The sequence below is a fragment of the Barbus barbus genome (assembly GCF_936440315.1).
Source record: "Barbus barbus genome assembly, chromosome: 39".
In the NCBI taxonomy this organism is placed as follows: Eukaryota; Metazoa; Chordata; class Actinopteri; order Cypriniformes; family Cyprinidae; genus Barbus; species Barbus barbus.
This window is the reverse complement of record NC_136717.1, coordinates 7415857-7487454: the sequence shown is the minus strand read 5'-3', so window position 1 is coordinate 7487454 and position 71598 is coordinate 7415857. Positions and strand designations below refer to the sequence as shown.

The 71598-nt window shown below is 36.2% G+C and overlaps 1 protein-coding gene across 2 annotated transcripts; it reads right to left on the bottom strand.

Annotated features, from left to right (window-relative positions):
- Positions 1-10989: 10989 nt before the first annotated feature.
- Positions 10990-15688, bottom strand: LOC306859105 (uncharacterized protein). 2 transcript variants are annotated; one of them, XR_013783267.1, is made up of 15 exons: positions 15484-15688; positions 15259-15386; positions 15086-15121; positions 14883-14960; positions 14720-14794; positions 13856-13921; positions 13661-13714; positions 13528-13578; positions 13385-13433; positions 12967-13247; positions 12754-12795; positions 12246-12406; positions 12082-12126; positions 11681-11781; positions 10990-11457 (listed from the first exon to the last, which is right to left on the bottom strand). XR_013783267.1 is itself a non-coding variant. In XM_079399942.1 (14 exons), exons 3-14 carry the CDS (start codon positions 14896-14898, stop codon positions 11333-11335), a joined length of 1086 nt encoding a protein of 361 aa, XP_079256068.1. In that variant the 5' UTR covers positions 14899-14960; positions 15086-15121; positions 15259-15350; the 3' UTR covers positions 10991-11332. The 2 variants fall into 2 exon arrangements, 1 of the variants encoding a protein (XP_079256068.1); XM_079399942.1 differs by lacking the exon at positions 15484-15688 and having other exon boundaries at positions 10991-11457; positions 12062-12126; positions 15259-15350.
- Positions 15689-71598: the final 55910 nt, after the last annotated feature.

Below are 71598 nucleotides of genomic sequence, written 5' to 3'. Positions count from 1 at the left end.
AATTCCATGTAATTGAAGAGTCAAGTCAAGTCAATATTATTTGTAAAGCGCTTTTAACAATGCAAATTGTGTCAAAGCAGCTTTACATCAGCTTGATATAAAGCAGGATGACTTTATATCAACTTTACAGTATTTAGACAGGGAAATAGTGTGTCGAAATAGTGTCATTCTCCTCTGGCCAGACAAAATCAGCAGTGACCGTGTGATCTGGATTCAATCTGTATCTGGGTGGCTATGGTGACATCGGAATAAGAAAGAAACAGACTAATATTAGCGTAGATGCCATTCGTCTAACGATGTAACAAGTACATCGGGTGTTTTGGGAAGTCGTCCCGGTTCCGGTTGACCTAATTAATGCAGCCTAACAATCCTTTAATGGATTTGAATTATAGAAATGCGATAGTGTATTATGTGTAAGCCAGGTTAAAGTAATGGGTCTTTAATCTAGGTTTAAACTGGCAGAGTGTGTCTGCTTCCCAAACAGCGTTAGGTAGATTGTAACAGAGTTTGGGCGCTAAATAGGAAAACAATCTCCCACCCACAGTTGATTTTGATATTCTAGGTATTATCAAACGGCCAGAGTTTTGAGATCGCAGCGGACGTGAAGGACTATAATGTGATAAGAGCTCACACAAACACTGAGGTGCCAAACCATTCAGGGCCTTATAGGTAAATAGCAAGATCTTAAAATGTATACGATGTTTAATAGGGAGCCAGTGCAGTGTTGACAGAACCGGGCTAATATGGTAATGCTTCCTGGTTCTAGTAAGAACTCTAGCTGCTGGAGTTTGTTTATTAAACGTGCAGAGCAACCACCCAATAAAGCATTACAATAATCTAGCCTCGAGGTCATAAATGCATAAATTAATATTTCTGCATTTGACATTGAAAGCATGGGTCGTAATTTAGAAATAATATATTTTTAAGATGGAAAAATGCAGTTTTACAAATGCTAGAAACATGTTTTTTGAAGGAAAGATTGCTTTCAAAAAGTCCGCCTAGGTTCCTAACTGATGATGAAGAATTTACAGAGCAGTCATCAAGTATTAGACAGTGGTGTAGGTTATTACATGCAAAAGTTTTTGGTCCAATAATTAACACCTCTGTCTTTTCAGAATTTAGCAGTAAGAAATTGCTAGTCATCCAGTTTTGATATCAACTATACATTCCGTTAGTTTTGCAAATTGGTAAGTTTCATCGGGTCGCGAAGAAATATAGAGCTGAGTATCATCAGCATAACAGTGAAAGCTAACACCATAACAAATACAAGTAATAACAAATACAAAGGTTTTAGTGAATAGAAAAGCTTGCAGTATTGATTTGGAGAGGAGGGGGGTCTTGGAGTAAAAAAAGGTTGAGAACCACTGCTTTAGGGAAGCTTTAGGGAAGTCGTGGCCTAATGGTTAGAGAGTCGGACTCGTAATCCAAAGGTTGCGGGTTCGAGTCTCGGGCCGGCAGGGATTGTAGGTGGGGGGAGTGAATGTCCAGCGCTCTCTCCACCCTCAATACCACGACTGAGGTGCCTTTGAGCAAGGCACCGAACCCCCAACTGCTCCCCGGGCGCCGCAGCATAATTGGCTGCCCACTGCTCCGGGTGTATGTTCACAGTGTGTGTGTATTCACTGCTGTGTGTGTGCACGTTGGATGGGTTAAATGCAGAGCACGAATTCCGAGTATGGGTCAGCATACTTGGCAGTATGTCACTTCACTTCACTTCACTTCTTTAGGTAAATGCAGGGACAGTTCTATGGGGGTACTAAGAATTGAACATTGTTATTATAATTTTTTTTTTATTATTATTAAAAATAAGTAACGCAATATAAAGATACATCCCGACATGCCTTCTTATTTATTTATTTTATATGTATTTTATTATTTATTTATTTTTCACTTGGTAGATCTGTGAGTTTCTCATTTGAAAAGTAGATCCCCACACAAAAAAAGTGTGTGCACCCCTGATCTAAGGCATCATCAGTATAATTAATGAATCTTTGCTGATTGCAATAAATATAGTTTATCTACTCTATATTCTTGGTAGGAGTTGTCTATATTATGAATTTTGATTTAAATCCATAATTTCTCATTCTTGCCTTAAATTGCTCTAGTATTCCCTTGATTGGCCATTCAAATGTATGTATACACTTAGGTCTGCCTTATTTGCTCTTTTCACTCTGTCTTTTTTTGCAAGGACTGTACAGATTCATTTAGGTCCCCTCCTATATTGTCACCCCTTGTTGTAATTTTACTCAGTGTTCTATTGCTTCTGATTGATTTTTATCAGGTCTACATAATATATTACTAGTTGTTTGAACTTTGCATTCAGATAAATACTCCTCCAAGGTGACCAATATACTTGTCGCTTTATTTTATTTATTTATTTTTTTTATTCACTTCCCCCCTCGCGCAATGGTCAAAACCATGCGCATCAGAGATAAGGATTGCAAGCAGTGGAGTAGGAGCAATCATATGGCTCTCATTAAATTGTCAAAATCCATTTGCTTCATGTGTTGCTCCCATTTTTTTGTCATACACTAATTTCATATGGTGTAGTTTGATGTTGCATTCATGTAACATCAATTGTGGTTGAGGTTGAATCAGAGCAGAAGTAGCCATTATTGTGGTTTCACATTTCTAGAATATTTATCTACTGCATTATTGCCTTGTATCATTGCCCTCTGAGATAACTGGATTGACTTGTATATGTTTGCAACATACAAATAGAATAGTTTGTCCCACGTGGGCATGGTCAAGACTGGAGCATTCTGTACCTCTTTTTTTCAATGATTCAAATGCTATTAATGCATCAGTAGTCCACATCAAGAGTGCTCTAAGATTTTGATGGCCCAGATGTTTCATTAGTGGAGGAGCTGTTTTGATTGCATAATCGTCAATTCAACCTGCACTAAAACCTGTCATCCCCAAAAAAGTAATCATTTGTCCCACTTTTTGTGGTCGGGGTGCTTTACTGATGACCTCTAATTAACTGAGTGATATAGCTTTCATCCCACGTGAAATTATGCATCCCAAGTATTCAACTTGTGGTGAGCAATATTGCACTTTTTCATGAAATGAAATGTCATTTGCAATGCAGAAGACAGATTTTCATGTTTTAGAGCTTTTTTGCAGAGCAATTCATGTGAGAGTTCCAGTAAAGAGAATCACTGGTTTAGAGCTTCTAAGAACACTAATGCTGTGTTTAGTGCAAATGAAGGGAAAGCAAGGCCACAGATGCCGAAAAGCTTCTTTCTGAGTGAGAAAGCTGTTTTGTGCAATTTTAATAGTAAAGATCAAGTAAATAAAATATTTGCCTTTCATTGAAATGTTATTTGCAACGCAGAAGACAGATTTTCATGTTTTAGAGCTTTTTTGCAGAGCAAGTCATGTGAGGGTTCCAGTGCAGAGAATAACTGGTTTACGACATCTAAGAACACTAATGCTGTGTTTAGTGCAAATGAAGGGAAAGCAAGGCCACAGATGCTGAAAAGCTTCTTTCTGAGTGAGAGAAAGCTGTTTTATGCAATTTTAAGAGGATAGCTCAAGTACATAAAAGATGTTTCTTTTTCATGAAATGAAATGTTTTTTGCTATGCAGAAGACATATTTTCAGGTTTTAGACCTTTTTTGCATGGCAAGTCATGTTAGAGCTTCAATTCACAGAATCACTAGTTTAGAGCTTCTAAGAAGACTAAGCTGTGTTTAGTGCAAATGAAGCGAAAGCAGGGCCACAGATGCTGAAAAGCTACTTTCTGAGTGAGAGAAAGCTGTTTTATGCAATTTTAAGAGGATAGCTCAAGTACATAAAAGATGTTTCTTTTTCATGAAATGAAATGTTATTTGCTATGCAGAAGACATATTTTCAGGTTTTAGACCTTTTTTGCATGGCAAGTCATGTGAGAGGTCCAGTGCAGAGAATCACTGGTTTAGAGCTTCTAAGAACACTAATGCTGTGTTTAGTGCAAACAAGCAAATGAACGGAAAGCAAAGCCACAGATGCTGAAAAGCGTCTTTCTCAGTGAGAGAAAGCTGTTTTATGCAATTTTAAGAGGATAGCTCAAGTACATAAAAGATGTTTCTTTTTCATGAAATGAAATGTCATTTGCAAAGCAGAAGACAGATTTTCATGTTTTAGAGCTTTTTTGCAGAGCAAGTCATGTTAGAGTTTCAGTGCTCAGGACCACTAGTTTAGAGCTTGTAAGAACACTAATGCTATGTTTAGTGCAAATGAAGGTAAAGCAAGGCCACAGATGCTATAAAGCTTCTTTCTGAGTGAGAGAAAGCGTTTTTATCCAATTTTAAGAGGATAGCTCAAGTACATAAAAGATGTTTCTTTCTCATGAAATGAAATGTTATTTGCTATGCAGAAGACAGATTTTCAGGTTTTAGACCTTTTTTTGCATGGCAAGTCATGTTAGAGCTTCAATTCACAGAATCACTAGTTTAGAGCTTGTAAGAACACTAATGCTATATTTAGTGCAAATGAAGGGAAAGCAAGGCCACAGATGCTATAAAGCTTCTTTCTGAGTGAGAGAAAGCTGTTTTATGCTATTTTAAGAGTAAAGCTCAAGTAAATAAAATATTTGGCTTTCATTGAAATGATATTTGCTATGCAGAAGATATATTTTCAGGTTTTAGACCTTTTTTGCAGGGCAAGTCATGTTAGAGCTTCAATTCACAGAATCACTAGTTTAGAGCTTCTAACAACACTAAGCTGTGTTTAGTGCAAATGAAGTGAAAGCAGGGCCACAGATGCTGAAAAGCTTCTTTCTGAGTGAGAGAAAGCTGTTTTATGCAATTTTAAGAGGATAGCTCAAGTACATAAAAGATGTCTCTTTTTCATGAAATGAAATGTTATTTGCTATGCAGAAGACCTATTTTCAGGTTTTAGACCTTTTTTGCATGGCAAGTCATGTGAGAGGTCCAGTGCAGAGAATGACTGGTTTAGAGCTTCTAAGAAGACTAAGCTGTGTTTAGTGCAAATGAAGCGAAAGCAGGGCCACAGATGCTGAAAAGCTACTTTCTGAGTGAGAGAAAGCTGTTTTATGCAATTTTAAGAGGATCGCTCAAGTACATAAAAGATGTTTCTTTTTCATGAAATGAAATGTCATTTGCAATGCAGAAGACAGATTTTCATGTTTTAGAGCTTTTTTGCAGAGCAAGTCATGTTAGAGTTTCAGTGCTCAGGACCACTAGTTTAGAGCTTGTAAGAACACTAATGCTGTGTTTAGTGCAAATGAAGGGAAAGCAAGGCCACAGATGCCGAAAAGCTTCTTTCTGAGTGAGAAAGCTGTTTTGTGCAATTTTAATAGTAAAGCTCAAGTAAATAAAATATTTGCCTTTCATTGAAATGTTATTTGCAACGCAGAAGACAGATTTTCATGTTTTAGAGCTTTTTTGCAGAGCAATTCATGTGAGAGTTCCAGTAAAGAGAATCACTGGTTTAGAGCTTCTAAGAACACTAATGCTGTGTTTAGTGCAAATGAAGGGAAAGCAAGGCCACAGATGCCGAAAAGCTTCTTTCTGAGTGAGAAAGCTGTTTTGTGCAATTTTAATAGTAAAGATCAAGTAAATAAAATATTTGCCTTTCATTGAAATGTTATTTGCAACGCAGAAGACAGATTTTCATGTTTTAGAGCTTTTTTGCAGAGCAAGTCATGTGAGGGTTCCAGTGCAGAGAATAACTGGTTTACGACATCTAAGAACACTAATGCTGTGTTTAGTGCAAATGAAGGGAAAGCAAGGCCACAGATGCTATAAAGCTTCTTTCTGAGTGAGAGAAAGCGTTTTTATCCAATTTTAAGAGGATAGCTCAAGTACATAAAAGATGTTTCTTTCTCATGAAATGAAATGTTATTTGCTATGCAGAAGACAGATTTTCAGGTTTTAGACCTTTTTTTGCATGGCAAGTCATGTTGGAGTTTCAATTCACAGAATCACTAGTTTAGAGCTTGTAAGAACACTAATGCTATGTTTAGTGCAAATGAAGGAAAAGCAAGGCCACAGATGCTATAAAGCTTCTTTCTGAGTGAGAGAAAGCGTTTTTATGCACTTTTAAGAGGATAGCTCAAGTACATAAAAGATGTTTCTTTCTCATGAAATGAAATGTTATTTGCTATGCAGAAGACAGATTTTCAGGTTTTAGACCTTTTTTTGCATGGCAAGTCATGTTAGAGCTTCAATTCACAGAATCACTAGTTTAGAGCTTGTAAGAACACTAATGCTATATTTAGTGCAAATGAAGGGAAAGCAAGGCCACAGATGCTATAAAGCTTCTTTCTGAGTGAGAGAAAGCTGTTTTATGCTATTTTAAGAGTAAAGCTCAAGTAAATAAAATATTTGGCTTTCATTGAAATGATATTTGCTATGCAGAAGATATATTTTCAGGTTTTAGACCTTTTTTGCAGGGCAAGTCATGTTAGAGCTTCAATTCACAGAATCACTAGTTTAGAGCTTCTAACAACACTAAGCTGTGTTTAGTGCAAATGAAGCGAAAGCAGGGCCACAGATGCTGAAAAGCTTCTTTCTGAGTGAGAGAAAGCTGTTTTATGCAATTTTAAGAGGATAGCTCAAGTACATAAAAGATGTTTCTTTTTCATGAAATGAAATGTTATTTGCTATGCAGAAGACATATTTTCATGTTTTAGAGCTTTTTTGCAGAGCAAGTCATGTTAGAGTTTCAGTGCTCAGGACCACTAGTTTAGAGCTTGTAAGAACACTAATGCTATGTTTAGTGCAAATGAAGGGAAAGCAAGGCCACAGATGCTGAAAAGCTTCTTTCTGAGTGAGAGAAAGCTGTTTTATGCAATTTTAAGAGGATAGCTCAAGTACATAAAAGATGTTTCTTTTTCATGAAATGAAATGTTTTTTGCTATGCAGAAGACATATTTTCAGGTTTTAGACCTTTTTTGCATGGCAAGTCATGTTAGAGCTTCAATTCACAGAATCACTAGTTTAGAGCTTCTAAGAAGACTAAGCTGTGTTTAGTGCAAATGAAGCGAAAGCAGGGCCACAGATGCTGAAAAGCTACTTTCTGAGTGAGAGAAAGCTGTTTTATGCAATTTTAAGAGGATAGCTCAAGTACATAAAAGATGTTTCTTTTTCATGAAATGAAATGTTATTTGCTATACAGAAGACATATTTTCAGGTTTTAGACCTTTTTTGCATGGCAAGTCATGTGAGAGGTCCAGTGCAGAGAATCACTGGTTTAGAGCTTCTAAGAACATTAATGCTGTGTTTAGTGCAAACAAGCAAATGAACGGAAAGCAAAGCCACAGATGCTGAAAAGCGTCTTTCTCAGTGAGAGAAAGCTGTTTTATGCAATTTTAAGAGGATAGCTCAAGTACATAAAAGATGTTTCTTTTTCATGAAATGAAATGTTATTTGCTATGCAGAAGACAGATTTTCAGGTTTTAGACCTTTTTTTGCATGGCAAGTCATGTTAGAGCTTCAATTCACAGAATCACTAGTTTAGAGCTTGTAAGAACACTAATGCTATATTTAGTGCAAATGAAGGGAAAGCAAGGCCACAGATGCTATAAAGCTTCTTTCTGAGTGAGAGAAAGCTGTTTTATGCTATTTTAAGAGTAAAGCTCAAGTAAATAAAATATTTGGCTTTCATTGAAATGATATTTGCTATGCAGAAGATATATTTTCAGGTTTTAGACCTTTTTTGCAGGGCAAGTCATGTTAGAGCTTCAATTCACAGAATCACTAGTTTAGAGCTTCTAACAACACTAAGCTGTGTTTAGTGCAAATGAAGCGAAAGCAGGGCCACAGATGCTGAAAAGCTTCTTTCTGAGTGAGAGAAAGCTGTTTTATGCAATTTTAAGAGGATAGCTCAAGTACATAAAAGATGTTTCTTTTTCATGAAATGAAATGTTATTTGCTATGCAGAAGACATATTTTCAGGTTTTAGACCTTTTTTGCATGGCAAGTCATGTGAGAGGTCCAGTGCAGAGAATCACTGGTTTAGAGCTTCTAAGAAGACTAAGCTGTGTTTAGTGCAAATGAAGCGAAAGCAGGGCCACAGATGCTATAAAGCTTCTTTCTGAGTGAGAGAAAGCTGTTTTATGCTATTTTAAGAGTAAAGCTCAAGTAAATAAAATATTTGGCTTTCATTGAAATGATATTTGCTATGCAGAAGATATATTTTCAGGTTTTAGACCTTTTTTTGCATGGCAAGTCATGTTAGAGCTTCAATTCACAGAATCACTAGTTTAGAGCTTGTAAGAACACTAATGCTATATTTAGTGCAAATGAAGGGAAAGCAAGGCCACAGATGCTATAAAGCTTCTTTCTGAGTGAGAGAAAGCTGTGTTATGCTATTTTAAGAGTAAAGCTCAAGTAAATAAAATATTTGGCTTTCATTGAAATGATATTTGCTATGCAGAAGATATATTTTCAGGTTTTAGACCTTTTTTGTAGGGCAAGTCATGTTAGAGCTTCAATTCACAGAATCACTAGTTTAGAGCTTCTAACAACACTAAGCTGTGTTTAGTGCAAATGAAGCGAAAGCAGGGCCACAGATGCTGAAAAGCTTCTTTCTGAGTGAGAGAAAGCTGTTTTATGCAATTTTAAGAGGATAGCTCAAGTACATAAAAGATGTTTCTTTTTCATGAAATGAAATGTTATTTGCTATGCAGAAGACATATTTTCATGTTTTAGAGCTTTTTTGCAGAGCAAGTCATGTGAGGGTTCCAGTGCAGAGAATAACTGGTTTACGACATCTAAGAACACTCATGCTGTGTTTAGTGCAAATAGCCAAATGAGGAGAAAGCAACACCACAGATGCTGAAAAGCTTCTTTCTCAGTGAGAGAAAGCTGTTTTATGCACTTTTAAGAGGATAGCTCAAGTACATAAAAGATGTTTCTTTCTCATGAAATGAAATGTTATTTGCTATGCAGAAGACAGATTTTCAGGTTTTAGACCTTTTTTGCATGGCAAGTCATGTTAGAGCTTCAATTCACAGAATCACTAGTTTAGAGCTTCTAAGAAGACTAAGCTGTGTTTAGTGCAAATGAGCAAATGAAGAGAAAGCAGGGCCACAGATGCTGAAAAGCTTCTTTCTGAGTGAGAGAAAGCTGTTTCATGCAATTTTAAGAGTAAACCTCAAGTAAATAAAATATTTGCCTTTCATTGAAATGTTATTTGCAACGCAGAAGACAGATTTTCATGTTTTAGAGCTTTTTTGCAGAGCAATTCATGTGAGGGTTCCAGTGCAGAGAATAACTGGTGTACGACATCTAAGAACACTAATGGTGTGTTTAGTGCAAATGAAGGGAAAGCAAGGCCACAGATGCTGAAAAGCTTCTTTCTGAGTGAGAGAAAGCTGTTTTATGCACTTTTAAGAGGATAGCTCAAGTACATAAAAGATGTTTCTTTTTCATGAAATGAAATGTTATTTGTTATGCAGAAGACATATTTTCAGGTTTTAGACCTTTTTTGCATGGCAAGTCATGTTAGAGCTTCAATTCACAGAATCACTAGTTTAGAGCTTCTAAGAAGACTAAGCTGTGTTTAGTGCAAATGAAGCGAAAGCAGGGCCACAGATGCTGAAAAGCTACTTTCTGAGTGAGAGAAAGCTGTTTTATGCAATTTTAAGAGGATAGCTCAAGTACATAAAAGATGTTTCTTTTTCATGAAATGAAATGTCATTTGCAATGCAGAAGACAGATTTTCATGTTTTAGAGCTTTTTTGCAGAGCAAGTCATGTTAGAGTTTCAGTGCTCAGGACCACTAGTTTAGAGCTTGTAAGAACACTAATGCTGTGTTTAGTGCAAATGAAGGGAAAGCAAGGCCACAGATGCCGAAAAGCTTCTTTCTGAGTGAGAAAGCTGTTTTGTGCAATTTTAATAGTAAAGCTCAAGTAAATAAAATATTTGCCTTTCATTGAAATGTTATTTGCAACGCAGAAGACAGATTTTCATGTTTTAGAGCTTTTTTGCAGAGCAATTCATGTGAGAGTTCCAGTAAAGAGAATCACTGGTTTAGAGCTTCTAAGAACACTAATGCTGTGTTTAGTGCAAATGAAGGGAAAGCAAGGCCACAGATGCCGAAAAGCTTCTTTCTGAGTGAGAAAGCTGTTTTGTGCAATTTTAATAGTAAAGATCAAGTAAATAAAATATTTGCCTTTCATTGAAATGTTATTTGCAACGCAGAAGACAGATTTTCATGTTTTAGAGCTTTTTTGCAGAGCAAGTCATGTGAGGGTTCCAGTGCAGAGAATAACTGGTTTACGACATCTAAGAACACTAATGCTGTGTTTAGTGCAAATGAAGGGAAAGCAAGGCCACAGATGCTGAAAAGCTTCTTTCTGAGTGAGAGAAAGCTGTTTTATACAATTTTAAGAGGATAGCTCAAGTACATAAAAGATGTTTCTTTTTCATGAAATGAAATGTTTTTTGCTATGCAGAAGACATATTTTCAGGTTTTAGACCTTTTTTGCATGGCAAGTCATGTTAGAGCTTCAATTCACAGAATCACTAGTTTAGAGCTTCTAAGAACCCACTGCGCAAAGACACGTCCAAACGACGTCTTTTGTACGTCATTTTTGAACGTCCAATTTTGGTCCCCTGAAGGTGCAGACTGTGACGCCAGATGACGTCTTTTTTCCAACGTCTACCGAACGTCCAATATTGACGTCCACAGGACCTCCGTATAAGGGCTAAATGTAGGCCAAATGTGGTCGTTGTGGACGTCTTTTCTACATAATACTACAACTCATTTTAGACATCAATTTATATTGCTTATATGCTCTGTACATAACTGTAGTCCCATTTCAGAAGGTGGCATACTGTTCAAGTTCATTTTCCTATAGCTTCATTTGATGGTCTCAGCAGCACATGATAAATGGAAAAGCATACAAAGGTGTAGTGCACTTCCAATTCAATCCTGCAGCTGAGCCAAACAAAGCTACAGGAAAAAGGTCCTTCACCTTCTGGAAACATGGGACTACAGTTATAAACAGGTTTACAAATAAATCACAACTCAATTACCACTCACTTATTTCCATCTTTATTGTTTTTAACTGGCACAAACGTCACTAACATGTTTTGACTAGTTAAATTTCCTGCCAACTACCATTAAAATCAAGGAAAATAATTGAATGGCTTGCATACAATGTTGTGCATCGTAACCTAAACAATTTGTAAAATCAACAGGTGGTACAAAAAATAAAAGTTTCACAGCCCACCTTGCGTGGGTCTGTACCACAACAAATGTACAATAATAAAAAATAAAGTGTTAAACCAAATGTGTTGTGTGGTAAAATTGAACCATAACCAACTATATTAAAACAGGAAAGGACAATGTACAAAAGATTCTCCACAATGGATAATCAGTCCTGAGTGACTGCTGCGTGTCCTCCACCTCCACTTCTTTGCGGTGCATGCTTCAGATGCTCTGAAGCGGTTATCCTTATGAAGTCCTCTGTTGCGGTGACATCAAATTTCATGACTGCATCTGCTCAAGTAGAAAAAGACAAATGATTAGAAGTATGCAAAGGCAATCTGCAGTCATACACCAAGTCCCCATATTTGTAAGCAAAAACATGTTTACTATGCATCCATTACAAATACTGGATTAATACAAAACCACATCATCAACTGTTTTGTCCAATCAAGTCATTATTCAGACTGGCAGGAGCCAATTATATTTCCTTGGTCAACATGAAACACAGGCTTACCTTTTATTGCTCTATAAACCTGTGACTTCTCCAAAGATTTCTTTCCCTTTTTCCCCTTCCCCTTCATATTGAATTGCGCCATCAGGGCATTAGTGAAGAGCCTAAAGAAAAATAAATTACATTTATAAATCAACAAATTATACGTATGAATAACATTACGCATCACATAAAACCTTTATACTACATCCCTCCTTTTAACCCTCTACAACAAATCTTGTCAAGAACAGCTGGTCTATAAGCTGACGATGCATTGTGTTGTGAAGGTACACAAGGGTTAAGCAAGGAAAAGGCAAATGAACACTTGCAGTCTGGTCCACACCCAAAAAAACATTGAACACCACCCTATCACACACACACTTCATACTGTATGTAGAAACATGCCTGTCCAGGACTTTGTGGACACAGTCCTTGGTGTTCTTCCCTCCAATTCTTGAAATCTGTAGCACCTGTTGGAATAAATTATGATAAAATTGACTGGTACTCACCAGAGGAACCTAACAGTGTACGAGTGCACTGTATTGTGTTATGCTAAGCTATCAATTACTTCCAGAATTGTAAAACCTACCAGGGTATCAAAGGCTTGTGCATCACTGAGGCGTTGCTCCTCTCTCTCAAAATCCTCTAAGGTCTCCATCCTTTCAATGTGCATGGCTGAAGTGGCAGGTTGTGCTTGTTTATAGCAGTTGCGGAGGTCAACCAGCATGTTTAAGACCTTTTTCTGGTACACTGAAATAAACATTTGATTACGATGGTTGTCTCCAATTAGAATAGCAAGGCTAGCTAGCTGGTTCACAATTGTTTTTGTAATCAGCTTCAGTGTTTGTTATTAATACAGTAGGTAGAGTTGGAGTTAAAAAAAAAAAAAAAAAAAAATGGCTCAGACAAAATGTCTCATGATAGAAACCACCCTACAATTGACGGTAGAAAACCAAGCCACTGCTATAATTCAAAAGCAGTTTGTGAGGACAGAGGGAATAGTAGAGAAAGAGAGACAGTGGTACTATAAGAAGTTTCAGTCTCTCTCTCTTGCTCAGTGTCCTGTCGTCTCACACTGCCAATAGATCAATACTTACCATCCCAAGGCAATGGGAATGTCCATCTTCCGTTCTCGGCATCTGCACCACAGAAAGTCCGTTTTAGAAATTACCAAATGACAACTTTCAATAGATTTGGTCGCATTAGAAGAGAAAATACTAAATTTAATATTGTAATGATTAGGGGTGCATCGACACTACTCACTGAATTGCAAAATGCTTAGATGAAATTTGTGGTCTTACACAACTCACCATGCCTTGGCCTTTCATAAGGGGGGCTGGTGAGATCACAGTGCCGTGATCTTTCATCATGACTTGACCTGGAGGGGGGCCTGGAGGCATCACTACGGTGTCTGTCATTGGATCTGGAGGTGTCACTATGGCGTGATAGTTCATGTCTGGACCTGTGTCGTGACACATCATGTCTGGACTTGCCGGCATGTCTCAAACCATCACTGTGCCAGGACTTGGACCTGGACCTGTATCTGGAGACATCACTATGTCTGGACCTGATGCTGGATCCACCGCTGGACCTAGTATCATTTAAATTTATTTTAATCACTTGGACATTTCTTTATCTGACATACCCCTACTGGTTGGCCAACAACAAGGGCTGGAGACCAGTAGAGGACAGTTGCTACTGACGCTGTGCCTTATCCAGTTTCTTTACCTTGAGCGATAGTCATCCCTGTCCCAACCTCTTGCTACATGTCCAGATCCTGAAAAACACAAAGAATGTTCTTCAATTTCACAAGGCCTGAAAAAAAAAATGTAAAAAGTGACTGTTTAAAGTGTGATGAGATGAATACTCACTGGGTCTTGAAAGCTCTCTTCGCAGAGGGGTTGTGCTTGCATTTAGAGAGCCTGAAAAAAGACAAAGATTATTCAAAGATGCATTATTGAAATGAAACAAAAAAGGTGAGCATTAGTTGTGATGGATACTTACTGGGTGTCGACGTTTCCCTTCCTGCATTGGCACGCTCCATCAGGCCAGACAAGTCTGAAACATGTGATTGAGCCTGTAACTACTGTCTTGTGTGTAAAGAAATCAATTCAATACTTGATTCTCAAGCAGAGAGTAACACTTTGTCCTGAATAGACTTTTGCAATTGTTGTTGCAATGGATAAAGTGAATACTCACGGGACATTTCCCTGCACCGAGATCCTGCAGCTTCCACAAGGCCATCCAAGGTTTGATTTACAGAGTCTGAAACACATGAGTCAGCCTATAAGTACTTTCATGTAGTATATACCAAATTAATATTTAGTGAAATTGAAGTGACATACTGCCAAGTATGGTGACCCATACTCGAAATTCATGCTTGCATTTAACCCATCCAACGTGCACACACACACCGTGAACATACACACACAGCAGTGAACACACCCACACCGTGAACACACACCCGGAGCAGTGGGCAGCATTTATGCTGCGGCGCCCGGGGAGCAGTTGGGGGTTCGGTGCCTTGCTCAAGGGCACCTCAGTCGTGGTATTGAGGGTGGAGAGCGCGCTGGACATTCACTCCCCCCACCTACAATCCCTGCCGGCCCGAGACTCGAACCCACAACCTTTGGATTACGAGTCCGACTCTAACCATTAGGCCCCGACTTCCCCTTACTTAAAACACTACTTACATTTCTGGCAATTTTAGACGTTTCTTTTGTTAACTTAAAATGCTCTTAATAAGCTAAAAGCACATAAAAATTTAAGAGAAATCCACCAGGTCTTGAAACTCATCAATATTATATTCTCATATGGCTCAGAGAAACGCCTGACCAATCATTTCATTTGTCCCGAATGACATGATTTGCTGAGATTCCTAGCGGTCATCCCCGCCCCTCTCCAGCTTGCCTACCACACGTGAAACAGCCTGTAACTACAATGTTGTGAATACTTAAGTCATTACCATGCTTAATTCTCAAGCAGTGAGAAACTACTCATCTTGAATGGACTTTAACTTTGTGCAATGGGATGGTTGGTGCAAAGGGAAAAGTAAATACTCACGACGAGTGGACATTTCACTGGCCCCAGATCTGTCTGCACACTCCGCTTGGACAGCCATGGCTTCATCTTCAGAGGCTGAAACACATGAATCAGCCTGTAACTATCATGTTGTGTTTCCACGACAACACATTAACATGCTTTATAAGTTGCCATCAGTACTCACAAGCATTGTGTAACATGTTGGTGTCCTGAATGGGCTGCAGCTTCTTTGGTGCAGTAGGGTAATCGGGTAGCTTGACACCTATAAAGAGGCAATATAAAGTAAAAATAAGCATATGCACCCCCCCTCCCCCCCATAAAAAAGTTATTTAAGAATTTTATTCATTTTGAAACTGAAATTATAAATTCATAATAGAAAATCATTACCCCTGATGCTCTCCTCCTCATCTGAATCTGTAAATTCTGCAAAAAAATCTTCATAAACATTGATGTCTAAAATTTGAGGCCCAATTTGTGGCAACGTGTATAATAAAAAAAAAATAAAATAAAAAAAAAAAAAGTATAAATTACTTGAGAATGACAAATATACCATTTCTTACAAAATCCTCTGGAAGTCCTTTTTTAGTGCGGTTCCTCGTTGATCTAATCGCCACCTCCTCATCATCATCCTCCTCCTCCTCCTCTGCCTGACTGGTCAGGTTGTAGTTGTCACATTCACGACGCTTAGCTAGAAGTTAGACAATTCAACCTTAAAAAAAAAATTCTTCAACAATTTTGACTTTGATATAAATATTAAATATTCGATTCTTCAAAGCAAAACTTGCCTGAAGTCATTTTTATTTTGATTAAAGGGAAAACCATCCAGTCTTCCTGGGGGTTAATTCTGTCCTTTAGAGCTCTTTCTGTTTTTGTGCTGCTCATATTACGTGGCCATCTAACAGTTCTCTTGTTCCTGTCGATCCAATTGTCAGGAACTACACCCTCCTCCTCTCGTTCACCCTCTTTCCAAACAGCCCTCGCGTACATGACCTGGAAAGGACAGCATATGAATGTTAATAGAAGTAATATTGTCATTACGCATTGAGTAGACCAGTGGTTCGCCAACTTTTTAATTTCAAAGTCCCTCATAACTTTGAACAAACAACTGGAACCAAATGGACCCTTACGGTTCCATTAGGTTCCATTTGTTCACTCTCAACTTTGCAGACCTATAAGAGTCCAACTTAGAACCCAATTAAGGAATCCAGAGGGTCCATAGAACCCTTTGAGAACCACTGTAGCAGACAATCTTATACAAAGCGAATTGCAGGTGCAATGGCATAGAAAATGACTTGAACCCTATTCAACAAATCCCCAATTGTCATGTTAGAAGAGACAACTCTGAGCTGGAGGTGGCAGAAATGAATATGCGACGATTCTCATTAGGAGTGATAAGATCACTAATGACTACATTAGAGGGTCAGCCCAGGTTAAGTTAGTGGATAAAGCAAGAAAGGTGAGGTTGAGAGGGTTGTGACGTGCGGAAGAGGGATGAGGGTTAAATTGGGAGTAGGATATTGTGGCATGAGGAGAGAGGGAGGCAAGGAGAGGTTTATGGATGCGTGAGTAAGGACAGGCAGGTGGCAGGAGTCACTGAGGTTGATGCAGAAAAAAAACAGATGGAAACAGGTGATCAGCTATGATAACCCCTGCTGGGATATAGCTAAAAGAATAAAATAATTCAACCTTTAATATTAGTGTTCCAGACCATGGCGAAGGGGTATGAGGACAGAACCACCAGTTTCTTGTGGGAGGCAGGCCACCTTGCGGAACAGATCCCTTTCATGCAGTAATCCATTTTTCATCCTGACCTGACCATTTGCTATGCAGACTATATTCAGAAGTCCAGAGCTACATGGTTGGTGAAATAATGGTGAAGTGTGACGCTGGTGCAGGATTTCACAAGCAAAGGTACCGTCAGCATTTTTCTGTCGAACAAAAGCAAATCTGTCATCTCTCAAGAGAAAACAACTGTCCCTTTCTTTAACAGAAGAAAACACTTTAGAGTGCATTTTGCTCTTGTTCACTTCTGAATGTTCCATTTCTGACAGACGCCTGGTAACTTGTTCCAGGGGACTTCTCCCGCTCCTCACGTGTTTCTTGATTTGTTGCAGGTAGTTTTCAAATGGAAAACAGGAAATGTCATTTAAGGAACAGTTGAAGTGGATGGCATCTTCATGGAGATGAAGTAATCCATGTACGTTGTATACAGGAAAGGTCTTGCCATACAGGTCAGCACAGGACATGACAAAGTGTTTCATTAGTTCATGAGCATATTGGAGATAGGCATTTCGAATCCTGTCATCCGACTCCAGCAAAATCGACATGGCTACTGTCAAGGACAGGAAATGTTTGTATCTTTCAGGGGACAACACAGTTTTCAATGCAACAGGTCCGGTGTATAGCAAAAACTGCCGTAGTTCAGTGGCTTTCCACCTGTCTATTTCATGTAAACCCCGCGGTTGCCTAGCAAACTCACTCGGCATCCTCCCTCTCAGTGCAATTAGTTTTTGAGAAATTGCATCCTTTTGCTTCACAGATAAACGACAGATTTTTGGGCCACGGGTCAAGTAAATTAACAGGCGTCTAACTACTCCCAAGCAGACCATATGCATATAATCTAACACAAATGAGCTAACACAAGGAATTCCTACCGCAATGAAGGGGCTGACATCAGTTTGGTGGTTCCTGTACTCTACTCTGGAGAAACTGTCATCTGTTCGAGAAGTGCATTCCTGTTCACTGAAAACTATTCTTCCCTCAACACGAGCACCTCTGATTAAACATCTTTCACAACTCTCGTAGGACGTATGACCCTTAATACATTTTAGATATGCCCTTGCTGGTGCATCACAGATCAGAGCATCAATATTGACAGTGTAAGTCTGGCCTTTATAAACTACACCATTTTGTTTGAGATGTTTGTACTCGGTCACAAAGTCTTTAAGATACTCCCCAAGTGGACTTGGCTTATGTTGTCCACTAAACATAGCTACAATAAATGGATCAAATTGGCCACACTTCACCAGTATTGGCCAGAATTGCACACCACTACTTCTAAAAAGTGGGATGCCATCAATGTTTACACTGAGGTGCACATCATTACTCTCCATCTGACTTAAATAACAGCAGATCCCCTTTTCTAAGCCATAGTATCTGTAATGCCCACCACACTTGTGCTCTGTTGTGTTACACTTTGGTGTAGCAAGGAATGTCCGGCAATCCACAGGCAATAGGTGCCCTTGCTTTCTTAATATGGACAATAATCCATTAAGCGATCTGTGTGTCAATTTGTGCTCCAAGGCCCACTGTCTTAGGTCATCTTCAAAGCTGCTGGTCATCTCAGCTTCATCATTTGGTTCCTTTTCTGAGTCAGTAGACCAATAGTCCACATCAGTGTCAAAGTCAAAACTATCTGATGTCCCAGGAACAGGGTCACTGATGAAACTATGTGAAGTCCCAGGCACATTGTCACTGCTAGCACTATTTGGAGTCCCAGGCGCACGGTCACATTTTTTTTTAATGCCACAATGTTCATCATCGCTGTCAGAATAACATAGAAGTTGATTGAGTTCTCTTTGGCGTTTTCGCCATTCTCTCATCCTTTTAGCCATCTGTAAACACAGATGTGAGCCCAAGTTAAGTTTACTTGTACTGTTTATTTGACTGGGGCCAGTGCAAAGAAAAGGAGGATGAAATCATAGCACCTTGTTTAGGTGGTTTAACGTAGGTGCTCCTAAAGGGCAGAACACCTCACTCCACGTCCAAAATGAAGGAGACACCGCACGCCACCTGACAGAAAGACAAAGGAAACACCAAACTAAAGCTTTACAATACTCAATAGTATTGAGATGGTGTGGATTATATATACACTGAAGATCAGTGTTAAACAAGTAACACTATGAAGTGTTCAAGTTAATTGAGATAAAGAAGAGGTGAATTAACACTTGTTGTTAACAAACAGAACTACACAGAGAAAAATTATTTTGTGGTGAAGTAAATACTACATAAAAACAAATGTAATTTCTACATTAAATAATTTAGTTCAGGCAATAATTATAAAAAATATTAAATTCTATAATATTACTCAATTTAAGCTTGTAGAAATTAAAGTTTGAACTTATAAGTATAATTTACTTAGAATTGTTTGTTATGTTTACAAGGATTCTTTAAGTTATGGTCCCATTTTCCCCATCATGCACTGGTGCATGAATAATTAAAAAGGTAAAACTTTTCACTGTTTTATGGTTGCTTTTGTTGTTAAGTTTAGTAACTTACTGTTTTCTGACATCTGGAGTTCATTCTCTATTCATAAATGACCCATTCATACTCAAACACTATCCACTGATTGTCACCATCATTGTGTATGGTCATGGTGAACCAAGTATTGAGGTCTCTGTGTTATTTTGGGTAATAATTGTTTTGAGTGGACATATTTAAAAAAGATTACAAGCTGTCTACTTATGATCATGTTAGCAAGTGAACCACATGTTTTAATAGCATGTTATTATCCAATGCTACATTAAGTCATTTTAATAGTGACTGAGTGAAATGTAGCAGTGCAGTAAGAAGATCTAAAAGAAGTTACAATTTTATTTTGGTTCAACTCAATTAATTATATTTTTAATATAAATGAGTTTAAATGTTAAGTTAACACAACTTGAAATTACTTCGTAGATTATATCATATTGCATGTTTTAAGTAAAGAATGTTGAGTGAACTCAAATATTTAAGTTCATATAACAAAAATTATCTTTGTTATTTTACTTAAAATAAACAAGTTGGGTTTACTTAAAAAGTATGATGCAAAAATGGTGCATATATATTTTAAGTAAATCGAACATCAGTTTTACCAGTGTATGGTTTCCCTGATGAGGAAAACACAGACGGAGTTGCAGAATATGGCAAATATTAGATTCAGTCATTTTTAAAACAAGTTATAACTCGTTTTGAAATGCTAGTTCTTTGACTTGGAAGGGAATACAGTCGTGTTGTTAATCACAGAGAGATGCAATGCTAATTGTAACTTAGCCACTGCAGATATAGTTAAGACAACAAAGCTAATTAAAACAGCTATCACTATAAATACATAAAATCTACTAAGCGAACCGAACTTACCTTCAACGGAGTAGAAAACTATAATTTTGATGGAAGCCGAACAAAGCCGAGCAGCCACTTGTTTCAGCAGTTCGCGCCGAATGCTTGTTGGCTCGGCCAATCAGAGTGGCGTTTACTGGTTGGGTCATGATGACGTGATGCCTCCGCCAATCAGAGTGGTGTTTATTTAATTTTCGAACTACAGTGTTTGCCTGTTATGTTAAACACAGTCGGAGACGATATGACAAATAAAATCCATTGTATATGTAATAACCGGTCCAGAGACAATTAAAATAAACAAGTAACGTTAAGTTAGAGGAAAAACAGTAAAATAAACATGTACTCAATAAATAAATAATTAAATAACAAATAATGTTACATCACAAATAAACCTATATTGATATGCATTAACCATGTTGATAACAACAATGTTGATATTTGTCTTAAATAAAATAAATATTACATTCATGTAAATTTCCTGCACGTGTCTTAGACGTCCAAAAAAGTTACCTAGTCCGACGTTCAAATGTTGAACTGCATATTGACGTCCAAATGGGGTCTCGGTTAGACGTCCAAATAGCGGACCTAGTTTGCACGTCGTGTAGAAGTGCAGAATTGGTCTTGGACCGACGGACGCAATATAGACATAATCTGCACGTCCGTCAGACGTCTAATGTTTAGTGGGAAGACTAAGCTGTGTTTAGTGCAAATGAAGCGAAAGCAGGGCCACAGATGCTGAAAAGCTACTTTGTGAGTGAGAGAAAGCTGTTTTATGCAATTTTAAGAGGATAGCTCAAGTACATAAAAGATGTTTCTTTTTCATGAAATGAAATGTTATTTGCTATGCAGAAGACATATTTTCAGGTTTTAGACCTTTTTTGCATGGCAAGTCATGTGAGAGGTCCAGTGCAGAGAATCACTGGTTTAGAGCTTCTAAGAACACTAATGCTGTGTTTAGTGCAAACAAGCAAATGAACGGAAAGCAAAGCCACAGATGCTGAAAAGCGTCTTTCTCAGTGAGAGAAAGCTGTTTTATGCAATTTTAAGAGGATAGCTCAAGTACATAAAAGATGTTTCTTTTTCATGAAATGAAATGTCATTTGCAATGCAGAAGACAGATTTTCATGTTTTAGAGCTTTTTTGCAGAGCAAGTCATGTTAGAGTTTCAGTGCTCAGGACCACTAGTTTAGAGCTTGTAAGAACACTAATGCTATGTTTAGTGCAAATGAAGGGAAAGCAAGGCCACAGATGCTATAAAGCTTCTTTCTGAGTGAGAGAAAGCGTTTTTATCCAATTTTAAGAGGATAGCTCAAGTACATAAAAGATGTTTCTTTCTCATGAAATGAAATGTTATTTGCTATGCAGAAGACAGATTTTCAGGTTTTAGACCTTTTTTTGCATGGCAAGTCATGTTAGAGTTTCAATTCACAGAATCACTAGTTTAGAGCTTGTAAGAACACTAATGCTATGTTTAGTGCAAATGAAGGAAAAGCAAGGCCACAGATGCTATAAAGCTTCTTTCTGAGTGAGAGAAAGCGTTTTTATCCACTTTTAAGAGGATAGCTCAAGTACATAAAAGATGTTTCTTTCTCATGAAATGAAATGTTATTTGCTATGCAGAAGACAGATTTTCAGGTTTTAGACCTTTTTTTGCATGGCAAGTCATGTTAGAGTTTCAATTCACAGAATCACTAGTTTAGAGCTTGTAAGAACACTAATGCTATGTTTAGTGCAAATGAAGGAAAAGCAAGGCCACAGATGCTATAAAGCTTCTTTCTGAGTGAGAGAAAGCTGTTTTATGCTATTTTAAGAGTAAAGCTCAAGTAAATAAAATATTTGGCTTTCATTGAAATGATATTTGCTATGCAGAAGATATATTTTCAGGTTTTAGACCTTTTTTGCAGGGCAAGTCATGTTAGAGCTTCAATTCACAGAATCACTAGTTTAGAGCTTCTAACAACACTAAGCTGTGTTTAGTGCAAATGAAGCGAAAGCAGGGCCACAGATGCTGAAAAGCTTCTTTCTGAGTGAGAGAAAGCTGTTTTATGCAATTTTAAGAGGATAGCTCAAGTACATAAAAGATGTTTCTTTTTCATGAAATGAAATGTTATTTGCTATGCAGAAGACATATTTTCAGGTTTTAGACCTTTTTTGCATGGCAAGTCATGTGAGAGGTCCAGTGCAGAGAATCACTGGTTTAGAGCTTCTAAGAAGACTAAGCTGTGTTTAGTGCAAATGAAGCGAAAGCAGGGCCACAGATGCTGAAAAGCTACTTTCTGAGTGAGAGAAAGCTGTTTTATGCAATTTTAAGAGGATAGCTCAAGTACATAAAAGATGTATCTTTTTCATGAAATGAAATGTTATTTGCTATGCAGAAGACATATTTTCATGTTTTAGAGCTTTTTTGCAGAGCAAGTCATGTTAGAGTTTCAGTGCTCAGGACCACTAGTTTAGAGCTTGTAAGAACACTAATGCTATGTTTAGTGCAAATGAAGGGAAAGCAAGGCCACAGATGCTATAAAGCTTCTTTCTGAGTGAGAGAAAGCGTTTTTATCCAATTTTAAGAGGATAGCTCAAGTACATAAAAGATGTTTCTTTCTCATGAAATGAAATGTTATTTGCTATGCAGAAGACAGATTTTCAGGTTTTAGACCTTTTTTTGCATGGCAAGTCATGTTAGAGTTTCAATTCACAGAATCACTAGTTTAGAGCTTGTAAGAACACTAATGCTATATTTAGTGCAAATGAAGGGAAAGCAAGGCCACAGATGCTATAAAGCTTCTTTCTGAGTGAGAGAAAGCTGTTTTATGCTATTTTAAGAGTAAAGCTCAAGTAAATAAAATATTTGGCTTTCATTGAAATGATATTTGCTATGCAGAAGATATATTTTCAGGTTTTAGACCTTTTTTTGCATGGCAAGTCATGTTAGAGCTTCAATTCACAGAATCACTAGTTTAGAGCTTGTAAGAACACTAATGCTATATTTAGTGCAAATGAAGGGAAAGCAAGGCCACAGATGCTATAAAGCTTCTTTCTGAGTGAGAGAAAGCTGTTTTATGCTATTTTAAGAGTAAAGCTCAAGTAAATAAAATATTTGGCTTTCATTGAAATGATATTTGCTATGCAGAAGATATATTTTCAGGTTTTAGACCTTTTTTGTAGGGCAAGTCATGTTAGAGCTTCAATTCACAGAATCACTAGTTTAGAGCTTCTAACAACACTAAGCTGTGTTTAGTGCAAATGAAGCGAAAGCAGGGCCACAGATGCTGAAAAGCTTCTTTCTGAGTGAGAGAAAGCTGTTTTATGCAATTTTAAGAGGATAGCTCAAGTACATAAAAGATGTTTCTTTTTCATGAAATGAAATGTTATTTGCTATGCAGAAGACATATTTTCAGGTTTTAGACCTTTTTTGCATGGCAAGTCATGTGAGAGGTCCAGTGCAGAGAATCACTGGTTTAGAGCTTCTAAGAACACTAATGCTGTGTTTAGTGCAAACAAGCAAATGAACGGAAAGCAAAGCCACAGATGCTGAAAAGCTTCTTTCTCAGTGAGAGAAAGCTGTTTTATGCAATTTTAAGAGGATAGCTCAAGTACATAAAAGATGTTTCTTTTTCATGAAATGAAATGTCATTTGCAATGCAGAAGACAGATTTTCATGTTTTAGAGCTTTTTTGCAGAGCAAGTCATGTTAGAGTTTCAGTGCTCAGGACCACTAGTTTAGAGCTTGTAAGAACACTAATGCTATGTTTAGTGCAAATGAAGGGAAAGCAAGGCCACAGATGCTATAAAGCTTCTTTCTGAGTGAGAGAAAGCGTTTTTATCCAATTTTAAGAGGATAGCTCAAGTACATAAAAGATGTTTCTTTCTCATGAAATGAAATGGTATTTGCAAAGGAGAAAACAGATTTTCATGTTTTAGAGCTTTTTTGCAGAGCAAGTCATGTGAGGGTTCCAGTGCAGAGAATAACTGGTTTACGACATCTAAGAACACTCATGCTGTGTTTAGTGCAAATAGCCAAATGAGGAGAAAGCAACACCACAGATGCTGAAAAGCTTCTTTCTCAGTGAGAGAAAGCTGTTTTATGCACTTTTAAGAGGATAGCTCAAGTACATAAAAGATGTTTCTTTCTCATGAAATGAAATGTTATTTGCTATGCAGAAGACAGATTTTCAGGTTTTAGACCTTTTTTTGCATGGCAAGTCATGTTGGAGTTTCAATTCACAGAATCACTAGTTTAGAGCTTGTAAGAACACTAATGCTATGTTTAGTGCAAATGAAGGAAAAGCAAGGCCACAGATGCTATAAAGCTTCTTTCTGAGTGAGAGAAAGCGTTTTTATGCACTTTTAAGAGGATAGCTCAAGTACATAAAAGATGTTTCTTTTTCATGAAATGAAATGTTATTTGCTATGCAGAAGACAGATTTTCAGGTTTTAGACCTTTTTTTGCATGGCAAGTCATGTTAGAGCTTCAATTCACAGAATCACTAGTTTAGAGCTTGTAAGAACACTAATGCTATATTTAGTGCAAATGAAGGGAAAGCAAGGCCACAGATGCTATAAAGCTTCTTTCTGAGTGAGAGAAAGCTGTTTTATGCTATTTTAAGAGTAAAGCTCAAGTAAATAAAATATTTGGCTTTCATTGAAATGATATTTGCTATGCAGAAGATATATTTTCAGGTTTTAGACCTTTTTTGCAGGGCAAGTCATGTTAGAGCTTCAATTCACAGAATCACTAGTTTAGAGCTTCTAACAACACTAAGCTGTGTTTAGTGCAAATGAAGCGAAAGCAGGGCCACAGATGCTGAAAAGCTTCTTTCTGAGTGAGAGAAAGCTGTTTTATGCAATTTTAAGAGGATAGCTCAAGTACATAAAAGATGTTTCTTTTTCATGAAATGAAATGTTATTTGCTATGCAGAAGACATATTTTCATGTTTTAGAGCTTTTTTGCAGAGCAAGTCATGTTAGAGTTTCAGTGCTCAGGACCACTAGTTTAGAGCTTGTAAGAACACTAATGCTATGTTTAGTGCAAATGAAGGGAAAGCAAGGCCACAGATACTGAAAAGCTTCTTTCTGAGTGAGAGAAAGCTGTTTTATGCAATTTTAAGAGGATAGCTCAAGTACATAAAAGATGTTTCTTTTTCATGAAATGAAATGTTTTTTGCTATGCAGAAGACATATTTTCAGGTTTTAGACCTTTTTTGCATGGCAAGTCATGTTAGAGCTTCAATTCACAGAATCACTAGTTTAGAGCTTCTAAGAAGACTAAGCTGTGTTTAGTGCAAATGAAGCGAAAGCAGGGCCATAGATGCTGAAAAGCTACTTTCTGAGTGAGAGAAAGCTGTTTTATGCAATTTTAAGAGGATAGCTCAAGTACATAAAAGATGTTTCTTTTTCATGAAATGAAATGTTATTTGCTATGCAGAAGACATATTTTCAGGTTTTAGACCTTTTTTGCATGGCAAGTCATGTGAGAGGTCCAGTGCAGAGAATCACTGGTTTAGAGCTTGTAAGAACACTAATGCTATGTTTAGTGCAAATGAAGGGAAAGCAAGGCCACAGATGCTATAAAGCTTCTTTCTGAGTGAGAGAAAGCGTTTTTATCCAATTTTAAGAGGATAGCTCAAGTACATAAAAGATGTTTCTTTCTCATGAAATGAAATGGTATTTGCAAAGGAGAAAACAGATTTTCATGTTTTAGAGCTTTTTTGCAGAGCAAGTCATGTGAGGGTTCCAGTGCAGAGAATAACTGGTTTACGACATCTAAGAACACTCATGCTGTGTTTAGTGCAAATAGCCAAATGAGGAGAAAGCAACACCACAGATGCTGAAAAGCTTCTTTCTCAGTGAGAGAAAGCTGTTTTATGCACTTTTAAGAGGATAGCTCAAGTACATAAAAGATGTTTCTTTCTCATGAAATGAAATGTTATTTGCTATGCAGAAGACAGATTTTCAGGTTTTAGACCTTTTTTTGCATGGCAAGTCATGTTGGAGTTTCAATTCACAGAATCACTAGTTTAGAGCTTGTAAGAACACTAATGCTATGTTTAGTGCAAATGAAGGAAAAGCAAGGCCACAGATGCTATAAAGCTTCTTTCTGAGTGAGAGAAAGCGTTTTTATGCACTTTTAAGAGGATAGCTCAAGTACATAAAAGATGTTTCTTTCTCATGAAATGAAATGTTATTTGCTATGCAGAAGACAGATTTTCAGGTTTTAGACCTTTTTTTGCATGGCAAGTCATGTTAGAGCTTCAATTCACAGAATCACTAGTTTAGAGCTTGTAAGAACACTAATGCTATATTTAGTGCAAATGAAGGGAAAGCAAGGCCACAGATGCTATAAAGCTTCTTTCTGAGTGAGAGAAAGCTGTTTTATGCTATTTTAAGAGTAAAGCTCAAGTAAATAAAATATTTGGCTTTCATTGAAATGATATTTGCTATGCAGAAGATATATTTTCAGGTTTTAGACCTTTTTTGCAGGGCAAGTCATGTTAGAGCTTCAATTCACAGAATCACTAGTTTAGAGCTTCTAACAACACTAAGCTGTGTTTAGTGCAAATGAAGCGAAAGCAGGGCCACAGATGCTGAAAAGCTTCTTTCTGAGTGAGAGAAAGCTGTTTTATGCAATTTTAAGAGGATAGCTCAAGTACATAAAAGATGTTTCTTTTTCATGAAATGAAATGTTATTTGCTATGCAGAAGACATATTTTCATGTTTTAGAGCTTTTTTGCAGAGCAAGTCATGTTAGAGTTTCAGTGCTCAGGACCACTAGTTTAGAGCTTGTAAGAACACTAATGCTATGTTTAGTGCAAATGAAGGAAAAGCAAGGCCACAGATGCTATAAAGCTTCTTTCTGAGTGAGAGAAAGCGTTTTTATGCACTTTTAAGAGGATAGCTCAAGTACATAAAAGATGTTTCTTTCTCATGAAATGAAATGTTATTTGCTATGCAGAAGACAGATTTTCAGGTTTTAGACCTTTTTTTGCATGGCAAGTCATGTTAGAGCTTCAATTCACAGAATCACTAGTTTAGAGCTTGTAAGAACACTAATGCTATATTTAGTGCAAATGAAGGGAAAGCAAGGCCACAGATGCTATAAAGCTTCTTTCTGAGTGAGAGAAAGCGTTTTTATGCACTTTTAAGAGGATAGCTCAAGTACATAAAAGATGTTTCTTTCTCATGAAATGAAATGTTATTTGCTATGCAGAAGACAGATTTTCAGGTTTTAGACCTTTTTTTGCATGGCAAGTCATGTTAGAGCTTCAATTCACAGAATCACTAGTTTAGAGCTTGTAAGAACACTAATGCTATATTTAGTGCAAATGAAGGGAAAGCAAGGCCACAGATGCTATAAAGCTTCTTTCTGAGTGAGAGAAAGCTGTTTTATGCTATTTTAAGAGTAAAGCTCAAGTAAATAAAATATTTGGCTTTCATTGAAATGATATTTGCTATGCAGAAGATATATTTTCAGGTTTTAGACCTTTTTTGCAGGGCAAGTCATGTTAGAGCTTCAATTCACAGAATCACTAGTTTAGAGCTTCTAACAACACTAAGCTGTGTTTAGTGCAAATGAAGCGAAAGCAGGGCCACAGATGCTGAAAAGCTTCTTTCTGAGTGAGAGAAAGCTGTTTTATGCAATTTTAAGAGGATAGCTCAAGTACATAAAAGATGTTTCTTTTTCATGAAATGAAATGTTATTTGCTATGCAGAAGACATATTTTCATGTTTTAGAGCTTTTTTGCAGAGCAAGTCATGTTAGAGTTTCAGTGCTCAGGACCACTAGTTTAGAGCTTGTAAGAACACTAATGCTATGTTTAGTGCAAATGAAGGGAAAGCAAGGCCACAGATGCTATAAAGCTTCTTTCTGAGTGAGAGAAAGCGTTTTTATCCAATTTTAAGAGGATAGCTCAAGTACATAAAAGATGTTTCTTTCTCATGAAATGAAATGTTATTTGCTATGCAGAAGACAGATTTTCAGGTTTTAGACCTTTTTTTGCATGGCAAGTCATGTTAGAGTTTCAATTCACAGAATCACTAGTTTAGAGCTTGTAAGAACACTAATGCTATGTTTAGTGCAAATGAAGGGAAAGCAAGGCCACAGATGCTGAAAAGCTTCTTTCTGAGTGAGAGAAAGCTGTTTTATGCAATTTTAAGAGGATAGCTCAAGTACATAAAAGATGTTTCTTTTTCATGAAATGAAATGTTTTTTGCTATGCAGAAGACATATTTTCAGGTTTTAGACCTTTTTTGCATGGCAAGTCATGTTAGAGCTTCAATTCACAGAATCACTAGTTTAGAGCTTCTAAGAAGACTAAGCTGTGTTTAGTGCAAATGAAGCGAAAGCAGGGCCACAGATGCTGAAAAGCTACTTTCTGAGTGAGAGAAAGCTGTTTTATGCAATTTTAAGAGGATAGCTCAAGTACATAAAAGATGTTTCTTTTTCATGAAATGAAATGTTATTTGCTATGCAGAAGACATATTTTCAGGTTTTAGACCTTTTTTGCATGGCAAGTCATGTGAGAGGTCCAGTGCAGAGAATCACTGGTTTAGAGCTTCTAAGAACACTAATGCTGTGTTTAGTGCAAACAAGCAAATGAACGGAAAGCAAAGCCACAGATGCTGAAAAGCGTCTTTCTCAGTGAGAGAAAGCTGTTTTATGCAATTTTAAGAGGATAGCTCAAGTACATAAAAGATGTTTCTTTTTCATGAAATGAAATGTTATTTGCTATGCAGAAGACAGATTTTCAGGTTTTAGACCTTTTTTTGCATGGCAAGTCATGTTAGAGCTTCAATTCACAGAATCACTAGTTTAGAGCTTGTAAGAACACTAATGCTATATTTAGTGCAAATGAAGGGAAAGCAAGGCCACAGATGCTATAAAGCTTCTTTCTGAGTGAGAGAAAGCTGTTTTATGCTATTTTAAGAGTAAAGCTCAAGTAAATAAAATATTTGGCTTTCATTGAAATGATATTTGCTATGCAGAAGATATATTTTCAGGTTTTAGACCTTTTTTGCAGGGCAAGTCATGTTAGAGCTTCAATTCACAGAATCACTAGTTTAGAGCTTCTAACAACACTAAGCTGTGTTTAGTGCAAATGAAGCGAAAGCAGGGCCACAGATGCTGAAAAGCTTCTTTCTGAGTGAGAGAAAGCTGTTTTATGCAATTTTAAGAGGATAGCTCAAGTACATAAAAGATGTTTCTTTTTCATGAAATGAAATGTTATTTGCTATGCAGAAGACATATTTTCAGGTTTTAGACCTTTTTTGCATGGCAAGTCATGTGAGAGGTCCAGTGCAGAGAATCACTGGTTTAGAGCTTCTAAGAAGACTAAGCTGTGTTTAGTGCAAATGAAGCGAAAGCAGGGCCACAGATGCTGAAAAGCTACTTTCTGAGTGAGAGAAAGCTGTTTTATGCAATTTTAAGAGGATAGCTCAAGTACATAAAAGATGTATCTTTTTCATGAAATGAAATGTTATTTGCTATGCAGAAGACATATTTTCATGTTTTAGAGCTTTTTTGCAGAGCAAGTCATGTTAGAGTTTCAGTGCTCAGGACCACTAGTTTAGAGCTTGTAAGAACACTAATGCTATGTTTAGTGCAAATGAAGGGAAAGCAAGGCCACAGATGCTATAAAGCTTCTTTCTGAGTGAGAGAAAGCGTTTTTATCCAATTTTAAGAGGATAGCTCAAGTACATAAAAGATGTTTCTTTCTCATGAAATGAAATGTTATTTGCTATGCAGAAGACAGATTTTCAGGTTTTAGACCTTTTTTTGCATGGCAAGTCATGTTAGAGTTTCAATTCACAGAATCACTAGTTTAGAGCTTGTAAGAACACTAATGCTATATTTAGTGCAAATGAAGGGAAAGCAAGGCCACAGATGCTATAAAGCTTCTTTCTGAGTGAGAGAAAGCTGTTTTATGCTATTTTAAGAGTAAAGCTCAAGTAAATAAAATATTTGGCTTTCATTGAAATGATATTTGCTATGCAGAAGATATATTTTCAGGTTTTAGACCTTTTTTTGCATGGCAAGTCATGTTAGAGCTTCAATTCACAGAATCACTAGTTTAGAGCTTGTAAGAACACTAATGCTATATTTAGTGCAAATGAAGGGAAAGCAAGGCCACAGATGCTATAAAGCTTCTTTCTGAGTGAGAGAAAGCTGTTTTATGCTATTTTAAGAGTAAAGCTCAAGTAAATAAAATATTTGGCTTTCATTGAAATGATATTTGCTATGCAGAAGATATATTTTCAGGTTTTAGACCTTTTTTGTAGGGCAAGTCATGTTAGAGCTTCAATTCACAGAATCACTAGTTTAGAGCTTCTAACAACACTAAGCTGTGTTTAGTGCAAATGAAGCGAAAGCAGGGCCACAGATGCTGAAAAGCTTCTTTCTGAGTGAGAGAAAGCTGTTTTATGCAATTTTAAGAGGATAGCTCAAGTACATAAAAGATGTTTCTTTTTCATGAAATGAAATGTTATTTGCTATGCAGAAGACATATTTTCAGGTTTTAGACCTTTTTTGCATGGCAAGTCATGTGAGAGGTCCAGTGCAGAGAATCACTGGTTTAGAGCTTCTAAGAACACTAATGCTGTGTTTAGTGCAAACAAGCAAATGAACGGAAAGCAAAGCCACAGATGCTGAAAAGCTTCTTTCTCAGTGAGAGAAAGCTGTTTTATGCAATTTTAAGAGGATAGCTCAAGTACATAAAAGATGTTTCTTTTTCATGAAATGAAATGTCATTTGCAATGCAGAAGACAGATTTTCATGTTTTAGAGCTTTTTTGCAGAGCAAGTCATGTTAGAGTTTCAGTGCTCAGGACCACTAGTTTAGAGCTTGTAAGAACACTAATGCTATGTTTAGTGCAAATGAAGGGAAAGCAAGGCCACAGATGCTATAAAGCTTCTTTCTGAGTGAGAGAAAGCGTTTTTATCCAATTTTAAGAGGATAGCTCAAGTACATAAAAGATGTTTCTTTCTCATGAAATGAAATGGTATTTGCAAAGGAGAAAACAGATTTTCATGTTTTAGAGCTTTTTTGCAGAGCAAGTCATGTGAGGGTTCCAGTGCAGAGAATAACTGGTTTACGACATCTAAGAACACTCATGCTGTGTTTAGTGCAAATAGCCAAATGAGGAGAAAGCAACACCACAGATGCTGAAAAGCTTCTTTCTCAGTGAGAGAAAGCTGTTTTATGCACTTTTAAGAGGATAGCTCAAGTACATAAAAGATGTTTCTTTCTCATGAAATGAAATGTTATTTGCTATGCAGAAGACAGATTTTCAGGTTTTAGACCTTTTTTTGCATGGCAAGTCATGTTGGAGTTTCAATTCACAGAATCACTAGTTTAGAGCTTGTAAGAACACTAATGCTATGTTTAGTGCAAATGAAGGAAAAGCAAGGCCACAGATGCTATAAAGCTTCTTTCTGAGTGAGAGAAAGCGTTTTTATGCACTTTTAAGAGGATAGCTCAAGTACATAAAAGATGTTTCTTTTTCATGAAATGAAATGTTATTTGCTATGCAGAAGACAGATTTTCAGGTTTTAGACCTTTTTTTGCATGGCAAGTCATGTTAGAGCTTCAATTCACAGAATCACTAGTTTAGAGCTTGTAAGAACACTAATGCTATATTTAGTGCAAATGAAGGGAAAGCAAGGCCACAGATGCTATAAAGCTTCTTTCTGAGTGAGAGAAAGCTGTTTTATGCTATTTTAAGAGTAAAGCTCAAGTAAATAAAATATTTGGCTTTCATTGAAATGATATTTGCTATGCAGAAGATATATTTTCAGGTTTTAGACCTTTTTTGCAGGGCAAGTCATGTTAGAGCTTCAATTCACAGAATCACTAGTTTAGAGCTTCTAACAACACTAAGCTGTGTTTAGTGCAAATGAAGCGAAAGCAGGGCCACAGATGCTGAAAAGCTTCTTTCTGAGTGAGAGAAAGCTGTTTTATGCAATTTTAAGAGGATAGCTCAAGTACATAAAAGATGTTTCTTTTTCATGAAATGAAATGTTATTTGCTATGCAGAAGACATATTTTCATGTTTTAGAGCTTTTTTGCAGAGCAAGTCATGTTAGAGTTTCAGTGCTCAGGACCACTAGTTTAGAGCTTGTAAGAACACTAATGCTATGTTTAGTGCAAATGAAGGGAAAGCAAGGCCACAGATGCTGAAAAGCTTCTTTCTGAGTGAGAGAAAGCTGTTTTATGCAATTTTAAGAGGATAGCTCAAGTACATAAAAGATGTTTCTTTTTCATGAAATGAAATGTTTTTTGCTATGCAGAAGACATATTTTCAGGTTTTAGACCTTTTTTGCATGGCAAGTCATGTTAGAGCTTCAATTCACAGAATCACTAGTTTAGAGCTTCTAAGAAGACTAAGCTGTGTTTAGTGCAAATGAAGCGAAAGCAGGGCCATAGATGCTGAAAAGCTACTTTCTGAGTGAGAGAAAGCTGTTTTATGCAATTTTAAGAGGATAGCTCAAGTACATAAAAGATGTTTCTTTTTCATGAAATGAAATGTTATTTGCTATGCAGAAGACATATTTTCAGGTTTTAGACCTTTTTTGCATGGCAAGTCATGTGAGAGGTCCAGTGCAGAGAATCACTGGTTTAGAGCTTGTAAGAACACTAATGCTATGTTTAGTGCAAATGAAGGGAAAGCAAGGCCACAGATGCTATAAAGCTTCTTTCTGAGTGAGAGAAAGCGTTTTTATCCAATTTTAAGAGGATAGCTCAAGTACATAAAAGATGTTTCTTTCTCATGAAATGAAATGGTATTTGCAAAGGAGAAAACAGATTTTCATGTTTTAGAGCTTTTTTGCAGAGCAAGTCATGTGAGGGTTCCAGTGCAGAGAATAACTGGTTTACGACATCTAAGAACACTCATGCTGTGTTTAGTGCAAATAGCCAAATGAGGAGAAAGCAACACCACAGATGCTGAAAAGCTTCTTTCTCAGTGAGAGAAAGCTGTTTTATGCACTTTTAAGAGGATAGCTCAAGTACATAAAAGATGTTTCTTTCTCATGAAATGAAATGTTATTTGCTATGCAGAAGACAGATTTTCAGGTTTTAGACCTTTTTTTGCATGGCAAGTCATGTTGGAGTTTCAATTCACAGAATCACTAGTTTAGAGCTTGTAAGAACACTAATGCTATGTTTAGTGCAAATGAAGGAAAAGCAAGGCCACAGATGCTATAAAGCTTCTTTCTGAGTGAGAGAAAGCGTTTTTATGCACTTTTAAGAGGATAGCTCAAGTACATAAAAGATGTTTCTTTCTCATGAAATGAAATGTTATTTGCTATGCAGAAGACAGATTTTCAGGTTTTAGACCTTTTTTTGCATGGCAAGTCATGTTAGAGCTTCAATTCACAGAATCACTAGTTTAGAGCTTGTAAGAACACTAATGCTATATTTAGTGCAAATGAAGGGAAAGCAAGGCCACAGATGCTATAAAGCTTCTTTCTGAGTGAGAGAAAGCTGTTTTATGCTATTTTAAGAGTAAAGCTCAAGTAAATAAAATATTTGGCTTTCATTGAAATGATATTTGCTATGCAGAAGATATATTTTCAGGTTTTAGACCTTTTTTGCAGGGCAAGTCATGTTAGAGCTTCAATTCACAGAATCACTAGTTTAGAGCTTCTAACAACACTAAGCTGTGTTTAGTGCAAATGAAGCGAAAGCAGGGCCACAGATGCTGAAAAGCTTCTTTCTGAGTGAGAGAAAGCTGTTTTATGCAATTTTAAGAGGATAGCTCAAGTACATAAAAGATGTTTCTTTTTCATGAAATTAAATGTTATTTGCTATGCAGAAGACATATTTTCATGTTTTAGAGCTTTTTTGCAGAGCAAGTCATGTTAGAGTTTCAGTGCTCAGGACCACTAGTTTAGAGCTTGTAAGAACACTAATGCTATGTTTAGTGCAAATGAAGGGAAAGCAAGGCCACAGATGCTGAAAAGCTTCTTTCTGAGTGAGAGAAAGCTGTTTTATGCAATTTTAAGAGGATAGCTCAAGTACATAAAAGATGTTTCTTTTTCATGAAATGAAATGTTTTTTGCTATGCAGAAGACATATTTTCAGGTTTTAGACCTTTTTTGCATGGCAAGTCATGTTAGAGCTTCAATTCACAGAATCACTAGTTTAGAGCTTGTAAGAACACTAATGCTATATTTAGTGCAAATGAAGGGAAAGCAAGGCCACAGATGCTATAAAGCTTCTTTCTGAGTGAGAGAAAGCGTTTTTATGCACTTTTAAGAGGATAGCTCAAGTACATAAAAGATGTTTCTTTCTCATGAAATGAAATGTTATTTGCTATGCAGAAGACAGATTTTCAGGTTTTAGACCTTTTTTTGCATGGCAAGTCATGTTAGAGCTTCAATTCACAGAATCACTAGTTTAGAGCTTGTAAGAACACTAATGCTATATTTAGTGCAAATGAAGGGAAAGCAAGGCCACAGATGCTATAAAGCTTCTTTCTGAGTGAGAGAAAGCGTTTTTATGCACTTTTAAGAGGATAGCTCAAGTACATAAAAGATGTTTCTTTCTCATGAAATGAAATGTTATTTGCTATGCAGAAGACAGATTTTCAGGTTTTAGACCTTTTTTTGCATGGCAAGTCATGTTAGAGCTTCAATTCACAGAATCACTAGTTTAGAGCTTGTAAGAACACTAATGCTATATTTAGTGCAAATGAAGGGAAAGCAAGGCCACAGATGCTATAAAGCTTCTTTCTGAGTGAGAGAAAGCTGTTTTATGCTATTTTAAGAGTAAAGCTCAAGTAAATAAAATATTTGGCTTTCATTGAAATGATATTTGCTATGCAGAAGATATATTTTCAGGTTTTAGACCTTTTTTGCAGGGCAAGTCATGTTAGAGCTTCAATTCACAGAATCACTAGTTTAGAGCTTCTAACAACACTAAGCTGTGTTTAGTGCAAATGAAGCGAAAGCAGGGCCACAGATGCTGAAAAGCTTCTTTCTGAGTGAGAGAAAGCTGTTTTATGCAATTTTAAGAGGATAGCTCAAGTACATAAAAGATGTTTCTTTTTCATGAAATGAAATGTTATTTGCTATGCAGAAGACATATTTTCATGTTTTAGAGCTTTTTTGCAGAGCAAGTCATGTTAGAGTTTCAGTGCTCAGGACCACTAGTTTAGAGCTTGTAAGAACACTAATGCTATGTTTAGTGCAAATGAAGGGAAAGCAAGGCCACAGATGCTATAAAGCTTCTTTCTGAGTGAGAGAAAGCGTTTTTATCCAATTTTAAGAGGATAGCTCAAGTACATAAAAGATGTTTCTTTCTCATGAAATGAAATGTTATTTGCTATGCAGAAGACAGATTTTCAGGTTTTAGACCTTTTTTTGCATGGCAAGTCATGTTAGAGTTTCAATTCACAGAATCACTAGTTTAGAGCTTGTAAGAACACTAATGCTATGTTTAGTGCAAATGAAGGGAAAGCAAGGCCACAGATGCTGAAAAGCTTCTTTCTGAGTGAGAGAAAGCTGTTTTATGCAATTTTAAGAGGATAGCTCAAGTACATAAAAGATGTTTCTTTTTCATGAAATGAAATGTTTTTTGCTATGCAGAAGACATATTTTCAGGTTTTAGACCTTTTTTGCATGGCAAGTCATGTTAGAGCTTCAATTCACAGAATCACTAGTTTAGAGCTTCTAAGAAGACTAAGCTGTGTTTAGTGCAAATGAAGCGAAAGCAGGGCCACAGATGCTGAAAAGCTACTTTCTGAGTGAGAGAAAGCTGTTTTATGCAATTTTAAGAGGATAGCTCAAGTACATAAAAGATGTTTCTTTTTCATGAAATGAAATGTTATTTGCTATGCAGAAGACATATTTTCAGGTTTTAGACCTTTTTTGCATGGCAAGTCATGTGAGAGGTCCAGTGCAGAGAATCACTGGTTTAGAGCTTCTAAGAACACTAATGCTGTGTTTAGTGCAAACAAGCAAATGAACGGAAAGCAAAGCCACAGATGCTGAAAAGCGTCTTTCTCAGTGAGAGAAAGCTGTTTTATGCAATTTTAAGAGGATAGCTCAAGTACATAAAAGATGTTTCTTTTTCATGAAATGAAATGTTATTTGCTATGCAGAAGACAGATTTTCAGGTTTTAGACCTTTTTTTGCATGGCAAGTCATGTTAGAGCTTCAATTCACAGAATCACTAGTTTAGAGCTTGTAAGAACACTAATGCTATATTTAGTGCAAATGAAGGGAAAGCAAGGCCACAGATGCTATAAAGCTTCTTTCTGAGTGAGAGAAAGCTGTTTTATGCTATTTTAAGAGTAAAGCTCAAGTAAATAAAATATTTGGCTTTCATTGAAATGATATTTGCTATGCAGAAGATATATTTTCAGGTTTTAGACCTTTTTTGCAGGGCAAGTCATGTTAGAGCTTCAATTCACAGAATCACTAGTTTAGAGCTTCTAACAACACTAAGCTGTGTTTAGTGCAAATGAAGCGAAAGCAGGGCCACAGATGCTGAAAAGCTTCTTTCTGAGTGAGAGAAAGCTGTTTTATGCAATTTTAAGAGGATAGCTCAAGTACATAAAAGATGTTTCTTTTTCATGAAATGAAATGTTATTTGCTATGCAGAAGACATATTTTCAGGTTTTAGACCTTTTTTGCATGGCAAGTCATGTGAGAGGTCCAGTGCAGAGAATCACTGGTTTAGAGCTTCTAAGAAGACTAAGCTGTGTTTAGTGCAAATGAAGCGAAAGCAGGGCCACAGATGCTGAAAAGCTACTTTCTGAGTGAGAGAAAGCTGTTTTATGCAATTTTAAGAGGATAGCTCAAGTACATAAAAGATGTATCTTTTTCATGAAATGAAATGTTATTTGCTATGCAGAAGACATATTTTCATGTTTTAGAGCTTTTTTGCAGAGCAAGTCATGTTAGAGTTTCAGTGCTCAGGACCACTAGTTTAGAGCTTGTAAGAACACTAATGCTATGTTTAGTGCAAATGAAGGGAAAGCAAGGCCACAGATGCTATAAAGCTTCTTTCTGAGTGAGAGAAAGCGTTTTTATCCAATTTTAAGAGGATAGCTCAAGTACATAAAAGATGTTTCTTTCTCATGAAATGAAATGTTATTTGCTATGCAGAAGACAGATTTTCAGGTTTTAGACCTTTTTTTGCATGGCAAGTCATGTTAGAGTTTCAATTCACAGAATCACTAGTTTAGAGCTTGTAAGAACACTAATGCTATATTTAGTGCAAATGAAGGGAAAGCAAGGCCACAGATGCTATAAAGCTTCTTTCTGAGTGAGAGAAAGCTGTTTTATGCTATTTTAAGAGTAAAGCTCAAGTAAATAAAATATTTGGCTTTCATTGAAATGATATTTGCTATGCAGAAGATATATTTTCAGGTTTTAGACCTTTTTTTGCATGGCAAGTCATGTTAGAGCTTCAATTCACAGAATCACTAGTTTAGAGCTTGTAAGAACACTAATGCTATATTTAGTGCAAATGAAGGGAAAGCAAGGCCACAGATGCTATAAAGCTTCTTTCTGAGTGAGAGAAAGCTGTTTTATGCTATTTTAAGAGTAAAGCTCAAGTAAATAAAATATTTGGCTTTCATTGAAATGATATTTGCTATGCAGAAGATATATTTTCAGGTTTTAGACCTTTTTTGTAGGGCAAGTCATGTTAGAGCTTCAATTCACAGAATCACTAGTTTAGAGCTTCTAACAACACTAAGCTGTGTTTAGTGCAAATGAAGCGAAAGCAGGGCCACAGATGCTGAAAAGCTTCTTTCTGAGTGAGAGAAAGCTGTTTTATGCAATTTTAAGAGGATAGCTCAAGTACATAAAAGATGTTTCTTTTTCATGAAATGAAATGTTATTTGCTATGCAGAAGACATATTTTCAGGTTTTAGACCTTTTTTGCATGGCAAGTCATGTGAGAGGTCCAGTGCAGAGAATCACTGGTTTAGAGCTTCTAAGAACACTAATGCTGTGTTTAGTGCAAACAAGCAAATGAACGGAAAGCAAAGCCACAGATGCTGAAAAGCTTCTTTCTCAGTGAGAGAAAGCTGTTTTATGCAATTTTAAGAGGATAGCTCAAGTACATAAAAGATGTTTCTTTTTCATGAAATGAAATGTCATTTGCAATGCAGAAGACAGATTTTCATGTTTTAGAGCTTTTTTGCAGAGCAAGTCATGTTAGAGTTTCAGTGCTCAGGACCACTAGTTTAGAGCTTGTAAGAACACTAATGCTATGTTTAGTGCAAATGAAGGGAAAGCAAGGCCACAGATGCTATAAAGCTTCTTTCTGAGTGAGAGAAAGCGTTTTTATCCAATTTTAAGAGGATAGCTCAAGTACATAAAAGATGTTTCTTTCTCATGAAATGAAATGGTATTTGCAAAGGAGAAAACAGATTTTCATGTTTTAGAGCTTTTTTGCAGAGCAAGTCATGTGAGGGTTCCAGTGCAGAGAATAACTGGTTTACGACATCTAAGAACACTCATGCTGTGTTTAGTGCAAATAGCCAAATGAGGAGAAAGCAACACCACAGATGCTGAAAAGCTTCTTTCTCAGTGAGAGAAAGCTGTTTTATGCACTTTTAAGAGGATAGCTCAAGTACATAAAAGATGTTTCTTTCTCATGAAATGAAATGTTATTTGCTATGCAGAAGACAGATTTTCAGGTTTTAGACCTTTTTTTGCATGGCAAGTCATGTTGGAGTTTCAATTCACAGAATCACTAGTTTAGAGCTTGTAAGAACACTAATGCTATGTTTAGTGCAAATGAAGGAAAAGCAAGGCCACAGATGCTATAAAGCTTCTTTCTGAGTGAGAGAAAGCGTTTTTATGCACTTTTAAGAGGATAGCTCAAGTACATAAAAGATGTTTCTTTTTCATGAAATGAAATGTTATTTGCTATGCAGAAGACAGATTTTCAGGTTTTAGACCTTTTTTTGCATGGCAAGTCATGTTAGAGCTTCAATTCACAGAATCACTAGTTTAGAGCTTGTAAGAACACTAATGCTATATTTAGTGCAAATGAAGGGAAAGCAAGGCCACAGATGCTATAAAGCTTCTTTCTGAGTGAGAGAAAGCTGTTTTATGCTATTTTAAGAGTAAAGCTCAAGTAAATAAAATATTTGGCTTTCATTGAAATGATATTTGCTATGCAGAAGATATATTTTCAGGTTTTAGACCTTTTTTGCAGGGCAAGTCATGTTAGAGCTTCAATTCACAGAATCACTAGTTTAGAGCTTCTAACAACACTAAGCTGTGTTTAGTGCAAATGAAGCGAAAGCAGGGCCACAGATGCTGAAAAGCTTCTTTCTGAGTGAGAGAAAGCTGTTTTATGCAATTTTAAGAGGATAGCTCAAGTACATAAAAGATGTTTCTTTTTCATGAAATGAAATGTTATTTGCTATGCAGAAGACATATTTTCATGTTTTAGAGCTTTTTTGCAGAGCAAGTCATGTTAGAGTTTCAGTGCTCAGGACCACTAGTTTAGAGCTTGTAAGAACACTAATGCTATGTTTAGTGCAAATGAAGGGAAAGCAAGGCCACAGATGCTGAAAAGCTTCTTTCTGAGTGAGAGAAAGCTGTTTTATGCAATTTTAAGAGGATAGCTCAAGTACATAAAAGATGTTTCTTTTTCATGAAATGAAATGTTTTTTGCTATGCAGAAGACATATTTTCAGGTTTTAGACCTTTTTTGCATGGCAAGTCATGTTAGAGCTTCAATTCACAGAATCACTAGTTTAGAGCTTCTAAGAAGACTAAGCTGTGTTTAGTGCAAATGAAGCGAAAGCAGGGCCATAGATGCTGAAAAGCTACTTTCTGAGTGAGAGAAAGCTGTTTTATGCAATTTTAAGAGGATAGCTCAAGTACATAAAAGATGTTTCTTTTTCATGAAATGAAATGTTATTTGCTATGCAGAAGACATATTTTCAGGTTTTAGACCTTTTTTGCATGGCAAGTCATGTGAGAGGTCCAGTGCAGAGAATCACTGGTTTAGAGCTTGTAAGAACACTAATGCTATGTTTAGTGCAAATGAAGGGAAAGCAAGGCCACAGATGCTATAAAGCTTCTTTCTGAGTGAGAGAAAGCGTTTTTATCCAATTTTAAGAGGATAGCTCAAGTACATAAAAGATGTTTCTTTCTCATGAAATGAAATGGTATTTGCAAAGGAGAAAACAGATTTTCATGTTTTAGAGCTTTTTTGCAGAGCAAGTCATGTGAGGGTTCCAGTGCAGAGAATAACTGGTTTACGACATCTAAGAACACTCATGCTGTGTTTAGTGCAAATAGCCAAATGAGGAGAAAGCAACACCACAGATGCTGAAAAGCTTCTTTCTCAGTGAGAGAAAGCTGTTTTATGCACTTTTAAGAGGATAGCTCAAGTACATAAAAGATGTTTCTTTCTCATGAAATGAAATGTTATTTGCTATGCAGAAGACAGATTTTCAGGTTTTAGACCTTTTTTTGCATGGCAAGTCATGTTGGAGTTTCAATTCACAGAATCACTAGTTTAGAGCTTGTAAGAACACTAATGCTATGTTTAGTGCAAATGAAGGAAAAGCAAGGCCACAGATGCTATAAAGCTTCTTTCTGAGTGAGAGAAAGCGTTTTTATGCACTTTTAAGAGGATAGCTCAAGTACATAAAAGATGTTTCTTTCTCATGAAATGAAATGTTATTTGCTATGCAGAAGACAGATTTTCAGGTTTTAGACCTTTTTTTGCATGGCAAGTCATGTTAGAGCTTCAATTCACAGAATCACTAGTTTAGAGCTTGTAAGAACACTAATGCTATATTTAGTGCAAATGAAGGGAAAGCAAGGCCACAGATGCTATAAAGCTTCTTTCTGAGTGAGAGAAAGCTGTTTTATGCTATTTTAAGAGTAAAGCTCAAGTAAATAAAATATTTGGCTTTCATTGAAATGATATTTGCTATGCAGAAGATATATTTTCAGGTTTTAGACCTTTTTTGCAGGGCAAGTCATGTTAGAGCTTCAATTCACAGAATCACTAGTTTAGAGCTTCTAACAACACTAAGCTGTGTTTAGTGCAAATGAAGCGAAAGCAGGGCCACAGATGCTGAAAAGCTTCTTTCTGAGTGAGAGAAAGCTGTTTTATGCAATTTTAAGAGGATAGCTCAAGTACATAAAAGATGTTTCTTTTTCATGAAATGAAATGTTATTTGCTATGCAGAAGACATATTTTCATGTTTTAGAGCTTTTTTGCAGAGCAAGTCATGTTAGAGTTTCAGTGCTCAGGACCACTAGTTTAGAGCTTGTAAGAACACTAATGCTATGTTTAGTGCAAATGAAGGGAAAGCAAGGCCACAGATGCTGAAAAGCTTCTTTCTGAGTGAGAGAAAGCTGTTTTATGCAATTTTAAGAGGATAGCTCAAGTACATAAAAGATGTTTCTTTTTCATGAAATGAAATGTTATTTGCTATGCAGAAGACATATTTTCAGGTTTTAGACCTTTTTTGCATGGCAAGTCATGTTAGAGCTTCAATTCACAGAATCACTAGTTTAGAGCTTCTAAGAAGACTAAGCTGTGTTTAGTGCAAATGAAGCGAAAGCAGGGCCACAGATGCTGAAAAGCTACTTTCTGAGTGAGAGAAAGCTGTTTTATGCAATTTTAAGAGGATAGCTCAAGTACATAAAAGATGTTTCTTTTTCATGAAATGAAATGTTATTTGCTATGCAGAAGACATATTTTCAGGTTTTAGACCTTTTTTGCATGGCAAGTCATGTGAGAGGTCCAGTGCAGAGAATCACTGGTTTAGAGCTTCTAAGAACATTAATGCTGTGTTTAGTGCAAACAAGCAAATGAACGGAAAGCAAAGCCACAGATGCTGAAAAGCGTCTTTCTCAGTGAGAGAAAGCTGTTTTATGCAATTTTAAGAGGATAGCTCAAGTACATAAAAGATGTTTCTTTTTCATGAAATGAAATGTTATTTGCTATGCAGAAGACAGATTTTCAGGTTTTAGACCTTTTTTTGCATGGCAAGTCATGTTAGAGCTTCAATTCACAGAATCACTAGTTTAGAGCTTGTAAGAACACTAATGCTATATTTAGTGCAAATGAAGGGAAAGCAAGGCCACAGATGCTATAAAGCTTCTTTCTGAGTGAGAGAAAGCTGTTTTATGCTATTTTAAGAGTAAAGCTCAAGTAAATAAAATATTTGGCTTTCATTGAAATGATATTTGCTATGCAGAAGATATATTTTCAGGTTTTAGACCTTTTTTGCAGGGCAAGTCATGTTAGAGCTTCAATTCACAGAATCACTAGTTTAGAGCTTCTAACAACACTAAGCTGTGTTTAGTGCAAATGAAGCGAAAGCAGGGCCACAGATGCTGAAAAGCTTCTTTCTGAGTGAGAGAAAGCTGTTTTATGCAATTTTAAGAGGATAGCTCAAGTACATAAAAGATGTTTCTTTTTCATGAAATGAAATGTTTTTTGCTATGCAGAAGACATATTTTCAGGTTTTAGACCTTTTTTGCATGGCAAGTCATGTTAGAGCTTCAATTCACAGAATCACTAGTTTAGAGCTTCTAAGAAGACTAAGCTGTGTTTAGTGCAAATGAAGCGAAAGCAGGGCCACAGATGCTGAAAAGCTACTTTCTGAGTGAGAGAAAGCTGTTTTATGCAATTTTAAGAGGATAGCTCAAGTACATAAAAGATGTTTCTTTTTCATGAAATGAAATGTTATTTGCTATGCAGAAGACATATTTTCAGGTTTTAGACCTTTTTTGCATGGCAAGTCATGTGAGAGGTCCAGTGCAGAGAATCACTGGTTTAGAGCTTCTAAGAACATTAATGCTGTGTTTAGTGCAAACAAGCAAATGAACGGAAAGCAAAGCCACAGATGCTGAAAAGCGTCTTTCTCAGTGAGAGAAAGCTGTTTTATGCAATTTTAAGAGGATAGCTCAAGTACATAAAAGATGTTTCTTTTTCATGAAATGAAATGTTATTTGCTATGCAGAAGACAGATTTTCAGGTTTTAGACCTTTTTTTGCATGGCAAGTCATGTTAGAGCTTCAATTCACAGAATCACTAGTTTAGAGCTTGTAAGAACACTAATGCTATATTTAGTGCAAATGAAGGGAAAGCAAGGCCACAGATGCTATAAAGCTTCTTTCTGAGTGAGAGAAAGCTGTTTTATGCTATTTTAAGAGTAAAGCTCAAGTAAATAAAATATTTGGCTTTCATTGAAATGATATTTGCTATGCAGAAGATATATTTTCAGGTTTTAGACCTTTTTTGCAGGGCAAGTCATGTTAGAGCTTCAATTCACAGAATCACTAGTTTAGAGCTTCTAACAACACTAAGCTGTGTTTAGTGCAAATGAAGCGAAAGCAGGGCCACAGATGCTGAAAAGCTTCTTTCTGAGTGAGAGAAAGCTGTTTTATGCAATTTTAAGAGGATAGCTCAAGTACATAAAAGATGTTTCTTTTTCATGAAATGAAATGTTATTTGCTATGCAGAAGACATATTTTCAGGTTTTAGACCTTTTTTGCATGGCAAGTCATGTGAGAGGTCCAGTGCAGAGAATCACTGGTTTAGAGCTTCTAAGAAGACTAAGCTGTGTTTAGTGCAAATGAAGCGAAAGCAGGGCCACAGATGCTATAAAGCTTCTTTCTGAGTGAGAGAAAGCTGTTTTATGCTATTTTAAGAGTAAAGCTCAAGTAAATAAAATATTTGGCTTTCATTGAAATGATATTTGCTATGCAGAAGATATATTTTCAGGTTTTAGACCTTTTTTTGCATGGCAAGTCATGTTAGAGCTTCAATTCACAGAATCACTAGTTTAGAGCTTGTAAGAACACTAATGCTATATTTAGTGCAAATGAAGGGAAAGCAAGGCCACAGATGCTATAAAGCTTCTTTCTGAGTGAGAGAAAGCTGTGTTATGCTATTTTAAGAGTAAAGCTCAAGTAAATAAAATATTTGGCTTTCATTGAAATGATATTTGCTATGCAGAAGATATATTTTCAGGTTTTAGACCTTTTTTGTAGGGCAAGTCATGTTAGAGCTTCAATTCACAGAATCACTAGTTTAGAGCTTCTAACAACACTAAGCTGTGTTTAGTGCAAATGAAGCGAAAGCAGGGCCACAGATGCTGAAAAGCTTCTTTCTGAGTGAGAGAAAGCTGTTTTATGCAATTTTAAGAGGATAGCTCAAGTACATAAAAGATGTTTCTTTTTCATGAAATGAAATGTTATTTGCTATGCAGAAGACATATTTTCAGGTTTTAGACCTTTTTTGCATGGCAAGTCATGTGAGAGGTCCAGTGCAGAGAATCACTGGTTTAGAGCTTCTAAGAACACTAATGCTGTGTTTAGTGCAAACAAGCAAATGAACGGAAAGCAAAGCCACAGATGCTGAAAAGCTTCTTTCTCAGTGAGAGAAAGCTGTTTTATGCAATTTTAAGAGGATAGCTCAAGTACATAAAAGATGTTTCTTTTTCATGAAATGAAATGTCATTTGCAATGCAGAAGACAGATTTTCATGTTTTAGAGCTTTTTTGCAGAGCAAGTCATGTTAGAGTTTCAGTGCTCAGGACCACTAGTTTAGAGCTTGTAAGAACACTAATGCTATGTTTAGTGCAAATGAAGGGAAAGCAAGGCCACAGATGCTATAAAGCTTCTTTCTGAGTGAGAGAAAGCGTTTTTATCCAATTTTAAGAGGATAGCTCAAGTACATAAAAGATGTTTCTTTCTCATGAAATGAAATGGTATTTGCAAAGGAGAAAACAGATTTTCATGTTTTAGAGCTTTTTTGCAGAGCAAGTCATGTGAGGGTTCCAGTGCAGAGAATAACTGGTTTACGACATCTAAGAACACTCATGCTGTGTTTAGTGCAAATAGCCAAATGAGGAGAAAGCAACACCACAGATGCTGAAAAGCTTCTTTCTCAGTGAGAGAAAGCTGTTTTATGCACTTTTAAGAGGATAGCTCAAGTACATAAAAGATGTTTCTTTCTCATGAAATGAAATGTTATTTGCTATGCAGAAGACAGATTTTCAGGTTTTAGACCTTTTTTGCATGGCAAGTCATGTTAGAGCTTCAATTCACAGAATCACTAGTTTAGAGCTTGGAAGAACACTAATGCTGTGTTTAGTGCAAATGAGCAAATGAAGAGAAAGCAGGGCCACAGATGCTGAAAAGCTTCTTTCTGAGTGAGAGAAAGCTGTTTCATGCAATTTTAAGAGTAAACCTCAAGTAAATAAAATATTTGCCTTTCATTGAAATGTTATTTGCAACGCAGAAGACAGATTTTCATGTTTTAGAGCTTTTTTGCAGAGCAATTCATGTGAGGGTTCCAGTGCAGAGAATAACTGGTGTACGACATCTAAGAACACTAATGGTGTGTTTAGTGCAAATGAAGGGAAAGCAAGGCCACAGATGCTGAAAAGCTTCTTTCTGAGTGAGAGAAAGCTGTTTTATGCACTTTTAAGAGGATAGCTCAAGTACATAAAAGATGTTTCTTTTTCATGAAATGAAATGTTATTTGTTATGCAGAAGACATATTTTCAGGTTTTAGACCTTTTTTGCATGGCAAGTCATGTTAGAGCTTCAATTCACAGAATCACTAGTTTAGAGCTTCTAAGAAGACTAAGCTGTGTTTAGTGCAAATGAAGCGAAAGCAGGGCCACAGATGCTGAAAAGCTACTTTCTGAGTGAGAGAAAGCTGTTTTATGCAATTTTAAGAGGATAGCTCAAGTACATAAAAGATGTTTCTTTTTCATGAAATGAAATGTCATTTGCAATGCAGAAGACAGATTTTCATGTTTTAGAGCTTTTTTGCAGAGCAAGTCATGTTAGAGTTTCAGTGCTCAGGACCACTAGTTTAGAGCTTGTAAGAACACTAATGCTGTGTTTAGTGCAAATGAAGGGAAAGCAAGGCCACAGATGCCGAAAAGCTTCTTTCTGAGTGAGAAAGCTGTTTTGTGCAATTTTAATAGTAAAGCTCAAGTAAATAAAATATTTGCCTTTCATTGAAATGTTATTTGCAACGCAGAAGACAGATTTTCATGTTTTAGAGCTTTTTTGCAGAGCAATTCATGTGAGAGTTCCAGTAAAGAGAATCACTGGTTTAGAGCTTCTAAGAACACTAATGCTGTGTTTAGTGCAAATGAAGGGAAAGCAAGGCCACAGATGCCGAAAAGCTTCTTTCTGAGTGAGAAAGCTGTTTTGTGCAATTTTAATAGTAAAGATCAAGTAAATAAAATATTTGCCTTTCATTGAAATGTTATTTGCAACGCAGAAGACAGATTTTCATGTTTTAGAGCTTTTTTGCAGAGCAAGTCATGTGAGGGTTCCAGTGCAGAGAATAACTGGTTTACGACATCTAAGAACACTAATGCTGTGTTTAGTGCAAATGAAGGGAAAGCAAGGCCACAGATGCTGAAAAGCTTCTTTCTGAGTGAGAGAAAGCTGTTTTATACAATTTTAAGAGGATAGCTCAAGTACATAAAAGATGTTTCTTTTTCATGAAATGAAATGTTTTTTGCTATGCAGAAGACATATTTTCAGGTTTTAGACCTTTTTTGCATGGCAAGTCATGTTAGAGCTTCAATTCACAGAATCACTAGTTTAGAGCTTCTAAGAAGACTAAGCTGTGTTTAGTGCAAATGAAGCGAAAGCAGGGCCACAGATGCTGAAAAGCTACTTTGTGAGTGAGAGAAAGCTGTTTTATGCAATTTTAAGAGGATAGCTCAAGTACATAAAAGATGTTTCTTTTTCATGAAATGAAATGTTATTTGCTATGCAGAAGACATATTTTCAGGTTTTAGACCTTTTTTGCATGGCAAGTCATGTGAGAGGTCCAGTGCAGAGAATCACTGGTTTAGAGCTTCTAAGAACACTAATGCTGTGTTTAGTGCAAACAAGCAAATGAACGGAAAGCAAAGCCACAGATGCTGAAAAGCGTCTTTCTCAGTGAGAGAAAGCTGTTTTATGCAATTTTAAGAGGATAGCTCAAGTACATAAAAGATGTTTCTTTTTCATGAAATGAAATGTCATTTGCAATGCAGAAGACAGATTTTCATGTTTTAGAGCTTTTTTGCAGAGCAAGTCATGTTAGAGTTTCAGTGCTCAGGACCACTAGTTTAGAGCTTGTAAGAACACTAATGCTATGTTTAGTGCAAATGAAGGGAAAGCAAGGCCACAGATGCTATAAAGCTTCTTTCTGAGTGAGAGAAAGCGTTTTTATCCAATTTTAAGAGGATAGCTCAAGTACATAAAAGATGTTTCTTTCTCATGAAATGAAATGTTATTTGCTATGCAGAAGACAGATTTTCAGGTTTTAGACCTTTTTTTGCATGGCAAGTCATGTTAGAGTTTCAATTCACAGAATCACTAGTTTAGAGCTTGTAAGAACACTAATGCTATGTTTAGTGCAAATGAAGGAAAAGCAAGGCCACAGATGCTATAAAGCTTCTTTCTGAGTGAGAGAAAGCGTTTTTATGCACTTTTAAGAGGATAGCTCAAGTACATAAAAGATGTTTCTTTCTCATGAAATGAAATGTTATTTGCTATGCAGAAGACAGATTTTCAGGTTTTAGACCTTTTTTTGCATGGCAAGTCATGTTAGAGCTTCAATTCACAGAATCACTAGTTTAGAGCTTGTAAGAACACTAATGCTATATTTAGTGCAAATGAAGGGAAAGCAAGGCCACAGATGCTATAAAGCTTCTTTCTGAGTGAGAGAAAGCTGTTTTATGCTATTTTAAGAGTAAAGCTCAAGTAAATAAAATATTTGGCTTTCATTGAAATGATATTTGCTATGCAGAAGATATATTTTCAGGTTTTAGACCTTTTTTGCAGGGCAAGTCATGTTAGAGCTTCAATTCACAGAATCACTAGTTTAGAGCTTCTAACAACACTAAGCTGTGTTTAGTGCAAATGAAGCGAAAGCAGGGCCACAGATGCTGAAAAGCTTCTTTCTGAGTGAGAGAAAGCTGTTTTATGCAATTTTAAGAGGATAGCTCAAGTACATAAAAGATGTTTCTTTTTCATGAAATGAAATGTTATTTGCTATGCAGAAGACATATTTTCATGTTTTAGAGCTTTTTTGCAGAGCAAGTCATGTTAGAGTTTCAGTGCTCAGGACCACTAGTTTAGAGCTTGTAAGAACACTAATGCTATGTTTAGTGCAAATGAAGGGAAAGCAAGGCCACAGATGCTATAAAGCTTCTTTCTGAGTGAGAGAAAGCGTTTTTATCCAATTTTAAGAGGATAGCTCAAGTACATAAAAGATGTTTCTTTCTCATGAAATGAAATGTTATTTGCTATGCAGAAGACAGATTTTCAGGTTTTAGACCTTTTTTTGCATGGCAAGTCATGTTAGAGTTTCAATTCACAGAATCACTAGTTTAGAGCTTGTAAGAACACTAATGCTATGTTTAGTGCAAATGAAGGGAAAGCAAGGCCACAGATGCTGAAAAGCTTCTTTCTGAGTGAGAGAAAGCTGTTTTATGCAATTTTAAGAGGATAGCTCAAGTACATAAAAGATGTTTCTTTTTCATGAAATGAAATGTTTTTTGCTATGCAGAAGACATATTTTCAGGTTTTAGACCTTTTTTGCATGGCAAGTCATGTTAGAGCTTCAATTCACAGAATCACTAGTTTAGAGCTTCTAAGAAGACTAAGCTGTGTTTAGTGCAAATGAAGCGAAAGCAGGGCCACAGATGCTGAAAAGCTACTTTCTGAGTGAGAGAAAGCTGTTTTATGCAATTTTAAGAGGATAGCTCAAGTACATAAAAGATGTTTCTTTTTCATGAAATGAAATGTTATTTGCTATGCAGAAGACATATTTTCAGGTTTTAGACCTTTTTTGCATGGCAAGTCATGTGAGAGGTCCAGTGCAGAGAATCACTGGTTTAGAGCTTCTAAGAACACTAATGCTGTGTTTAGTGCAAACAAGCAAATGAACGGAAAGCAAAGCCACAGATGCTGAAAAGCGTCTTTCTCAGTGAGAGAAAGCTGTTTTATGCAATTTTAAGAGGATAGCTCAAGTACATAAAAGATGTTTCTTTTTCATGAAATGAAATGTTATTTGCTATGCAGAAGACAGATTTTCAGGTTTTAGACCTTTTTTTGCATGGCAAGTCATGTTAGAGCTTCAATTCACAGAATCACTAGTTTAGAGCTTGTAAGAACACTAATGCTATATTTAGTGCAAATGAAGGGAAAGCAAGGCCACAGATGCTATAAAGCTTCTTTCTGAGTGAGAGAAAGCTGTTTTATGCTATTTTAAGAGTAAAGCTCAAGTAAATAAAATATTTGGCTTTCATTGAAATGATATTTGCTATGCAGAAGATATATTTTCAGGTTTTAGACCTTTTTTGCAGGGCAAGTCATGTTAGAGCTTCAATTCACAGAATCACTAGTTTAGAGCTTCTAACAACACTAAGCTGTGTTTAGTGCAAATGAAGCGAAAGCAGGGCCACAGATGCTGAAAAGCTTCTTTCTGAGTGAGAGAAAGCTGTTTTATGCAATTTTAAGAGGATAGCTCAAGTACATAAAAGATGTTTCTTTTTCATGAAATGAAATGTTATTTGCTATGCAGAAGACATATTTTCAGGTTTTAGACCTTTTTTGCATGGCAAGTCATGTGAGAGGTCCAGTGCAGAGAATCACTGGTTTAGAGCTTCTAAGAAGACTAAGCTGTGTTTAGTGCAAATGAAGCGAAAGCAGGGCCACAGATGCTGAAAAGCTACTTTCTGAGTGAGAGAAAGCTGTTTTATGCAATTTTAAGAGGATAGCTCAAGTACATAAAAGATGTATCTTTTTCATGAAATGAAATGTTATTTGCTATGCAGAAGACATATTTTCATGTTTTAGAGCTTTTTTGCAGAGCAAGTCATGTTAGAGTTTCAGTGCTCAGGACCACTAGTTTAGAGCTTGTAAGAACACTAATGCTATGTTTAGTGCAAATGAAGGGAAAGCAAGGCCACAGATGCTATAAAGCTTCTTTCTGAGTGAGAGAAAGCGTTTTTATCCAATTTTAAGAGGATAGCTCAAGTACATAAAAGATGTTTCTTTCTCATGAAATGAAATGTTATTTGCTATGCAGAAGACAGATTTTCAGGTTTTAGACCTTTTTTTGCATGGCAAGTCATGTTAGAGTTTCAATTCACAGAATCACTAGTTTAGAGCTTGTAAGAACACTAATGCTATATTTAGTGCAAATGAAGGGAAAGCAAGGCCACAGATGCTATAAAGCTTCTTTCTGAGTGAGAGAAAGCTGTTTTATGCTATTTTAAGAGTAAAGCTCAAGTAAATAAAATATTTGGCTTTCATTGAAATGATATTTGCTATGCAGAAGATATATTTTCAGGTTTTAGACCTTTTTTTGCATGGCAAGTCATGTTAGAGCTTCAATTCACAGAATCACTAGTTTAGAGCTTGTAAGAACACTAATGCTATATTTAGTGCAAATGAAGGGAAAGCAAGGCCACAGATGCTATAAAGCTTCTTTCTGAGTGAGAGAAAGCTGTTTTATGCTATTTTAAGAGTAAAGCTCAAGTAAATAAAATATTTGGCTTTCATTGAAATGATATTTGCTATGCAGAAGATATATTTTCAGGTTTTAGACCTTTTTTGTAGGGCAAGTCATGTTAGAGCTTCAATTCACAGAATCACTAGTTTAGAGCTTCTAACAACACTAAGCTGTGTTTAGTGCAAATGAAGCGAAAGCAGGGCCACAGATGCTGAAAAGCTTCTTTCTGAGTGAGAGAAAGCTGTTTTATGCAATTTTAAGAGGATAGCTCAAGTACATAAAAGATGTTTCTTTTTCATGAAATGAAATGTTATTTGCTATGCAGAAGACATATTTTCAGGTTTTAGACCTTTTTTGCATGGCAAGTCATGTGAGAGGTCCAGTGCAGAGAATCACTGGTTTAGAGCTTCTAAGAACACTAATGCTGTGTTTAGTGCAAACAAGCAAATGAACGGAAAGCAAAGCCACAGATGCTGAAAAGCTTCTTTCTCAGTGAGAGAAAGCTGTTTTATGCAATTTTAAGAGGATAGCTCAAGTACATAAAAGATGTTTCTTTTTCATGAAATGAAATGTCATTTGCAATGCAGAAGACAGATTTTCATGTTTTAGAGCTTTTTTGCATGGCAAGTCATGTGAGAGGTCCAGTGCAGAGAATCACTGGTTTAGAGCTTCTAAGAACACTAATGCTGTGTTTAGTGCAAACAAGCAAATGAACGGAAAGCAAAGCCACAGATGCTGAAAAGCTTCTTTCTCAGTGAGAGAAAGCTGTTTTATGCAATTTTAAGAGGATAGCTCAAGTACATAAAAGATGTTTCTTTTTCATGAAATGAAATGTCATTTGCAATGCAGAAGACAGATTTTCATGTTTTAGAGCTTTTTTGCAGAGCAAGTCATGTTAGAGTTTCAGTGCTCAGGACCACTAGTTTAGAGCTTGTAAGAACACTAATGCTATGTTTAGTGCAAATGAAGGGAAAGCAAGGCCACAGATGCTATAAAGCTTCTTTCTGAGTGAGAGAAAGCGTTTTTATCCAATTTTAAGAGGATAGCTCAAGTACATAAAAGATGTTTCTTTCTCATGAAATGAAATGGTATTTGCAAAGGAGAAAACAGATTTTCATGTTTTAGAGCTTTTTTGCAGAGCAAGTCATGTGAGGGTTCCAGTGCAGAGAATAACTGGTTTACGACATCTAAGAACACTCATGCTGTGTTTAGTGCAAATAGCCAAATGAGGAGAAAGCAACACCACAGATGCTGAAAAGCTTCTTTCTCAGTGAGAGAAAGCTGTTTTATGCACTTTTAAGAGGATAGCTCAAGTACATAAAAGATGTTTCTTTCTCATGAAATGAAATGTTATTTGCTATGCAGAAGACAGATTTTCAGGTTTTAGACCTTTTTTGCATGGCAAGTCATGTTAGAGCTTCAATTCACAGAATCACTAGTTTAGAGCTTGGAAGAACACTAATGCTGTGTTTAGTGCAAATGAGCAAATGAAGAGAAAGCAGGGCCACAGATGCTGAAAAGCTTCTTTCTGAGTGAGAGAAAGCTGTTTCATGCAATTTTAAGAGTAAACCTCAAGTAAATAAAATATTTGCCTTTCATTGAAATGTTATTTGCAACGCAGAAGACAGATTTTCATGTTTTAGAGCTTTTTTGCAGAGCAATTCATGTGAGGGTTCCAGTGCAGAGAATAACTGGTGTACGACATCTAAGAACACTAATGGTGTGTTTAGTGCAAATGAAGGGAAAGCAAGGCCACAGATGCTGAAAAGCTTCTTTCTGAGTGAGAGAAAGCTGTTTTATGCACTTTTAAGAGGATAGCTCAAGTACATAAAAGATGTTTCTTTTTCATGAAATGAAATGTTATTTGTTATGCAGAAGACATATTTTCAGGTTTTAGACCTTTTTTGCATGGCAAGTCATGTTAGAGCTTCAATTCACAGAATCACTAGTTTAGAGCTTCTAAGAAGACTAAGCTGTGTTTAGTGCAAATGAAGCGAAAGCAGGGCCACAGATGCTGAAAAGCTACTTTCTGAGTGAGAGAAAGCTGTTTTATGCAATTTTAAGAGGATAGCTCAAGTACATAAAAGATGTTTCTTTTTCATGAAATGAAATGTCATTTGCAATGCAGAAGACAGATTTTCATGTTTTAGAGCTTTTTTGCAGAGCAAGTCATGTTAGAGTTTCAGTGCTCAGGACCACTAGTTTAGAGCTTGTAAGAACACTAATGCTGTGTTTAGTGCAAATGAAGGGAAAGCAAGGCCACAGATGCCGAAAAGCTTCTTTCTGAGTGAGAAAGCTGTTTTGTGCAATTTTAATAGTAAAGCTCAAGTAAATAAAATATTTGCCTTTCATTGAAATGTTATTTGCAACGCAGAAGACAGATTTTCATGTTTTAGAGCTTTTTTGCAGAGCAATTCATGTGAGAGTTCCAGTAAAGAGAATCACTGGTTTAGAGCTTCTAAGAACACTAATGCTGTGTTTAGTGCAAATGAAGGGAAAGCAAGGCCACAGATGCCGAAAAGCTTCTTTCTGAGTGAGAAAGCTGTTTTGTGCAATTTTAATAGTAAAGATCAAGTAAATAAAATATTTGCCTTTCATTGAAATGTTATTTGCAACGCAGAAGACAGATTTTCATGTTTTAGAGCTTTTTTGCAGAGCAAGTCATGTGAGGGTTCCAGTGCAGAGAATAACTGGTTTACGACATCTAAGAACACTAATGCTGTGTTTAGTGCAAATGAAGGGAAAGCAAGGCCACAGATGCTGAAAAGCTTCTTTCTGAGTGAGAGAAAGCTGTTTTATACAATTTTAAGAGGATAGCTCAAGTACATAAAAGATGTTTCTTTTTCATGAAATGAAATGTTTTTTGCTATGCAGAAGACATATTTTCAGGTTTTAGACCTTTTTTGCATGGCAAGTCATGTTAGAGCTTCAATTCACAGAATCACTAGTTTAGAGCTTCTAAGAAGACTAAGCTGTGTTTAGTGCAAATGAAGCGAAAGCAGGGCCACAGATGCTGAAAAGCTACTTTGTGAGTGAGAGAAAGCTGTTTTATGCAATTTTAAGAGGATAGCTCAAGTACATAAAAGATGTTTCTTTTTCATGAAATGAAATGTTATTTGCTATGCAGAAGACATATTTTCAGGTTTTAGACCTTTTTTGCATGGCAAGTCATGTGAGAGGTCCAGTGCAGAGAATCACTGGTTTAGAGCTTCTAAGAACACTAATGCTGTGTTTAGTGCAAACAAGCAAATGAACGGAAAGCAAAGCCACAGATGCTATAAAGCTTCTTTCTGAGTGAGAGAAAGCGTTTTTATCCAATTTTAAGAGGATAGCTCAAGTACATAAAAGATGTTTCTTTCTCATGAAATGAAATGTTATTTGCTATGCAGAAGACAGATTTCCAGGTTTTAGACCTTTTTTTGCATGGCAAGTCATGTTAGAGTTTCAATTCACAGAATCACTAGTTTAGAGCTTGTAAGAACACTAATGCTATGTTTAGTGCAAATGAAGGGAAAGCAAGGCCACAGATGCTATAAAGCTTCTTTCTGAGTGAGAGAAAGCGTTTTTATCCAATTTTAAGAGGATAGCTCAAGTACATAAAAGATGTTTCTTTCTCATGAAATGAAATGTTATTTGCTATGCAGAAGACAGATTTCCAGGTTTTAGACCTTTTTTTGCATGGCAAGTCATGTTAGAGTTTCAATTCACAGAATCACTAGTTTAGAGCTTGTAAGAACACTAATGCTATGTTTAGTGCAAATGAAGGAAAAGCAAGGCCACAGATGCTATAAAGCTTCTTTCTGAGTGAGAGAAAGCGTTTTTATGCACTTTTAAGAGGATAGCTCAAGTACATAAAAGATGTTTCTTTCTCATGAAATGAAATGTTATTTGCTATGCAGAAGACAGATTTTCAGGTTTTAGACCTTTTTTTGCATGGCAAGTCATGTTAGAGCTTCAATTCACAGAATCACTAGTTTAGAGCTTGTAAGAACACTAATGCTATATTTAGTGCAAATGAAGGGAAAGCAAGGCCACAGATGCTATAAAGCTTATTTCTGAGTGAGAGAAAGCTGTTTTATGCTATTTTAAGAGTAAAGCTCAAGTAAATAAAATATTTGGCTTTCATTGAAATGATATTTGCTATGCAGAAGATATATTTTCAGGTTTTAGACCTTTTTTGCAGGGCAAGTCATGTTAGAGCTTCAATTCACAGAATCACTAGTTTAGAGCTTCTAACAACACTAAGCTATGTTTAGTGCAAATGAAGCGAAAGCAGGGCCACAGATGCTGAAAAGCTTCTTTCTGAGTGAGAGAAAGCTGTTTTATGCAATTTTAAGAGGATAGCTCAAGTACATAAAAGATGTTTCTTTTTCATGAAATGAAATGTTATTTGCTATGCAGAAGACATATTTTCATGTTTTAGAGCTTTTTTGCAGAGCAAGTCATGTTAGAGTTTCAGTGCTCAGGACCACTAGTTTAGAGCTTGTAAGAACACTAATGCTATGTTTAGTGCAAATGAAGGGAAAGCAAGGCCACAGATGCTATAAAGCTTCTTTCTGAGTGAGAGAAAGCGTTTTTATCCAATTTTAAGAGGATAGCTCAAGTACATAAAAGATGTTTCTTTCTCATGAAATGAAATGTTATTTGCTATGCAGAAGACAGATTTTCAGGTTTTAGACCTTTTTTTGCATGGCAAGTCATGTTAGAGTTTCAATTCACAGAATCACTAGTTTAGAGCTTGTAAGAACACTAATGCTATGTTTAGTGCAAATGAAGGGAAAGCAAGGCCACAGATGCTGAAAAGCTTCTTTCTGAGTGAGAGAAAGCTGTTTTATGCAATTTTAAGAGGATAGCTCAAGTACATAAAAGATGTTTCTTTTTCATGAAATGAAATGTTTTTTGCTATGCAGAAGACATATTTTCAGGTTTTAGACCTTTTTTGCATGGCAAGTCATGTTAGAGCTTCAATTCACAGAATCACTAGTTTAGAGCTTCTAAGAAGACTAAGCTGTGTTTAGTGCAAATGAAGCGAAAGCAGGGCCACAGATGCTGAAAAGCTACTTTCTGAGTGAGAGAAAGCTGTTTTATGCAATTTTAAGAGGATAGCTCAAGTACATAAAAGATGTTTCTTTTTCATGAAATGAAATGTTATTTGCTATGCAGAAGACATATTTTCAGGTTTTAGACCTTTTTTGCATGGCAAGTCATGTGAGAGGTCCAGTGCAGAGAATCACTGGTTTAGAGCTTCTAAGAACACTAATGCTGTGTTTAGTGCAAACAAGCAAATGAACGGAAAGCAAAGCCACAGATGCTGAAAAGCGTCTTTCTCAGTGAGAGAAAGCTGTTTTATGCAATTTTAAGAGGATAGCTCAAGTACATAAAAGATGTTTCTTTTTCATGAAATGAAATGTTATTTGCTATGCAGAAGACAGATTTTCAGGTTTTAGACCTTTTTTTGCATGGCAAGTCATGTTAGAGCTTCAATTCACAGAATCACTAGTTTAGAGCTTGTAAGAACACTAATGCTATATTTAGTGCAAATGAAGGGAAAGCAAGGCCACAGATGCTATAAAGCTTCTTTCTGAGTGAGAGAAAGCTGTTTTATGCTATTTTAAGAGTAAAGCTCAAGTAAATAAAATATTTGGCTTTCATTGAAATGATATTTGCTATGCAGAAGATATATTTTCAGGTTTTAGACCTTTTTTGCAGGGCAAGTCATGTTAGAGCTTCAATTCACAGAATCACTAGTTTAGAGCTTCTAACAACACTAAGCTGTGTTTAGTGCAAATGAAGCGAAAGCAGGGCCACAGATGCTGAAAAGCTTCTTTCTGAGTGAGAGAAAGCTGTTTTATGCAATTTTAAGAGGATAGCTCAAGTACATAAAAGATGTTTCTTTTTCATGAAATGAAATGTTATTTGCTATGCAGAAGACATATTTTCAGGTTTTAGACCTTTTTTGCATGGCAAGTCATGTGAGAGGTCCAGTGCAGAGAATCACTGGTTTAGAGCTTCCAAGAAGACTAAGCTGTGTTTAGTGCAAATGAAGCGAAAGCAGGGCCACAGATGCTGAAAAGCTACTTTCTGAGTGAGAGAAAGCTGTTTTATGCAATTTTAAGAGGATAGCTCAAGTACATAAAAGATGTATCTTTTTCATGAAATGAAATGTTATTTGCTATGCAGAAGACATATTTTCATGTTTTAGAGCTTTTTTGCAGAGCAAGTCATGTTAGAGTTTCAGTGCTCAGGACCACTAGTTTAGAGCTTGTAAGAACACTAATGCTATGTTTAGTGCAAATGAAGGGAAAGCAAGGCCACAGATGCTATAAAGCTTCTTTCTGAGTGAGAGAAAGCGTTTTTATCCAATTTTAAGAGGATAGCTCAAGTACATAAAAGATGTTTCTTTCTCATGAAATGAAATGTTATTTGCTATGCAGAAGACAGATTTTCAGGTTTTAGACCTTTTTTTGCATGGCAAGTCATGTTAGAGTTTCAATTCACAGAATCACTAGTTTAGAGCTTGTAAGAACACTAATGCTATATTTAGTGCAAATGAAGGGAAAGCAAGGCCACAGATGCTATAAAGCTTCTTTCTGAGTGAGAGAAAGCTGTTTTATGCTATTTTAAGAGTAAAGCTCAAGTAAATAAAATATTTGGCTTTCATTGAAATGATATTTGCTATGCAGAAGATATATTTTCAGGTTTTAGACCTTTTTTTGCATGGCAAGTCATGTTAGAGCTTCAATTCACAGAATCACTAGTTTAGAGCTTGTAAGAACACTAATGCTATATTTAGTGCAAATGAAGGGAAAGCAAGGCCACAGATGCTATAAAGCTTCTTTCTGAGTGAGAGAAAGCTGTTTTATGCTATTTTAAGAGTAAAGCTCAAGTAAATAAAATATTTGGCTTTCATTGAAATGATATTTGCTATGCAGAAGATATATTTTCAGGTTTTAGACCTTTTTTGTAGGGCAAGTCATGTTAGAGCTTCAATTCACAGAATCACTAGTTTAGAGCTTCTAACAACACTAAGCTGTGTTTAGTGCAAATGAAGCGAAAGCAGGGCCACAGATGCTGAAAAGCTTCTTTCTGAGTGAGAGAAAGCTGTTTTATGCAATTTTAAGAGGATAGCTCAAGTACATAAAAGATGTCTCTTTTTCATGAAATGAAATGGTATTTGCAAAGGAGAAAACAGATTTTCATGTTTTAGAGCTTTTTTGCAGAGCAAGTCATGTGAGGGTTCCAGTGCAGAGAATAACTGGTTTACGACATCTAAGAACACTCATGCTGTGTTTAGTGCAAATAGCCAAATGAGGAGAAAGCAACACCACAGATGCTGAAAAGCTTCTTTCTCAGTGAGAGAAAGCTGTTTTATGCACTTTTAAGAGGATAGCTCAAGTACATAAAAGATGTTTCTTTCTCATGAAATGAAATGTTATTTGCTATGCAGAAGACAGATTTTCAGGTTTTAGACCTTTTTTGCATGGCAAGTCATGTTAGAGCTTCAATTCACAGAATCACTAGTTTAGAGCTTGGAAGAACACTAATGCTGTGTTTAGTGCAAATGAGCAAATGAAGAGAAAGCAGGGCCACAGATGCTGAAAAGCTTCTTTCTGAGTGAGAGAAAGCTGTTTCATGCAATTTTAAGAGTAAACCTCAAGTAAATAAAATATTTGCCTTTCATTGAAATGTTATTTGCAACGCAGAAGACAGATTTTCATGTTTTAGAGCTTTTTTGCAGAGCAATTCATGTGAGGGTTCCAGTGCAGAGAATAACTGGTGTACGACATCTAAGAACACTAATGGTGTGTTTAGTGCAAATGAAGGGAAAGCAAGGCCACAGATGCTGAAAAGCTTCTTTCTGAGTGAGAGAAAACTGTTTTATGCACTTTTAAGAGGATAGCTCAAGTACATAAAAGATGTTTCTTTTTCATGAAATGAAATGTTATTTGTTATGCAGAAGACATATTTTCAGGTTTTAGACCTTTTTTGCATGGCAAGTCATGTTAGAGCTTCAATTCACAGAATCACTAGTTTAGAGCTTCTAAGAAGACTAAGCTGTGTTTAGTGCAAATGAAGCGAAAGCAGGGCCACAGATGCTGAAAAGCTACTTTCTGAGTGAGAGAAAGCTGTTTTATGCAATTTTAAGAGGATAGCTCAAGTACATAAAAGATGTTTCTTTTTCATGAAATGAAATGTCATTTGCAATGCAGAAGACAGATTTTCATGTTTTAGAGCTTTTTTGCAGAGCAAGTCATGTTAGAGTTTCAGTGCTCAGGACCACTAGTTTAGAGCTTGTAAGAACACTAATGCTGTGTTTAGTGCAAATGAAGGGAAAGCAAGGCCACAGATGCCGAAAAGCTTCTTTCTGAGTGAGAAAGCTGTTTTGTGCAATTTTAATAGTAAAGCTCAAGTAAATAAAATATTTGCCTTTCATTGAAATGTTATTTGCAACGCAGAAGACAGATTTTCATGTTTTAGAGCTTTTTTGCAGAGAAATTCATGTGAGAGTTCCAGTAAAGAGAATCACTGGTTTAGAGCTTCTAAGAACACTAATGCTGTGTTTAGTACAAATGAAGGGAAAGCAAGGCCACAGATGCCGAAAAGCTTCTTTCTGAGTGAGAAAGCTGTTTTGTGCAATTTTAATAGTAAAGATCAAGTAAATAAAATATTTGCCTTTCATTGAAATGTTATTTGCAACGCAGAAGACAGATTTTCATGTTTTAGAGCTTTTTTGCAGAGCAAGTCATGTGAGGGTTCCAGTGCAGAGAATAACTGGTTTACGACATCTAAGAACACTAATGCTGTGTTTAGTGCAAATGAAGGGAAAGCAAGGCCACAGATGCTGAAAAGCTTCTTTCTGAGTGAGAGAAAGCTGTTTTATACAATTTTAAGAGGATAGCTCAAGTACATAAAAGATGTTTCTTTTTCATGAAATGAAATGTTTTTTGCTATGCAGAAGACATATTTTCAGGTTTTAGACCTTTTTTGCATGGCAAGTCATGTTAGAGCTTCAATTCACAGAATCACTAGTTTAGAGCTTCTAAGAAGACTAAGCTGTGTTTAGTGCAAATGAAGCGAAAGCAGGGCCACAGATGCTGAAAAGCTACTTTGTGAGTGAGAGAAAGCTGTTTTATGCAATTTTAAGAGGATAGCTCAAGTACATAAAAGATGTTTCTTTTTCATGAAATGAAATGTTATTTGCTATGCAGAAGACATATTTTCAGGTTTTAGACCTTTTTTGCATGGCAAGTCATGTGAGAGGTCCAGTGCAGAGAATCACTGGTTTAGAGCTTCTAAGAACACTAATGCTGTGTTTAGTGCAAACAAGCAAATGAACGGAAAGCAAAGCCACAGATGCTGAAAAGCGTCTTTCTCAGTGAGAGAAAACTGTTTTATGCAATTTTAAGAGGATAGCTCAAGTACATAAAAGATGTTTCTTTTTCATGAAATGAAATGTCATTTGCAATGCAGAAGACAGATTTTCATGTTTTAGAGCTTTTTTGCAGAGCAAGTCATGTTAGAGTTTCAGTGCTCAGGACCACTAGTTTAGAGCTTGTAAGAACACTAATGCTATGTTTAGTGCAAATGAAGGGAAAGCAAGGCCACAGATGCTATAAAGCTTCTTTCTGAGTGAGAGAAAGCGTTTTTATCCAATTTTAAGAGGATAGCTCAAGTACATAAAAGATGTTTCTTTCTCATGAAATGAAATGTTATTTGCTATGCAGAAGACAGATTTTCAGGTTTTAGACCTTTTTTTGCATGGCAAGTCATGTTAGAGTTTCAATTCACAGAATCACTAGTTTAGAGCTTGTAAGAACACTAATGCTATGTTTAGTGCAAATGAAGGGAAAGCAAGGCCACAGATGCTATAAAGCTTCTTTCTGAGTGAGAGAAAGCGTTTTTATGCACTTTTAAGAGGATAGCTCAAGTACATAAAAGATGTTTCTTTCTCATGAAATGAAATGTTATTTGCTATGCAGAAGACAGATTTTCAGGTTTTAGACCTTTTTTTGCATGGCAAGTCATGTTAGAGCTTCAATTCACAGAATCACTAGTTTAGAGCTTGTAAGAACACTAATGCTATATTTAGTGCAAATGAAGGGAAAGCAAGGCCACAGATGCTATAAAGCTTCTTTCTGAGTGAGAGAAAGCTGTTTTATGCTATTTTAAGAGTAAAGCTCAAGTAAATAAAATATTTGGCTTTCATTGAAATGATATTTGCTATGCAGAAGATATATTTTCAGGTTTTAGACCTTTTTTGCAGGGCAAGTCATGTTAGAGCTTCAATTCACAGAATCACTAGTTTAGAGCTTCTAACAACACTAAGCTGTGTTTAGTGCAAATGAAGCGAAAGCAGGGCCACAGATGCTGAAAAGCTTCTTTCTGAGTGAGAGAAAGCTGTTTTATGCAATTTTAAGAGGATAGCTCAAGTACATAAAAGATGTTTCTTTTTCATGAAATGAAATGTTATTTGCTATGCAGAAGACATATTTTCATGTTTTAGAGCTTTTTTGCAGAGCAAGTCATGTTAGAGTTTCAGTGCTCAGGACCACTAGTTTAGAGCTTGTAAGAACACTAATGCTATGTTTAGTGCAAATGAAGGGAAAGCAAGGCCACAGATGCTATAAAGCTTCTTTCTGAGTGAGAGAAAGCGTTTTTATCCAATTTTAAGAGGATAGCTCAAGTACATAAAAGATGTTTCTTTCTCATGAAATGAAATGTTATTTGCTATGCAGAAGACAGATTTTCAGGTTTTAGACCTTTTTTTGCATGGCAAGTCATGTTAGAGTTTCAATTCACAGAATCACTAGTTTAGAGCTTGTAAGAACACTAATGCTATGTTTAGTGCAAATGAAGGGAAAGCAAGGCCACAGATGCTGAAAAGCTTCTTTCTGAGTGAGAGAAAGCTGTTTTATGCAATTTTAAGAGGATAGCTCAAGTACATAAAAGATGTTTCTTTTTCATGAAATGAAATGTTTTTTGCTATGCAGAAGACATATTTTCAGGTTTTAGACCTTTTTTGCATGGCAAGTCATGTTAGAGCTTCAATTCACAGAATCACTAGTTTAGAGCTTCTAAGAAGACTAAGCTGTGTTTAGTGCAAATGAAGCGAAAGCAGGGCCACAGATGCTGAAAAGCTACTTTCTGAGTGAGAGAAAGCTGTTTTATGCAATTTTAAGAGGATAGCTCAAGTACATAAAAGATGTTTCTTTTTCATGAAATGAAATGTTATTTGCTATGCAGAAGACATATTTTCAGGTTTTAGACCTTTTTTGCATGGCAAGTCATGTGAGAGGTCCAGTGCAGAGAATCACTGGTTTAGAGCTTCTAAGAACACTAATGCTGTGTTTAGTGCAAACAAGCAAATGAACGGAAAGCAAAGCCACAGATGCTGAAAAGCGTCTTTCTCAGTGAGAGAAAGCTGTTTTATGCAATTTTAAGAGGATAGCTCAAGTACATAAAAGATGTTTCTTTTTCATGAAATGAAATGTTATTTGCTATGCAGAAGACAGATTTTCAGGTTTTAGACCTTTTTTTGCATGGCAAGTCATGTTAGAGCTTCAATTCACAGAATCACTAGTTTAGAGCTTGTAAGAACACTAATGCTATATTTAGTGCAAATGAAGGGAAAGCAAGGCCACAGATGCTATAAAGCTTCTTTCTGAGTGAGAGAAAGCTGTTTTATGCTATTTTAAGAGTAAAGCTCAAGTAAATAAAATATTTGGCTTTCATTGAAATGATATTTGCTATGCAGAAGATATATTTTCAGGTTTTAGACCTTTTTTGCAGGGCAAGTCATGTTAGAGCTTCAATTCACAGAATCACTAGTTTAGAGCTTCTAACAACACTAAGCTGTGTTTAGTGCAAATGAAGCGAAAGCAGGGCCACAGATGCTGAAAAGCTTCTTTCTGAGTGAGAGAAAGCTGTTTTATGCAATTTTAAGAGGATAGCTCAAGTACATAAAAGATGTTTCTTTTTCATGAAATGAAATGTTATTTGCTATGCAGAAGACATATTTTCAGGTTTTAGACCTTTTTTGCATGGCAAGTCATGTGAGAGGTCCAGTGCAGAGAATCACTGGTTTAGAGCTTCTAAGAAGACTAAGCTGTGTTTAGTGCAAATGAAGCGAAAGCAGGGCCACAGATGCTGAAAAGCTACTTTCTGAGTGAGAGAAAGCTGTTTTATGCAATTTTAAGAGGATAGCTCAAGTACATAAAAGATGTATCTTTTTCATGAAATGAAATGTTATTTGCTATGCAGAAGACATATTTTCATGTTTTAGAGCTTTTTTGCAGAGCAAGTCATGTTAGAGTTTCAGTGCTCAGGACCACTAGTTTAGAGCTTGTAAGAACACTAATGCTATGTTTAGTGCAAATGAAGGGAAAGCAAGGCCACAGATGCTATAAAGCTTCTTTCTGAGTGAGAGAAAGCGTTTTTATCCAATTTTAAGAGGATAGCTCAAGTACATAAGATGTTTCTTTCTCATGAAATGAAATGTTATTTGCTATGCAGAAGACAGATTTTCAGGTTTTAGACCTTTTTTTGCATGGCAAGTCATGTTAGAGTTTCAATTCACAGAATCACTAGTTTAGAGCTTGTAAGAACACTAATGCTATATTTAGTGCAAATGAAGGGAAAGCAAGGCCACAGATGCTATAAAGCTTCTTTCTGAGTGAGAGAAAGCTGTTTTATGCTATTTTAAGAGTAAAGCTCAAGTAAATAAAATATTTGGCTTTCATTGAAATGATATTTGCTATGCAGAAGATATATTTTCAGGTTTTAGACCTTTTTTTGCATGGCAAGTCATGTTAGAGCTTCAATTCACAGAATCACTAGTTTAGAGCTTGTAAGAACACTAATGCTATATTTAGTGCAAATGAAGGGAAAGCAAGGCCACAGATGCTATAAAGCTTCTTTCTGAGTGAGAGAAAGCTGTTTTATGCTATTTTAAGAGTAAAGCTCAAGTAAATAAAATATTTGGCTTTCATTGAAATGATATTTGCTATGCAGAAGATATATTTTCAGGTTTTAGACCTTTTTTGTAGGGCAAGTCATGTTAGAGCTTCAATTCACAGAATCACTAGTTTAGAGCTTCTAACAACACTAAGCTGTGTTTAGTGCAAATGAAGCGAAAGCAGGGCCACAGATGCTGAAAAGCTTCTTTCTGAGTGAGAGAAAGCTGTTTTATGCAATTTTAAGAGGATAGCTCAAGTACATAAAAGATGTTTCTTTTTCATGAAATGAAATGTTATTTGCTATGCAGAAGACATATTTTCAGGTTTTAGACCTTTTTTGCATGGCAAGTCATGTGAGAGGTCCAGTGCAGAGAATCACTGGTTTAGAGCTTCTAAGAACACTAATGCTGTGTTTAGTGCAAACAAGCAAATGAACGGAAAGCAAAGCCACAGATGCTGAAAAGCTTCTTTCTCAGTGAGAGAAAGCTGTTTTATGCAATTTTAAGAGGATAGCTCAAGTACATAAAAGATGTTTCTTTTTCATGAAATGAAATGTCATTTGCAATGCAGAAGACAGATTTTCATGTTTTAGAGCTTTTTTGCAGAGCAAGTCATGTTAGAGTTTCAGTGCTCAGGACCACTAGTTTAGAGCTTGTAAGAACACTAATGCTATGTTTAGTGCAAATGAAGGGAAAGCAAGGCCACAGATGCTATAAAGCTTCTTTCTGAGTGAGAGAAAGCGTTTTTATCCAATTTTAAGAGGATAGCTCAAGTACATAAAAGATGTTTCTTTCTCATGAAATGAAATGGTATTTGCAAAGGAGAAAACAGATTTTCATGTTTTAGAGCTTTTTTGCAGAGCAAGTCATGTGAGGGTTCCAGTGCAGAGAATAACTGGTTTACGACATCTAAGAACACTCATGCTGTGTTTAGTGCAAATAGCCAAATGAGGAGAAAGCAACACCACAGATGCTGAAAAGCTTCTTTCTCAGTGAGAGAAAGCTGTTTTATGCACTTTTAAGAGGATAGCTCAAGTACATAAAAGATGTTTCTTTCTCATGAAATGAAATGTTATTTGCTATGCAGAAGACAGATTTTCAGGTTTTAGACCTTTTTTGCATGGCAAGTCATGTTAGAGCTTCAATTCACAGAATCACTAGTTTAGAGCTTGGAAGAACACTAATGCTGTGTTTAGTGCAAATGAGCAAATGAAGAGAAAGCAGGGCCACAGATGCTGAAAAGCTTCTTTCTGAGTGAGAGAAAGCTGTTTCATGCAATTTTAAGAGTAAACCTCAAGTAAATAAAATATTTGCCTTTCATTGAAATGTTATTTGCAACGCAGAAGACAGATTTTCATGTTTTAGAGCTTTTTTGCAGAGCAATTCATGTGAGGGTTCCAGTGCAGAGAATAACTGGTGTACGACATCTAAGAACACTAATGGTGTGTTTAGTGCAAATGAAGCGAAAGCAGGGCCACAGATGCTGAAAAGCTACTTTCTGAGTGAGAGAAAGCTGTTTTATGCAATTTTAAGAGGATAGCTCAAGTACATAAAAGATGTTTCTTTTTCATGAAATGAAATGTCATTTGCAATGCAGAAGACAGATTTTCATGTTTTAGAGCTTTTTTGCAGAGCAAGTCATGTTAGAGTTTCAGTGCTCAGGACCACTAGTTTAGAGCTTGTAAGAACACTAATGCTGTGTTTAGTGCAAATGAAGGGAAAGCAAGGCCACAGATGCCGAAAAGCTTCTTTCTGAGTGAGAAAGCTGTTTTGTGCAATTTTAATAGTAAAGCTCAAGTAAATAAAATATTTGCCTTTCATTGAAATGTTATTTGCAACGCAGAAGACAGATTTTCATGTTTTAGAGCTTTTTTGCAGAGCAATTCATGTGAGAATTCCAGTAAAGAGAATCACTGGTTTAGAGCTTCTAAGAACACTAATGCTGTGTTTAGTGCAAAGGAAGGGAAAGCAAGGCCACAGATGCCGAAAAGCTTCTTTCTGAGTGAGAAAGCTGTTTTGTGCAATTTTAATAGTAAAGATCAAGTAAATAAAATATTTGCCTTTCATTGAAATGTTATTTGCAACGCAGAAGACAGATTTTCATGTTTTAGAGCTTTTTTGCAGAGCAAGTCATGTGAGGGTTCCAGTGCAGAGAATAACTGGTTTACGACATCTAAGAACACTAATGCTGTGTTTAGTGCAAATGAAGGGAAAGCAAGGCCACAGATGCTGAAAAGCTTCTTTCTGAGTGAGGGAAAGCTGTTTTATGCAATTTTAAGAGGATAGCTCAAGTACATAAAAGATGTTTCTTTTTCATGAAATGAAATGTTTTTTGCTATGCAGAAGACATATTTTCAGGTTTTAGACCTTTTTTGCATGGCAAGTCATGTTAGAGCTTCAATTCACAGAATCACTAGTTTAGAGCTTCTAAGAAGACTAAGCTGTGTTTAGTGCAAATGAAGCGAAAGCAGGGCCGCAGATGCTGAAAAGCTACTTTCTGAGTGAGAGAAAGCTGTTTTATGCAATTTTAAGAGGATAGCTCAAGTACATAAAAGATGTTTCTTTTTCATGAAATGAAATGTTATTTGCTATGCAGAAGACATATTTTCAGGTTTTAGACCTTTTTTGCATGGCAAGTCATGTGAGAGGTCCAGTGCAGAGAATCACTGGTTTAGAGCTTCTAAGAACACTAATGCTGTGTTTAGTGCAAACAAGCAAATGAACGGAAAGCAAAGCCACAGATGCTGAAAAGCGTCTTTCTCAGTGAGAGAAAGCTGTTTTATGCAATTTTAAGAGGATAGCTCAAGTACATAAAAGATGTTTCTTTTTCATGAAATGAAATGTCATTTGCAATGCAGAAGACAGATTTTCATGTTTTAGAGCTTTTTTGCAGAGCAAGTCATGTTAGAGTTTCAGTGCTCAGGACCACTAGTTTAGAGCTTGTAAGAACACTAATGCTATGTTTAGTGCAAATGAAGGGAAAGCAAGGCCACAGATGCTATAAAGCTTCTTTCTGAGTGAGAGAAAGCGTTTTTATCCAATTTTAAGAGGATAGCTCAAGTACATAAAAGATGTTTCTTTCTCATGAAATGAAATGTTATTTGCTATGCAGAAGACAGATTTCCAGGTTTTAGACCTTTTTTTGCATGGCAAGTCATGTTAGAGTTTCAATTCACAGAATCACTAGTTTAGAGCTTGTAAGAATACTAATGCTATGTTTAGTGCAAATGAAGGAAAAGCAAGGCCACAGATGCTATAAAGCTTCTTTCTGAGTGAGAGAAAGCGTTTTTATGCACTTTTAAGAGGATAGCTCAAGTACATAAAAGATGTTTCTTTCTCATGAAATGAAATGTTATTTGCTATGCAGAAGACAGATTTTCAGGTTTTAGACCTTTTTTTGCATGGCAAGTCATGTTAGAGCTTCAATTCACAGAATCACTAGTTTAGAGCTTGTAAGAACACTAATGCTATATTTAGTGCAAATGAAGGGAAAGCAAGGCCCACAGATGCTATAAAGCTTCTTTCTGAGTGAGAGAAAGCTGTTTTATGCTATTTTAAGAGTAAAGCTCAAGTAAATAAAATATTTGGCTTTCATTGAAATGATATTTGCTATGCAGAAGATATATTTTCAGGTTTTAGACCTTTTTTGCAGGGCAAGTCATGTTAGAGCTTCAATTCACAGAATCACTAGTTTAGAGCTTCTAACAACACTAAGCTGTGTTTAGTGCAAATGAAGCGAAAGCAGGGCCACAGATGCTGAAAAGCTTCTTTCTGAGTGAGAGAAAGCTGTTTTATGCAATTTTAAGAGGATAGCTCAAGTACATAAAAGATGTTTCTTTTTCATGAAATGAAATGTTATTTGCTATGCAGAAGACATATTTTCAGGTTTTAGACCTTTTTTGCATGGCAAGTCATGTGAGAGGTCCAGTGCAGAGAATGACTGGTTTAGAGCTTCTAAGAAGACTAAGCTGTGTTTAGTGCAAATGAAGCGAAAGCAGGGCCACAGATGCTGAAAAGCTACTTTCTGAGTGAGAGAAAGCTGTTTTATGCAATTTTAAGAGGATAGCTCAAGTACATAAAAGATGTTTCTTTTTCATGAAATGAAATGTCATTTGCAATGCAGAAGACAGATTTTCATGTTTTAGAGCTTTTTTGCAGAGCAAGTCATGTTAGAGTTTCAGTGCTCAGGACCACTAGTTTAGAGCTTGTAAGAACACTAATGCTGTGTTTAGTGCAAATGAAGGGAAAGCAAGGCCACAGATGCCGAAAAGCTTCTTTCTGAGTGAGAAAGCTGTTTTGTGCAATTTTAATAGTAAAGCTCAAGTAAATAAAATATTTGCCTTTCATTGAAATGTTATTTGCAACGCAGAAGACAGATTTTCATGTTTTAGAGCTTTTTTGCAGAGCAATTCATGTGAGAGTTCCAGTAAAGAGAATCACTGGTTTAGAGCTTCTAAGAACACTAATGCTGTGTTTAGTGCAAATGAAGGGAAAGCAAGGCCACAGATGCCGAAAAGCTTCTTTCTGAGTGAGAAAGCTGTTTTGTGCAATTTTAATAGTAAAGATCAAGTAAATAAAATATTTGCCTTTCATTGAAATGTTATTTGCAACGCAGAAGACAGATTTTCATGTTTTAGAGCTTTTTTGCAGAGCAAGTCATGTGAGGGTTCCAGTGCAGAGAATAACTGGTTTACGACATCTAAGAACACTAATGCTGTGTTTAGTGCAAATGAAGGGAAAGCAAGGCCACAGATGCTATAAAGCTTCTTTCTGAGTGAGAGAAAGCGTTTTTATCCAATTTTAAGAGGATAGCTCAAGTACATAAAAGATGTTTCTTTCTCATGAAATGAAATGTTATTTGCTATGCAGAAGACAGATTTTCAGGTTTTAGACCTTTTTTTGCATGGCAAGTCATGTTGGAGTTTCAATTCACAGAATCACTAGTTTAGAGCTTGTAAGAACACTAATGCTATGTTTAGTGCAAATGAAGGAAAAGCAAGGCCACAGATGCTATAAAGCTTCTTTCTGAGTGAGAGAAAGCGTTTTTATGCACTTTTAAGAGGATAGCTCAAGTACATAAAAGATGTTTCTTTCTCATGAAATGAAATGTTATTTGCTATGCAGAAGACAGATTTTCAGGTTTTAGACCTTTTTTTGCATGGCAAGTCATGTTAGAGCTTCAATTCACAGAATCACTAGTTTAGAGCTTGTAAGAACACTAATGCTATATTTAGTGCAAATGAAGGGAAAGCAAGGCCACAGATGCTATAAAGCTTCTTTCTGAGTGAGAGAAAGCTGTTTTATGCTATTTTAAGAGTAAAGCTCAAGTAAATAAAATATTTGGCTTTCATTGAAATGATATTTGCTATGCAGAAGATATATTTTCAGGTTTTAGACCTTTTTTGCAGGGCAAGTCATGTTAGAGCTTCAATTCACAGAATCACTAGTTTAGAGCTTCTAACAACACTAAGCTGTGTTTAGTGCAAATGAAGCGAAAGCAGGGCCACAGATGCTGAAAAGCTTCTTTCTGAGTGAGAGAAAGCTGTTTTATGCAATTTTAAGAGGATAGCTCAAGTACATAAAAGATGTTTCTTTTTCATGAAATGAAATGTTATTTGCTATGCAGAAGACATATTTTCAGGTTTTAGACCTTTTTTGCATGGCAAGTCATGTGAGAGGTCCAGTGCAGAGAATCACTGGTTTAGAGCTTCTAAGAAGACTAAGCTGTGTTTAGTGCAAATGAAGCGAAAGCAGGGCCACAGATGCTGAAAAGCTACTTTCTGAGTGAGAGAAAGCTGTTTTATGCAATTTTAAGAGGATAGCTCAAGTACATAAAAGATGTTTCTTTTTCATGAAATGAAATGTTATTTGCTATGCAGAAGACATATTTTCATGTTTTAGAGCTTTTTTGCAGAGCAAGTCATGTTAGAGTTTCAGTGCTCAGGACCACTAGTTTAGAGCTTGTAAGAACACTAATGCTATGTTTAGTGCAAATGAAGGGAAAGCAAGGCCACAGATGCTATAAAGCTTCTTTCTGAGTGAGAGAAAGCGTTTTTATCCAATTTTAAGAGGATAGCTCAAGTACATAAAAGATGTTTCTTTCTCATGAAATGAAATGTTATTTGCTATGCAGAAGACAGATTTTCAGGTTTTAGACCTTTTTTTGCATGGCAAGTCATGTTAGAGTTTCAATTCACAGAATCACTAGTTTAGAGCTTGTAAGAACACTAATGCTATGTTTAGTGCAAATGAAGGAAAAGCAAGGCCACAGATGCTATAAAGCTTCTTTCTGAGTGAGAGAAAGCGTTTTTATGCACTTTTAAGAGGATAGCTCAAGTACATAAAAGATGTTTCTTTCTCATGAAATGAAATGTTATTTGCTATGCAGAAGACAGATTTTCAGGTTTTAGACCTTTTTTTGCATGGCAAGTCATGTTAGAGCTTCAATTCACAGAATCACTAGTTTAGAGCTTGTAAGAACACTAATGCTATATTTAGTGCAAATGAAGGGAAAGCAAGGCCACAGATGCTATAAAGCTTCTTTCTGAGTGAGAGAAAGCTGTTTTATGCTATTTTAAGAGTAAAGCTCAAGTAAATAAAATATTTGGCTTTCATTGAAATGATATTTGCTATGCAGAAGATATATTTTCAGGTTTTAGACCTTTTTTGTAGGGCAAGTCATGTTAGAGCTTCAATTCACAGAATCACTAGTTTAGAGCTTCTAACAACACTAAGCTGTGTTTAGTGCAAATGAAGCGAAAGCAGGGCCACAGATGCTGAAAAGCTTCTTTCTGAGTGAGAGAAAGCTGTTTTATGCAATTTTAAGAGGATAGCTCAAGTACATAAAAGATGTTTCTTTTTCATAAAATGAAATGTTATTTGCTATGCAGAAGACATATTTTCAGGTTTTAGACCTTTTTTGCATGGCAAGTCATGTGAGAGGTCCAGTGCAGAGAATCACTGGTTTAGAGCTTCTAAGAACACTAATGCTGTGTTTAGTGCAAACAAGCAAATGAACGGAAAGCAAAGCCACAGATGCTGAAAAGCTTCTTTCTCAGTGAGAGAAAGCTGTTTTATGCAATTTTAAGAGGATAGCTCAAGTACATAAAAGATGTTTCTTTTTCATGAAATGAAATGTCATTTGCAATGCAGAAGACAGATTTTCATGTTTTAGAGCTTTTTTGCAGAGCAAGTCATGTTAGAGTTTCAGTGCTCAGGACCACTAGTTTAGAGCTTGTAAGAACACTAATGCTATGTTTAGTGCAAATGAAGGGAAAGCAAGGCCACAGATGCTATAAAGCTTCTTTCTGAGTGAGAGAAAGCGTTTTTATCCAATTTTAAGAGGATAGCTCAAGTACATAAAAGATGTTTCTTTCTCATGAAATGAAATGGTATTTGCAAAGGAGAAAACAGATTTTCATGTTTTAGAGCTTTTTTGCAGAGCAAGTCATGTGAGGGTTCCAGTGCAGAGAATAACTGGTTTACGACATCTAAGAACACTCATGCTGTGTTTAGTGCAAATAGCCAAATGAGGAGAAAGCAACACCACAGATGCTGAAAAGCTTCTTTCTCAGTGAGAGAAAGCTGTTTTATGCACTTTTAAGAGGATAGCTCAAGTACATAAAAGATATTTCTTTCTCATGAAATGAAATGTTATTTGCTATGCAGAAGACAGATTTTCAGGTTTTAGACCTTTTTTGATTGGCAAGTCATGTTAGAGCTTCAATTCACAGAATCACTAGTTTAGAGCTTGGAAGAACACTAATGCTGTGTTTAGTGCAAATGAGCAAATGAAGAGAAAGCAGGGCCACAGATGCTGAAAAGCTTCTTTCTGAGTGCGAGAAAGCGGTTTCATGCAATTTTAAGAGTAAACCTCAAGTAAATAAAATATTTGCCTTTCATTGAAATGTTATTTGCAACGCAGAAGACAGATTTTCATGTTTTAGAGCTTTTTTGCAGAGCAATTCATGTGAGGGTTCCAGTGCAGAGAATAACTGGTGTACGACATCTAAGAACACTAATGGTGTGTTTAGTGCAAATGCAGGGAAAGCAAGGCTACAGATGCTGAAAAGCTTCTTTCTGAGTGAGAGAAAGCTGTTTTATGCACTTTTAAGAGGATAGCTCAAGTACATAAAAGATGTTTCTTTTTCATGAAATGAAATGTTATTTGTTATGCAGAAGACATATTTTCAGGTTTTAGACCTTTTTTGCATGGTGTTACGATCTCTCTTCCAAATCGCAACAAAATAAGGGAGTCACCACACACCATAGCCAATTATTAAATATGTTTATTTACTCCGTGTAAGACAGAACAACATAGTGCAAATATAAATGGTAATAAGTGTCAGCAGGTACGTGCCAATGTGTAGT

Coding starts and splice junctions, on each gene's coding strand:
- LOC306859105 (XM_079399942.1), bottom strand. Junction 11,782..12,061: donor GTCCACAAAGTCCTGGACAG/GCATGTTTCTAC, acceptor ATTTTTCTTTAG/GCTCTTCACTAATGCCCTGA. Junction 11,458..11,680: donor GGTTTATAGAGCAATAAAAG/GTAAGCCTGTGT, acceptor CTACTTGAGCAG/ATGCAGTCATGAAATTTGAT.